Source organism: Crinia signifera, chromosome 6, assembly GCF_055691185.1.
Source record: "Crinia signifera chromosome 6, ASM5569118v1, whole genome shotgun sequence".
In the NCBI taxonomy this organism is placed as follows: Eukaryota; Metazoa; Chordata; class Amphibia; order Anura; family Myobatrachidae; genus Crinia; species Crinia signifera.
In genome coordinates this window covers 238,009,722-238,081,810 of record NC_139222.1, presented here as the reverse complement: position 1 = coordinate 238,081,810, position 72,089 = coordinate 238,009,722, and the positions used below count along the sequence as shown (strand labels likewise).

Sequence of the window (72,089 nt, the reverse complement as noted above, 5' to 3'; positions counted from 1 at the left end):
CAGTTGCAGGGGGCGATACCCCCCCCTTTTGGTTATACATCGTCAATTTGACCTTCTCTGTGGCCCTAATTCTGGTTCTTCTCAGTGGTGGAGCTATACTCTTATCCGCCTGAGAACACAGTGATCAATATTCAGACATCGCAAGTGCATTTACCACATTTTTTGTATTTGGAACTTTTGGTTGGCATTGGTAATCCCTGGTATCTACACTGTTGTAGTCTTTCTGGCGCGGATTATTGTAATATTTTTTGTTGTCTAAAATTAACGGAATAATATCATTCTGCCAATCCACAGCGCCAACACCAATAAAATACTGCATGTATTCATCCCTGTTAATTTAGCACGCATAGATGCATTTCTGGTGTTTAAATTAGTATTTGGTATGTCTGGTATCTAAATAATTAGTTTCCAGAGATGCCAGTCATAACGCCTCTTCAACTAGCTCACTTTCATCCATGGCAGCAACATGGTGGTGTATGGGCTGCGTTCTTCTGCGTAGATATAAAAATATATGGAAGTCTTAAAAATCGATAGTGATACATCATTGTCATCTTGTTTTGTTACAGCCATCGCTATTTGCCGAGGATGAATCTTCGGCATCGCTGGAGGTGGCATCACAGCTGCCTTCACCGGCCCTCTGCTCCACCCCCACACCAACCGCCACGACCAGCGCTGAACCGCAAACAAGCGCTCAACCTCCAGCAGAAGCGCCATCAAGAAGAGGGCGCAAAAGGCCGAGGCAGACTCCAGATGCTGCGGACGTGGCAACCACCAAGATCCTGGAGTCTGCCAACAGATTGATGACCATGGATGAGGATGATGCGGACCGGGTGGGGAGTGTATTGGCTGACAATTTGCGAAAGTTGGACCCGGCTACAAGGGTGGAGGTAGAGCGCATATTTTATGAGACGCTGTACCGGGCCCGTGTGGGGACTCTGTCCCGGCACACACGGCTCACCGATGAGACCCCTCTGCCTAGGGTTGAATTTCAACCCATCAGCCCAGCTCCTATACCCCAACAAGCGGTATTTCACCCGGTGCAATATCCCCAGTATCAACATTTCCAGCCACCAACTGGGCAAAGGCAGCACCAACCGGCAACGTCGGCTAATACGCTCCCACCAGGTCCACCTGGTGGCCCCTTCCAGAGTTTAGTGGACTTGTCCCTCCCAACCACCGATGGATACAGGGGATTATGGGGTGGGACAAGTTTACCACCATATGTAAATATTTTATATAGTTTATTTAAGTGCATTATTGTTTTAAATATTTTTATGTTTAAGTATTTCTTTATTATTTATTTACTTGTTATTTATGTTATATTTTTTATAAGTTTATAAGTTAATAATTTATATAAAAATTAAAAATTCTGTAATCTAGTTGGTGTCCGTGTGAAAATATCATTTACCATGCAGGGTGACTATAGGGCACAGATATACATATGGGGTACATGCATGTTGTTTCAATATTTACCTTCATGTATTGCTCCTGGAGACTGTACAAAAGTACCAGGAGAAATTGGCATAGAAATAGGTGTGGTGGAGCAACTACTTGCTAGTACATAAACACCAGTACTGGGTACAGTCTGCACTCCAGGTGCCGTGGCATTGTGCCCTCCAGGAATGCCTGGCACCTGAGTACTACCACTCACTTGCCGTGATTCGGCCTCCACCTCCCCCTCCTTGCTGCAAGAAGACGCAGAGGACAACTTGTGCGGAACTGTGAGTATACAAATTTTATTGGCAAAATATTGATTATTACACACCAAAAAACAATATATTTACAATGACAAAAAGGTACATTTTTAAGCAATCATGTCATTCTGCCACTCCACAGCCCCAACACCATTGAAATAATTCAAGTACTCGTCTCTTGACAACTTTGCTTGCGTTGATGCATTTCTGGTGTTTAAATTAGTTGCCAAAGCTGTCAGACCAATAGGCTCGTCAACAACTTGGCTCTCGTCCACTGTAGCCCCCAGTTGTTGTGTGTGCACCGCTTTTCTGCGCATGTAGTTGTGCAGCACACAACAGGCCAGCACCACTTTGTCAATCTTATCTAGGCGCAGATTGATGGGACTGTGAAAAATTCTGAATTTATTACTTAGAATCCCAAACGCATTTTCAACCACTCGCCTGGCACGTGACAGGCGATAGTTAAAAATGCGTCGTTCCCTGTTCAGTGCCCTTTGTGGGTAGGGTTTAAGGACATTAGGGTGCAATGCAAAGGCCTCATCCGCCACAAAAACAAAGTTCAAACCGTGCTCATTTTCAGTCCGCTCTGGCAGATTCAGTTCATTTTTTTTCAGTTGGTCGTGGAAAAAGGTATTCTCCAGGGCTCCTCCATCTGAAACTCTACCATTTTTCCCAATGTCCACAAATACAAACTCGTATCGGGCATTAGCGATGGCCATTAGAACAATGCTGAAGAACCCCTTATAATTATAATAAAAAGATCCACTCTTTGCAGGGGGCATGATCCTGACGTGTTTGCCATCGATAGCTCCACCACAATTAGGGAAATTCCAAAGATCACGGAAATCACGTGCAATATTTTGCCACTCCTCCTTGGTCGATGGAAACTGCAATATAAAAGTATATGCGTATTAATAATCTGTTGGGTTGATTTTAGACCCATCAGCCCTCCCCCATTGCAGCCTCAAAGCTATTACCCGCCTTATCAAAATGACCCCCCACCTACTGGTGTAAAAGATTAAATCAACAGGCATTGTAAAGATATACATATAGGGTACAGGTATGTGCACAGCTATACATATGGGGGACATGTATGTAATTTCCATATTTACCTTCATGTATTTGTCCTGTAGAACTTGGACGATGGCATCACAGGTGTCTGGTATTATCAACCCCAGCGCTTGAGATGATATTGCGGTGGTGAATCTCAGGTCGGCAAGGGTCCTGCCTGTTGCCAGGTAACGCAGCGTTGCCACCAGTCTCTGCTCTGCAGAAATAGGCCTCCTGAAATAGGTGTCCTCTCTCTCTATTAAAGGGGTAACCAGTGTCAGCAGCTCCATGAAGGTAGCGTCATCCATACAGAGATAATTCCTGAAATCATCAGGATTGTTCTCCCGTATCTCCTGTAGCAATGGCATGTGGGAGAAGGTGTCTCTCCTCAGAAGCCAGTCTCTGGTCCAGCAGCTCCGATTCTTGGTCCTTTTTCTTTTTTTAATAGCCCGCAATCTAATGGCCATAGCAGCCAAAATGCACGCACGAGCCTTCCTTCTCCTCAAGCTCATAATTAAAAAGGCCCAAATGCACCGATAGACGAACGAACGTACGTACGTATATCCAGTACAGCTAGCAATGATCTGAATAGTCACGGCTCTATTCACTGTACTACACGAACGATTCTTTGTTCCGTGATCACGCCTCGTTTTGGTATGCTCTTTTAATCCAGCCCATTATGATAATGTTGTGTACATTTTTATCGTGTGAATAGCCAGAACGGGAGAGTGTGTACGGTGGTACAATCTTTTTCTTGCGATTGTTTGGACGGGAGTACATCGGACGTCGCAAGTAAATTGTACATATGTGTACGCGCAGATCGGTCGTATGTTTCGGACGGCCGAACGTGTATTCGGTCGATCGAACGGTCGCAAGAAAAATGAAATTGTACATATGTGTACCCAGCTTTAGGTCTACACACAGATTGTGTGTATATCTGAGATTTCTGTGTATATTTACTTAGTTGCAGCTTCCTGGAAGGTAATACCCCTTTCACACCGCACTTGTTAAACGGTATATTGCCATGTTTTTCCCACTGCAAAGCTTTTAAGGCTGCAGTGGGAAAGCGCCAGAGTTGATTTACCAGTTAAAGATAACCGGTATTTCAAAACGTTTAAGGCTGCAGTGGGAAAGCGCCAGAGTTGATTTACCAGTTAAAGATAACCGGTATTTTAAAACGTTTAAAAAGCAGAGTCCTACACGTTTCAGAGCCATTTTTTATGCAGTGAGAATGGCTCTGAAATGGTATTTAGTAAAAACAACAGATTACAGACCTGTGATGGGCTGTCCCCTGCATTCTGCCTTGAAACATGTTCAGGGGATTAAACAGGTTGACTGATGTGAATGGTACTTAAACGGTATTTAAAACGGTAATCTACTGCAATGTGAAGGCTCAGACCCGTTTTAAATACCGTTTAAAAATACCGGTTCTTTAAACGTTTTCGCAGTATGAAAGCGGTATTAGGTATACACACAGATTGTGTGTATATCTGAGATTTCTGTGTATATTTACTTAGTTGCAGCTTCCTGGAAGGTAGGTAAGGTGCATGTTTATTATTTGGAAATATACATTTAGATGCATTGAGAGAGTTAGGGTTCTCTACAGGCTCTTAGGTAATGTTACTAGCATTTCTAAGCAGTATTTATTTCCTTTAAAAAAACGCCACCAGAAATTACCCCGGAAAGCGCATAATCTAGAGATGTTTTTCTAAATATAACTGACAGCTTAATAAGCACACAGAATTAGAGTAAACACATCTTTTTGACTATGTCGCATCTGCACTTAGATAAATTACTGACAACGTGACAAGGTGCGAAGAGAATGAGACGTTTGTGGTCACAAGTTTCTCACTGATATGGATTCAGGCAAACTACAGTTTTAGAAATGGAAATTATAAGGAGAGATATTCTAAGGGCAACTTTTGGCTCTCCAGGTGATGTTGTTGAACTACCGATTCCAGAACGTAAACTGAGCAAATATCAGTGCAACAACAGACAGATATCATGGAATACATAGTTGGGGGGGTATTCAATCCCTGCTGCTATTTCCTACGGAGGAAATAGCAGCGGGCACCTATTCAATGCTGTCTTTCCTGACAGCATTAAAGCATACTTGCCTACTTTTGAAAACTAGTTTCAGGGAGATTATAGTTGGCAGTAGAATTTTGCAAAGGGGACGTGTCACTTTCCACCAACAGGGCGTGTCTAGTTCCATATATGGAGAGATTTTGAAAAGAGATTGTGATCGTGGCACCTAGAAGCGTGGGTGTGTACTGCTACATCTGAGAGGAATCTGTTAAAATGACTTATATCCAAATGTAGATGAGCCCCAAAGCAGTTAGTAGGAGCTACTATACTTGGTAAAGTTCTGGGAAATGGTGCTGATAATTCAATGTAAATGTTTCTGTCTCTCATTCCTTTTTCCCCAAAATGTAACAGTGTAATGTGGGCTAGGAGAAATGAGGGAGATTGCTAGACTAATGAGGGAGAGAGGGAGATTGCGGCTATTTCAGGGTAGGCAACTATGCATTAAAGAGGTATCTCGGCAGAACGGACCCCACTTTAATAGCAGTAGGGCCCGTTTTGCCAAGAACGGCCATGGATTGTCAAGATCACGGCCGTATTTCGACAATCCATGGCTGTTTACGTGGCCACACCCCCTTTTTGCCATTGAATCCCGCCTGCCGATAAACAGGTGAGCAGGCCGAGAACGGGCCAGGGTCACCACTGTCGGGATGTCCCAACAGTTGTGACCTGAGATTGAATGCCCCCTTAAATCTGTTATAACGGCAACATGTGTAGTAAGTCTCAAGCTCACCATACACTTCAATATTCGTTGTTTATAAGGCTTGTTTAAACAATTATTGTCCATACATTTAGGTCGACATGAGTCTAGGTCGACATGCAGGAAGGTTGACATGAGTCTAGGTCAACATGGGTTAGGTCGACAGGGTCATTTGTAAAAAAAAAAACAACGTTTTGAATGTCAACCTAACCCATGTCGACCTAATGACCCTGTCGACCAAATCTAAGTTGACATAGACTTATGTCGACCTTCCTGCATATCAACCTAGACTCATGTTGACCTTCCTGCATATCAACCTAGACTCATGTCGACCTTCCTGCATATCGACCTAGACTCATGTTGACCTAATGGTGTCAACCTAATGACTGTCGACCAATTTGCTGGTGACCTAATGACGGTATCCCAGATGAACATACATACTGTATCATAGGCATATTCATAATGGACACAGGGTGCCACACACCATAAACCTTGCACTAAGAGTATATGTGGTTAAAATTTACAGGGGATATCACATATCTGGAAGCTATCCACCCCCCCCCCCCCACTAATCTTGCATTTGCATCTGAGTATTAATAACTTCTTCAGGTCTTGTATTTAATTCCATTTTAATACATACTAAGCTAAGTTCTATTCTTTGCCATGTTGTTGCCCTGTTTTAATGTTTTTTTTATATACTCTCCATGTAGTTCTAGCCCCATGCAGACACATATCTTACCCATCCTTGGATTCCAATGCTATTATTGATGGGCTTCCAGAAAAGGACATCCGGATCCCATTCTACCTAGATGGATATATAAAGCACTTCTTACAAAAATGGGAGCTATACCTATTAATCTATGTACTGACATGATTAGAAACTTCCTCTATAAGTAACAAGGTTACACAAACAGGTCACCTTCTTGGGCATCTCCTGAGAGCCTGTGCTTAGTCAATGACTATTGTTTCCTTCGTGACCAGAATGAACTTTGCATCACATCTGCTTATATTATCAGATTACGTTTAATCACATTTCCTGTCCACTCCCCTCCTGGAAATGGCTGTACTACAGTGTCTTAAATTTACTGTTAGCTTCAGCCAATGAAAGCGGTAACCTTCACCTCCTCCTCAGCTGACCTCTCTGCCTCTCCCTAAGAAGATCCCACTCTAACAACTTCAACATGCTCTTAACACAAATTGTTTTTATGGCTTATGTATTGCAATGCATACAGTTGGGAAAGTAACCCCTTCTCACATACACATACAGAATGGTGATATTGCGATATAAAGAACATTCTCTATGGCCTAAAATAATATTTTACTGAGCTGGTAACTAGCTGAAATAAGAGTACATTAACCCTATGAGTGCCAAGCGAACTTGTCAAAATAGGTGTGAAATTTGCCAAGCAAACATTTGTATTCATCATATTGGCCTGTAATGTTTGGCTTATATAGGAAATATAATCTTTTTTGACATTTTATATTTGAATTTATATAACAAATGTGAGCCGCTGGCATTTTTAGCGGGCATTATTTGCACATCTCTCACAAATGTGTTGGGACTCAAAGGGTTACTGCCCTAATCCAGGGGTTCCCAATCTTTTTTGAATCAAGGCACCGTAGAGTATCAGAATATTTTCACGGCACCCCTACTAGGTGAAAAAATGTAGAAGAAAAATTTAAAATTAAGTACGGTAGATTGTGTTATATGTGATACTTGGGTTCAGTTATATGGTAAAGGGAAGGATGTGCTTCTGTTTGTACACATAGTTTATGATTGGCAGCCACCAGCACTGGTTTTGTCCATAAATAGTTCACCATAAATAATTTGAATTGGTCCTGGACCACCAACCCGTAGCACCCCTGCAAGTGTTCTGAGGCACCCCAGGGAGCCATGGTACACAGTTTGGGAACCACTGCCCGAATCAGTTTGATACCCCTGGCAACATTTTGGCTGGTGCTTCCTATTACCGCTGCTAGTTCCACCTCTGACCCAGCCACCCTGTCCCAGCACAGAGCCCACTGCCCTCTCCCAGCAGAGAACCCACCACTTACTGCAACAGCAAGCAATATCCATCACCCCTCGCCCATAGCAATCCTTATTTTAGTGCTCTAAGCCACTGCCTATACATTGCTGACCCAGGGACAGGATATCGTTAACGGTGTGCAAGAGAGTGCTTCTTTTTTTTTCAGATATTTTATTAAATTTTCACATAAGAAAACAAAAATACAGTTATTACAGTCAGACTGATTCACATTTCAGGAAAATACAATTCTGTTATTAGAAATTTGTCTACGGTAATAAACTTGTAAACAACAGTAATGTAATGAATTATTATGCACTGTATTCGCACACTTTAAACTAAATCAAGCTTTAAGAAATGGTAAGGGAGGGAACGGACATAAGGGACACACATAGGGGGAAGAGAAGTATAACGGATAGGGGGAGAGGCTTCTTTAACGAGTGTACACACTAGTTGAATAGGGCCCTTCTGAGCGATATCTTTTATTTATATTTGTCTAGTGCAGAGAAAGTGCAGCAGATGAGGAAGAAGCCGACCACTTCATGACGATAAGCAAAGGAAGAAGTCCTATAAACATTGGTTGCACCTTCAAAATGTTGTCAGGTGCCCTCCATAAGTTCATGATATAACCATGTTTAATTATTCTTATGTACATATTTAGCACTGGTATGCCTGTTCGAAGCTAATGCTTCGAAAGCTAGTCTGCTACCTTGTACAAACATGCACAAACACTTGCCTCTGTGTTTGTGCCTATGTGAGAGATAGAGATGTAGGGTGACATTCTATGGGATGAGAGTTTTTCGCACGTCAGTTTTTCGCCCATTATCGCACTTTTTTCAAATCACATTTTTGCCTTGGATTCGCATATTTAATGAGGTGCGTGTTCCGGCAAGAAAAGTGCGATTGAGTGCGATAATGGGTGAATTTTCGGCATGAAAATGTGCGATTTTTAGGCATGAAAATGTGCGAATTTGAGCTTATGTACAATTTTGGGTTTGTATATAAAAAAAAAAAAAATTGCGTGGGGTCCCCCTTCCTGAGCATAACCAGCCCCGGGCTCATTGAGCCAGACCTGGTTCCAAGAATACGGGGGACAAAAAGCGTAGGGGTCCCCCGTATTTCTGAAACCAGCCCCGGACTCTTGGACCGGTCCTGGTTCCAAAAATACGGGGGACAAAAAATCTGGGGGTCCCCCATATTTTGAAACCAGCACCGGGCTCCAACAGCCCGAAGTGTCATGCCACAGCCGGGGGACACTTTTTACATAAGGTCCCCCGGCCGTACCATGAGCACCGTGGCTGGTCAGCCTTGGACGGGGTACCTGGAGGAGTGGGGACCCCCCCAATAAAGGGGTCCCCCGCAGGCTTCACCCGTCCAGGGCTGAAGCCCGGGGCTGTCACCGGCGTCCCTGGCCAGTGGACGAGAGCCTGATGGGGTTAAATCGTTCAATCCTAACATTGCTTTATACAGGAGAACTACAAGTACCAGCAGACCTCCCCCGCAGGCAGGGACTTGGAGAAACACAAGTCCCAGCATGCGGGGCATTAATGGGCCCGCTGGGACTTGTAGTCCACCTGTTAAAAGAATGTTAAAAGAAAACACACACACAGAAAAGTAAAACTTTATTACATACACACACACACATCTCACTTTTATAACAATATACTCACCGATCCAGGATCCAGCGCTGGTCTCCCTTCTGCAGAGCCGGCTACCCCCGCACTGACAGTGGGGACAACCGGCTTTCTCCGATGCAGCTAACAGCTTCTGTCGCGTTGTCCCAGCGCAACAGAGGCTGAGAGCGTCTTCGGCTTATGCGTCTCCATGGAGACGCATAGCTCAGCCAATCAGGGCTGAGCTATGCGTCTCCATGGAGACGCATTGCCCAATCACGCTCTCAGCACGCTCTCTTCTCCGATGCAGCTAACAGCTTCTGTCGCGTTGTCCCAGCGCAACAGAGGCTGAGAGCGTCTTCGGCTTATGCGTCTCCATGGAGACGCATAGCTCAGCCAATCAGGGCTGAGCTATGCGTCTCCATGGAGACGCATTGCCCAATCACGCTCTCAGCCTGTGTCGCGCTGGGACAACGCGACAGAAGCTGTTAGCTGCATCGGAGAAAGCCGGTTGTCCCCACTGTCAGTGCGGGGGTAGCCGGCTCTGCAGAAGGGAGACCAGCGCTGGATCCTGGATTGGTGAGTATATTGTTGTAAAAGTGAGATGTGTGTGTGTGTGTGTATGTAATAAAGTTTTACTTTTCTGTGTGTGTGTTTTCTTTTAACACACAGGAGTTATGCTCAGGAGGGGGGACCCCACGCAATTTTTTTCAAAAAAAACAAAAACATTTTTTACCACAGAAACATGCACAGATCTCAATGATCTGTGCAGGGTTCTGGCCAACTTGCATATCAGAACCTGGTCTGATTTTCTGGCGAATTTAAGACATTTCCCAAATTCACATCTCATTAAATATGCGATTTGTATACTTTTCAATGGGAAAACATCTGGATGCGAGTTCCGGCGCGAGTTAAAATCGCACTTTGTAAAAGTGCGATTTGCGGCAAAATCAGCGATTTTTGCCGTTTTTCACATCTCATTAAATATGCGAAAACGGGATTTCGGCCGTTTTTTGCGAAAATTTCGCCAAATAACACAAATCTCATCCCATAGAATGTCACCCGTAGTTTCACTCGCTGCCAACAGATGGCAGTGTTTCCTAGACACACAGACACTAGACATATATATTGTAGATAATGTGATCTTTTCCATTTATGCTGCTTTCAGACCGCAAAACTGGCTTTGACCAGGTATTTTAAAACATTAAAAAAAACGGGTCTGCCAGCTAATACCTTTTTTACGCTGTATGTCTTTAAACGGTATTTCAGTGCAGTTTTTGTCCTTAAACGGTATTTCAATGCAGTTTTTGTTCCTTCACAACACTGAACACGTTTTAACCCATAGAAAACAGTCGTTGAAAAAAAACGGGTCTGAAATGGGTAGGACCCTGCTTTATTACCGTTTAGAAATACCAGTTCAATAGAACCAGTAAATTCACTCTGCACCTTTCAGACTGCACAAATTACCGTTTCAAAGCGGTAAAAAAACAGCAAAATAACAGGTAAAAAGTGCCGTCTGAAAGAGGCATTATTGTTATCACCACATATCACAGCAATAAGAATGATAATACATTGGCATTTAAGTCTCTTGCTAGGACAGAGGCATTGATACAAGCTTAGACAATCACTTCACATCCGCTGCTGACACTCACTGCCACTGCTCCCGTTCATCTCAGCTCCTGTACAGTGGAGAAAACAGGCGACCGGACAGGAGCATGTGTAGTATTGGCAACGGTACTGCACATGTGCATACCCCCAGCCAGTGGCGTAACAATAGCTCCGCAGCCCCCGCAGCCCCCGCAGCGGCGGGGAGGCGCTGAGTAAAGTGTGGGCGCAGGGGGTCTGCGGGGCTATTGTTTCACTGCTGCTTGCTGCCTGCTTGCCCCCTCCGCCACCACCTCTGTAGCCGGGACACGCACATCTACTTGTCTGCGGTCCCGGCGCTTCTCCTCCAGGCTTGCTCGGCTCCTGTCCTGCTGCTATTAAAATCTCCCTCCCAAGATGTCCGCCGCCTTATAGCAGAATTTTATTATCTAGCATCCCAAAAAACGGTCTGCTGTAAGGGGGCGGACATCTTGGGAGGGAGATTTTAATAGCAGCAGGACAGGAGCCGAGCCAGCCTGGAGGAGAAGCGCCGGGACCACAGAGATCTGCGTGTACTGTTTCAAAGGCAGCACTGCAGCGGCAACGGGGTAAGAAAGGAGGGGGGTAACTTTTCTTGAGAGAGGGAGGGGGGGCGCGACAAAATTCCAGGCGGGGGGGCCCAATTTATGAAGTTACGCCACTGCCCCCAGCTTCTATGAGCTGTATCAGTAGCAACCCATAGAAACCAAATTAGACTGCTCGGCAAGGAAGGAAGTTGCAGTCCCTGAGGGGCAGATTTATTAAGCTTGGAGAAGAGATAAACTGGAGATAAAGCAGAGAAAAGGTAAAAGGAGATAAAGCACCAGCCAATCAACTCCCAACTGTCTTTTTCAAACACAGCTGATTGGCTGTGCTTTATCTCCTTTTACCTTTTCTCCGCTTTATCTCCAGTTTATCTCTTCTCCAAGCTTAATAAATCTGCTCCTGAGTGAGGGAACGCCTCACAATGGTACTGCTCTACTGCAGGTGACTGGCAGGTCAGACTTCCAATAGGATCACATTGAAACCAATGCAGTCTCATGGACCATAGGTAAAAATCGCCACTGGTGACCACACTACATTAAAAACTGCAGCAAGTCTGCAGAAATGTCTCTTTAATAAATTAAATATGCCCCCTTAAACAGAGAGGTTGGATGGGATCATTTTGAAATTGTGGTATTTTCGTATTGGGAGTTTTAATGTGAACACTGAATCTGAAAGAATTACTGTATGTAGACAGTTTGATAGAATGAGAAGAGCTGTAAGAAAATACCATATGCCAGCCATGCTAATGATATTGAAGCATATCACATGCTTTCCTTATAAATGATATCGCATGGTTTGTTTATAATGTGCTATATGTATTGTTATGAAGAGCATGGTTTTACATTTTGTCAACAAAAAACAATTAATGTTAATCTATACAGGGCCGGTGCTAGGGTATTCGGTGCCCTCCTGCAGACTATAAACTTGCGCCCTCCCATACTTTATAAAGAGACAGCGCGTGCTGAAGGCAAATTCTGCAAAAAGGTTGTATAATGCCCGTAGTAGTGCCTCATGAAGTGATTCTAATTGACTTGTAAGCTGCATCTGTGAATACCCGCCCCCCTGCCGTCATATCCCCTTGCAACCATGCGAGGAGATATGTTACGAAGAAATTCAGCCACTGGCCCTTCATTCAGCTACCTGGCACTGGACAGCTGTGGGCTGGCACTTAATATCTCCCCCCCCAACAAGAATTTTTGCGGCCACGGCGCTGCAGGGACTCGGGAGGGGAAGCTGCCTGGGGACGCCTGTTTAAACACACAGCTCCCGGCCACCACTTACACACACTGACATGAGCCGGTGCTGCTGTGGCGCTCATGTCAGTGTGTGTAAGCAGCGGCCGGGAGCTGCGTATTTAAACAGGCGTCCCCAGGCAGCTTCCACAGCTGCAGTTGAAGATCTCTTCTCTTCTCCCCTTCCGAGTCACTGCGGCCGCAAAAATTCTTAGGGGGGGTGGTTTATGTGTCAGCCGCCCACAGCAATCGAGTGCCGGGCGGATGACTGCAGTGATGAGTGGCTGATTCTGGGTCAGCTGTTGTTAGTGTTGCTAGCTGCCCCTGTGCGAGCTAGGGGAAATGTGCAACTATGTTGTTTAGAAGGAGGATAGTCAGGTCTTTTATAAAAACTCCAGGAGGTGATAGGTAGGGAGACTTGGCAATAGGCTTCCTCTCTCTCACCCAATGCGTTTCGCTAGTATAGTGGCTTTTTCAAGGTGTAAAGTTGTGAAAACATTAGACTTGTAGGTAACAAGTGGATCTTCACAAAACCTGCCGGGAGTGCTATCCCAAATGTGAATTACCACCTAAGAAGGAACCAAATCCATTTGCCAACCTTTCCCATTGAACTTACCATCCTATTGGATCCTTTAAGGACCTGTTACAACAGGCATCATAGGATCGGATCTCAACACTAAAAGGAGATGAAAATACGGTACCGTATGGACTGGCTTACACACTAAAACTTCCTCTCAGGTATATACTTCTTATCAGTGCTTTTATATATTTTTATTATTATCTCATATTTCTAAACTGTGCCCATTGCTAATACTTTTTAGCATTTTATTGTTTATTGTACTATTAAATGGATTTTTAATGTTCATTATTGGCATTCTAATAATTGTGATCCACATTAGACCAATTATTAGCGCGTTGTACACCACTTTCTTCTCCAAGTTTCAGCCAGAACCCGCTCACCTCAAAAAGTGGGCGGGTCCAAAATGACCAGGGCCTACCGAGGAATCCCCCGATCCCCAGTACGAGCCTGGGTTAAAGTGGTCATTGTTGACATCACAGACCTCCTCAAAAATGTTTGGGCAGGCCTGTGTTTTTTTCTGACACACCCAGAAAACAACAACTCAATTGTTTTAGTATCCTAGGGTGTATTTCGTCCGGGCCAGAATATTTGTTACTATTTAGGTTCTGTAGTCTATTTTTGACTATTTTCCCACTCAAACATACAGTTTGGGAGCAATCAAAAGCCGAGCATTTAATCTGTGGGAGATCTTCTGAAGATTCTTCCCTTGTAAATACCGAAGCAAATAATTAATTGAATAGTTACGCTTTCTCTTTTCCTTCTATTACCAGGGTACCCTGCTTATTTTTCAGTGGGCCAATATTTTCGTTTCTTAACCGTTTCCCGTTTATATAACTGTAGAATTTTTTGGGATTAGATTTGCTATCTGCCGCTATTTTACATTCAGCCTCTAATTTAGCCATCTTGATTGTATTTTTACATTTCTTATTACATTCTTTATATGCGGCAAATTATTTTGGTGTCCCATCTTGTTTAAATATTTTAAAAGCCCTCCTTTTATTAGCTAATTAAAATTTGACTTTGCTGTTAAACCACATACTGTAGGTTTCCTTTTGACATTTGCTCTTTTATTTACCCTAGGAATAAATTTATCAGTGCCCTCCAGCAGTATTTTTTTTAAAGTTTGCCACCTCTTAGTAGTATCCATACCTCTAAATAATTCCTTCCAGTTTATATACTTTAAGGACTCCTCAAACTTACCAAAGTTTGCTTTTCTGAAATTTAAGGACCTAGTTGCTCAAATATAATTATCTTTGTTAAAATCTAAATAAAATGTGATCATATTGTGATCACTGTTCCCCAATGGGCGGTATTCAATGAGCCAGAATCGCCAAGTTTTATGGCGATTCTGTGTTTTTTTCATGTGTGCCGGCGATTTTATGAGCTGTATAAGCGAATCACCCTATTCAACGTCGTCTATTCGCCGCTGACGACCGGTGAATGAAGCACCAATCGCCAAATGTGATTCTCTACAAATCGCCGGTATTTGTCTATAGGGATTTTCATGGGGATTCGCCGGTAGTCGACGGGAATCACCCATGAATCGCCAAAAGTGTATTCAATGTGAAGTTGGCGATTCTTATTTCTTGTTTCATATCGCCGTTCCTCACCGAGTGTCCCTCGTCATCTTTTTATGGTGAACTTTTTTAGGAACCTGTGAAATAATTGGTTTTAAGTGTTCAATTTAACTCTGCAAGTGTAATGTATTATTATTTGCTGCCCTGTTGTGATGTGATGGTCGTAGAAGTGCTATACAAATATATATTTAATTTTTTCTGGTATTTTTTTTTTCTCCCACAACGCACTGTTCTTACCCATGGTGCACCTCACTTACCCATGATTCTCCTCCCCACCTCACTCCTTCGTTTGGCCTTTGAGGAGATTACACAGCTTTTGCAGTCTGCTGTATTGGAAACGTTTTTGTAGGGTAATTTGCGTTTTTTTGCATTTCACTGCAATTTCTTTAACACTGACTACAGTAATGGAGCTGTTCAGGGATACTATTGTTGTTTTCATGCTGAATGCCAGTGTGGAGGAGGAGGTAGATATGATGGAACATGACACTAGTATTCCGGCGATAGCTCCATTAGGTGAGTCGGTGCGGGTTTCAGTCCCACGTCCACGCCACTTTCGTACTAGGCGTGAACTGGGTGATCTCACCGAGGCGGAGGTGATTTCTAATTATCGCCTTTCGTCTGCGGCAATCCATATGCTGTACGATCTCATGGAGCCAGACCTGGTAGCACGGAAACGGGGCAATCACGCACTCACCGGTTTCCAGAAACTGTTGGGTGCGTTGCATTTTTTTGCGTCGGGCACATTCCAGCCCACTTTAAGCCAAACATGCGGTTATTCACAGCCAACCCTCTCCCGCTGTATAGCACAGGTCATAAAGGCATTCCGCAAATTAACGACCCAGTATATTAAATTTCCTGATCAAGACAGCGAATGGAATGAGATCAAATTTGGCTTTTTCTCAAAATGGAAGTTTCCCAGTGTTTTGGGCGCGATCGACTGCACCCATGTGGCGTTCAAACCACCGCGTTCATCAGAGGAATGTTTTCGGAACCGAAAACACTTCCACTCGATGAACGTTCAGGTGGTTTGCGACCACCAAATGAAAATAACCAACCTCCTTGTGGGTTTTCCTGGGTCGACCCACGACTCGTTCATTTTAAGCCAGTCCGCCCTGTATGCCGATTTCGAGCACGGCCGAATGCCGGACGGCTGGCTGTTAGGTAAGTAGTATGTTTTTTTTGGCTGTGGGGGGGGTTTTGATTTGTCTTGAAATCCAGACATTGTTAATAATGTAATATTTTTTTTTTTGGTTTCCATAGGTGATGCGGGTTATCCCAATAAGGACTGGCTCCTGACCCCATTATCTGATCCTGTGGGCGAAGCTGCTGAAAGGTACCAAAGGGCTCACACGACAGCGAGGGCTGTAATTGAGCGAACCTTCGGTGTCCTTAAAAGCCGGTTTAGATGTTTAGACATGACCGGCGGAGCCCTTTTATACTCACCGGCAAAGGTTTGCGGCATAATTAATGCTTGTTGTATTTTACACAACATTTGCATTGCAAACCGTTTGCCGGTGACCGTGGATGCTGCGGTTTTCCGGCATGGGGACCTTTCAACAGCTTTGCTCGCCGGTATGAATGAACGAGTGGATGCGAGAGCTCGACTCATCCGGTCATATTTTGCCCAATGTGAGTATTTGTAGTCCAAAGTTTGTGGCTTGTTTGATTAGTTATATGATATTTAACACTTTTCATTAATTTATGTTTTCTAGAGTTCCGTTTGGGCACGTTAGTGTTTTGGCCTGTTGCCGTTGTTCCTTCGGTTTTCTACGGTTCTTTGTTTGCCGCTGTTGTTGCGTGGCTGCTATCCCAAGGCTACGTTTCAGTTATCCCGTGAGTAGCGCTCCGCCTGTGGGAAGGAGGGGAGGGTTTGGGCCCTGTGAGGTGTCACTAACCCCTTTTTTTTATTTTCCGCAGCCTATTCCTGCTTAATACTTTCTGGAGGGCCCTACAAGCAGCTGGATCCTGTGTGCAGCGGATGAACCCCTGATGTGTGAGGGCTGCTGACAGGTGTGGGTGCGTGATGCCTTTCCCATGGGCTACTGTGCAGTTACCCGGTGAGTATCGCTCCCCCTGGGGGAAGGAGGGGAGGGTTTGGGCCCTGTGAGGTGTCACTAACCCCTTTTTTTTATTTTCCGCAGCCTATTCCTGCTTGATAATTTCTGGAGGGACCTACAAGCAGCTGGATCCTGTGTGCAGCGGATGAACCCCTGATGTGTGAGGGCTGCTGGCAGGTGTGGGTGCGTGATGCCTTTCCCATGGGCTACTGTGCAGTTACCCGGTGAGTATCGCTCCCCCTGGGGGAAGGAGGGGGGGGTTTGGGCCCTGTGAGGTGTCACTAACCCCTTTTTATTTTCCGCAGCCTATTCCTGCTTGATAATTTCTGGAGGGACCTACAAGCAGCTGGATCCTGTGTGCAGCGGATGAACCCCTGATGTGTGAGGGCTGCTGGCAGGTGTGGGTGCGTGATGCCTTTCCCATGGGCTACTGTGCAGTTACCCGGTGAGTATCGCTCCCCCTGGGGGAAGGAGGGGAGGGTTTGGGCCCTGTGAGGTGTCACTAACCCCTTTTTTTTATTTTCCGCAGCCTATTCCTGCTTGATAATTTCTGGAGGGACCTACAAGCAGCTGGATCCTGTGTGCAGCGGATGAACCCCTGATGTGTGAGGGCTGCTGGCAGGTGTGGGTGCGTGATGCCTTTCCCATGGGCTACTGTGCAGTTACCCGGTGAGTATCGCTCCAGCTGGGGGAAGGAGGGGAGGGTTTGGGCCCTGTGAGGTGTCACTAACCCCTTTTTTTTATTTTCCGCAGCCTATTCCTGCTTGATACTTTCTGGAGGGCCCTACAAGCAGCTGGATCCTGTGTGCAGCGGATGAACCCCTGATGTGTGAGGGCTGCTGGCAGGTGTGGGTGCGTGATGCCTTTCCCATGGGCTACTGTGCAGTTACCCGGTGAGTATCGCTCCCCCTGGGGGAAGGAGGGGAGGGTTTGGGCCCTGTGAGGTGTCACTAACCCCTTTTTTTTATTTTCCGCAGCCTATTCCTGCTTAATACTTTCTGGAGGGCCCTACAAGCAGCTGGATCCTGTGTGCAGCGGATGAACCCCTGATGTGTGAGGGCTGCTGACAGGTGTGGGTGCGTGATGCCTTTCCCATGGGCTACTGTGCAGTTACCCGGTGAGTATCGCTCCCCCTGGGGGAAGGAGGGGAGGGTTTGGGCCCTGTGAGGTGTCACTAACCCCTTTTTTTTATTTTCCGCAGCCTATTCCTGCTTGATAATTTCTGGAGGGCCCTACAAGCAGCTGGATCCTGTGTGCAGCGGATGAACCCCTGATGTGTGAGGGCTGCTGGCAGGTGTGGGTGCGTGATGCCTTTCCCATGGGCTACTGTGCAGTTACCCGGTGAGTATCGCTCCCCCTGGGGGAAGGAGGGGAGGGTTTGGGCCCTGTGAGGTGTCACTAACCCCTTTTTTTTATTTTCCGCAGCCTATTCCTGCTTAATACTTTCTGGAGGGCCCTACAAGCAGCTGGATCCTGTGTGCAGCGGATGAACCCCTGATGTGTGAGGGCTGCTGACAGGTGTGGGTGCGTGATGCCTTTCCCATGGGCTACTGTGCAGTTACCCGGTGAGTATCGCTCCCCCTGGGGGAAGGAGGGGAGGGTTTGGGCCCTGTGAGGTGTCACTAACCCCTTTTTTTTATTTTCCGCAGCCTATTCCTGCTTGATAATTTCTGGAGGGACCTACAAGCAGCTGGATCCTGTGTGCAGCGGATGAACCCCTGATGTGTGAGGGCTGCTGGCAGGTGTGGGTGCGTGATGCCTTTCCCATGGGCTACTGTGCAGTTACCCGGTGAGTATCGCTCCCCCTGGGGGAAGGAGGGGGGGGTTTGGGCCCTGTGAGGTGTCACTAACCCCTTTTTATTTTCCGCAGCCTATTCCTGCTTGATAATTTCTGGAGGGACCTACAAGCAGCTGGATCCTGTGTGCAGCGGATGAACCCCTGATGTGTGAGGGCTGCTGGCAGGTGTGGGTGCGTGATGCCTTTCCCATGGGCTACTGTGCAGTTACCCGGTGAGTATCGCTCCCCCTGGGGGAAGGAGGGGAGGGTTTGGGCCCTGTGAGGTGTCACTAACCCCTTTTTTTTATTTTCCGCAGCCTATTCCTGCTTGATAATTTCTGGAGGGACCTACAAGCAGCTGGATCCTGTGTGCAGCGGATGAACCCCTGATGTGTGAGGGCTGCTGGCAGGTGTGGGTGCGTGATGCCTTTCCCATGGGCTACTGTGCAGTTACCCGGTGAGTATCGCTCCCCCTGGGGGAAGGAGGGGAGGGTTTGGGCCCTGTGAGGTGTCACTAACCCCTTTTTTTTATTTTCCGCAGCCTATTCCTGCTTAATACTTTCTGGAGGGCCCTACAAGCAGCTGGATCCTGTGTGCAGCGGATGAACCCCTGATGTGTGAGGGCTGCTGGCAGGTGTGGGTGCGTGATGCCTTTCCCATGGGCTACTGTGCAGTTACCCGGTGAGTATCGCTCCCCCTGGGGGAAGGAGGGGAGGGTTTGGGCCCTGTGAGGTGTCACTAACCCCTTTTTTTTATTTTCCGCAGCCTATTCCTGCTTAATACTTTCTGGAGGGCCCTACAAGCAGCTGGATCCTGTGTGCAGCGGATGAACCCCTGATGTGTGAGGGCTGCTGGCAGGTGTGGGTGCGTGATGCCTTTCCCATGGGCTACTGTGCAGTTACCCGGTGAGTATCGCTCCCGCTGGGGGAAGGAGGGGAGGGTTTGGGCCCTGTGAGGTGTCACTAACCCCTTTTTTTTATTTTCCGCAGCCTATTCCTGCTTGATAATTTCTGGAGGGACCTATAAGCAGCGGGATTTGCAGTTTCTTTTGCTGGTCTCTGGACGGGGAAGTCTCCAGCGGGTGAACCCCTAAAGTGAAAAAGACCTGCAGGACCATAGGCTGTACCTGTCATGTGCGAGCACATTCATTAAAACCAAATCTGGGGTGAGTATGGAACTACGTGGGGGACTGGTGGTGGGAGGCTATAGGAGACAGTCACCGATCATTAACCCCTTCTTTCTTCTTTGCAGTTTCTTTTGCTGGTCTCTGGACGGGGAAGTCTCCAGCGGGTGAACCCCTAAAGTGAAAAAGACCTGCAGGACCATAGGCTGTACCTGTCATGTGCGAGCACATTCATTAAAACCAAATCTGGGGTGAGTATGGAACTACGTGGGGGACTGGTGGTGGGAGGCTATAGGAGACAGTCACCGATCATTAACCCCTTCTTTCTTCTTTGCAGTTTCTTTTGCTGGTCTCTGGACGGGGAAGTCTCCAGCGGGTGAACCCCTAAAGTGAAAAAGACCTGCAGGACCATAGGCTGTACCTGTCATGTGCGAGCACATTCATTAAAACCAAATCTGGGGTGAGTATGGAACTACGTGGGGGACTGGTGGTGGGAGGCTATAGGAGACAGTCACCGATCATTAACCCCTTCTTTCTTCTTTGCAGTTTCTTTTGCTGGTCTCTGGACGGGGAAGTCTCCAGCGGGTGAACCCCTAAAGTGAAAAAGACCTGCAGGACCAAAGGCTGTACCTGTCATGTGCGAGCACATTCATTAAAACCAAATCTGGGGTGAGTATGGAACTACGTGGGGGACTGGTGGTGGGAGGCTATAGGAGACAGTCACCGATCATTAACCCCTTCTTTCTTCTTTGCAGTTTCTTTTGCTGGTCTCTGGACGGGGAAGTCTCCAGCGCGTGAACCCCTAAAGTGAAAAAGACCTGCAGGACCAAAGGCTGTACCTGTCATGTGCGAGCACATTCATTAAAACCAAATCTGGGGTGAGTATGGAACTACGTGGGGGACTGGTGGTGGGAGGCTATAGGAGACAGTCACCGATCATTAACCCCTTCTTTCTTCTTTGCAGTTTCTTTTGCTGGTCTCTGGACGGGGAAGTCTCCAGCGGGTGAACCCCTAAAGTGAAAAAGACCTGCAGGACCAAAGGCTGTACCTGTCATGTGCGTGCAAGGTGTTAAGTAATGTTGTTTCTCATCAATAAATTTTACATGTTTATTCACCTCTCGTCCATGAAACCAGTTCATGTCAAATGGAATATAGCTAGCTTGAGTTTGTGTTTGATTTTGGTAGAGTTTTTAAACTATTGAAAATAGTGATAAATCAATCAATTATATGGTCAAATCTAAGTTATCTAAGCTATGGGAACACTCTCCCAAAATCATTTGCTTTCTGAAACTATCACCCTGTAATAGGCCCAGAAATTCGCTTTTTGGATCAATCACTACTGTTATGAGATGGCGGGGATTGCTCCCAATATTTCACTGAGACACCTTCAGAAATCTATTTAGGTGTATTTGGCAAGAATGACATATTTAAGGAAAAGCTTAGAAATAGGAGTATCAGTGAAATATAAACCCAAAAAGTACTTGGTGTAAACCGGCACCAATCTGGAAACTCCTAGCTTGTATGCATGTAAAACAAAAAAAAAAACCTTAATATTTATCTGACACTGACCCTTTATCATTTTTTTCAGTCGTTTCAAAAGAAAATGGTTCACAACTGAAAAATGGAATAATACTCATCTGATACCTTTTTAATAACATTCAGAAGCAAGAAAGCAGTCAATATATTTGAAAAACTTTATTTAACTTTTTTTCACATGTTAAATTCCGAAATAAATTAATACCATGGTAAAGACTTTCCCGGTGTCAATTCTTAATCCTTACCGTCGGTATAACCTGCAAAAAAGGAGAGCAAAGTTTTGAAATTGGTATCAAAAACCTATTTGGGAAAAGATGCGAGTTGCAAGCTGTGGGCACCGGATGCAGAGTAAGCGTTGTGGTAACGCACAAGCCAGCCACACTTCAAATGCGCCTGGTCTGGGCGTTAGCACAAGGGACAAGATGCGAGTTGCAAGCTGTGGGCACCGGATGCAGAGTAAGCGTTGTGGTAACGCACAAGCCAGCCACACTTCAAATGCGCCTGGTCTGTGCGTTAGCACAAGGGACAAGATGCGAGTTGCAAGCTGTGGGCACCGGATGCAGAGTAAGCGTTGTGGTAACGCACAAGCCAGCCACACTTCAAATGCGCCTGGTCTGGGCGTTAGCACAAGGGACAAGATGTGACTTGCAAGTTGTGGGCACCGGATGCAGAGTAAGCGTTGTGGTAACGCACAAGCCAGCCACACTTCAAATGCGCCTGGTCTGTGCGTTAGCACAAGGGACAAGATGTGACTTGCAAGTTGTGGGCACCGGATGCAGAGTAAGCGTTGTGGTAACGCACAAGCCAGCCACACTTCAAATGCGCCTGGTCTGGGCGTTAGCACAAGGGACAAGATTTGGGGACAAGATAGATTAGAGGGTGCACTTGGGTATTACTCACCAATAGGTATGTAGCTTTGGCATTCTCCCCGTTTTGGATTTTAGGAGTTGAAAATCAATTTCCAATGCACTGCCCCTGAAAAATTGAAAAAAAAAAAATGGTGTTTGCACTGGGTGTAATTTTGATAAATATGAACAAATGGTTTAAAGGTTGCATAGCAAGGGTAGAAATGTGGGATCAGATTGCTCTTTTTATGGCCCATTATTACATCCACCATATGTAAGGAGCTTTCATCATTTCCCTACAATTATCAATGCATGCACGCGCATGCATTGCATAACTGTTACGCCCAACTCCTTAGTGAACACAGCTGTAGAAAAAATTTGCAAGGGTTAAATAATCATAAGAAAAGACAAACTGAAAGTAGGAGAAAAGAAAGCTTTGTATATTAACATAAAAACAAACAACATGTAAAATAAATGGAAATATACGACCGTGTTCACTGTGCAGGGTCCTCCTCCGCCGGTCCCGGCCTTTGGGCGGTTGAAGCTCGAGCAGGAGATGTGCGATGTGGTGGCGTCCTTGGTCTTTGGCTGGAGGGTGGAGGAGGTGGATACATTCCAGCGTAGCCTTGGTATGCCTGAGAAGATCCAGCCCACGATGTTTGGAGATGCGCAGGCTCTTGATGCCGACTTGATGAAGATGGTGGCATCCACGGTGAAGGGGTGGCTCTCGCTGGTTGTCCCACGTTGTCCGGATTGTATCTCTGCTGCAGGGAACTGGCGATCATCATGCAGCTTGCCGCAATTTGTGTCTGGCAGGTGGAAATTTGTCTCAGGGTCTCCTGTTGACACGCTGCATTCTCAACCAACTTGTAGATCCCGGTCATCATCACCTGGTTATCCTCTCGACGTCGGCGTTCGGATTCCACCCAGTCTTCATGCCGTCTTCGCTCTATTTCGGCCCAATCCTCCTGGCGTCTTCGCTCGATGTCGGACATCGTTGTGGCCAGTGTTTCAAGATGCTTCTCCATGGCTGTCATCCTCTGCTCCATCATGATCCGGTACTGGTTCTGGTGATCTTCTATTTCAGATGCCAATTGCCGGACTCTATGGACGCGCGTTGGAGCCTGTTCTCTCTGGATGTCCTCCACGAGCTGCATTCCGGCTATAAAAAAAAAAGGACAAGATAAATAAATTTTATCCATTTCACACAATGTAATCTTTAAAAAAATAAAAAAAAACCACAAGGTTACAAACAAATGGCAAAAGCTTACAATCCATCAGTGGTGGTCTGGTGGGATCCACCTCCTCCTCATCTTCAGACACTTCCTCGATGTCCTGGATGGAATGATGATAACTTGGAAGCTGATGGGCCAATCCTCCACTTGCTGTAGATCCTTCTTCACCCAGTGGGGTTTGCAAGCTGCTGTCTTCAAATCCTTGAGAGGTGTCTTCTGTTTGAATGGACGATTCAAACTGACTGATCGAGTACAGATCCAGGGTGATGGTCTCTTCCTGTGTTGACTGTTCTTCAGCCGGTTGGCTTACATGGGTGTCTTCTGTCCGATCTTCAGCAACGACAACTGTTGAAATGAAAATATACATTTTAGAACATTGCAAAATAATTTTAGAGAGAGCAAAGTAGTACAAATAATTACCCTGCTCCTGAGTTTGCGAAGGTGCTGTTTCTGCTGGTGTTGTCTTCCGTCTTCTTCGTTGCGCAGGTGGAATTTGCGCTTCGATAGCGTTCAACACTTCTGCTCTGCGGACATTGGACTCCACAGAGCCTGGAACACCTTCCACCATGATTGGATTCATGTGTTCCTGGATGGCTCGTTCCCACGGCTGCCATGAAACTTGTAATGGTGGTCCGCCTCCAGTCCCAATTAGATGTTGCCTGACTTGGCCCATCTTCCGTTTTGTGTGCCGTCGACAATCATTGTATCGTTTGTGGCATTTGTCGATCGACCTGACGTTGCCACTCACTGCTGTAATCTAAGATGCAAAACATCACATTATAAACAATCAAATAATGCACTTTTTTAAATGGATTTATTTTAATAAAAAAAAAGCAATGTACCTTCTCTGCAATCGAGGCCCATATTATTTTACGCTCTCTACCGCTCGTTTCCTGTCTTCTTTGTCCACACAGTTGGTCATAGAACTTGTGGACCATTTCAACCAGCACGTTGCTTTCTGCAGTAGTGAACGGGATGCTCTCTTCTTCTCCCTCGGCAAGTTGGTCTAGGGGAACCTTTTTTTTCCTGCCAGGTTTCTTTCTCGCTACGGGTGGTTGGACCCCAGAACCACTGGGTTGTTCGTCCAGTGTTCTGTCTGTTGCCTTTAAAAAACAAACAGTGTCAGCAAAATTACACATAGATTTAGCATATATTAAACATTAACTTCATGATGTATTAAGTATTTGGCCACGCCCCTTTCCGTCATATGTTGTTCGCCTGCATCTTTCTGCGTTTCAGCAAAGAGAACTGCAAAATGCCGGCGATAACCGGAAATTATCACGGACTGTATTCATATCTGAGCTGGGAACCCCAGACTGCTGTATATAGGGGACATCACAGGGCTGTATGTCGGACAATAATAGGATGTTATACTGAATAATCCAAACAGGTTATTCAATTAGGATGAGTATGTGTGCTACTGGAGGGAAATATTCCCTCATGTTATGTAAATGGCTGTACTATGTTCCCTAAGCTTTGTATACTGTATCCCATACTGCTACATATGCATATGAAGGCAAGAAGAGCGTTTTTTGAACACAAGAGAAACTGGGAGGATAAGCGTTGCCCGTGGTTACGTCACTGCCTCCTGGTTATGTAGTTAGTAAACTGTGATGGTAGCATGAATAAGGGATTTGCTACAATGAAGTTAATTATGGCAGTCTTCCCGAATGCTTAATACCTAAAGAATATAACTGTATATCTAGAGTCAAATGGTCCGGTTAGAAGCGACCAAAAGCTTAGATTAGAATCTGTTTAGTTTGTGTATATTTTTTGGTTCTGGGATCAATGGGCCTCTTTATATATCATGCAACCGCACCCAGCATAGGAAGGGTTAAAAATTCCAGAGGGTGGTGGAGAGGGGTGCCTTTGGGATTTAAGTGGGTGTTTGCAGGGAGAGAGAGGCAGAGAAGTGTCCGAGCGTCAGCGCCGGGAGTTGTGGACTAGCGTGTCCTGGCCATCTGATGTTAATCTGAAGGATAACATGGTAAGGTTCTGATAACGTGAATAATACTGATGACCTTTCTGTATATAATGTATATAGACTTTAAATGCTGATTTTACATGTAGAACCCGTGTGTAAAATAAAGGTAATACTTTGGTATCTTTGCTATTGTTTATTCCTGTGCAATCTTTGGAACTAGGAGTGACCCCGGGGCTCTGCGTGAGGCTTAAGTCGCGCTGCGCTGCTGCATGATCCCGGGATCTTCACACTGGTTGCCAGGGGGGGGGGGGGGGGGGGGGGGGGGGGGGGGGTAGGGGGGGGGTCAGCAGAGTAGGTGAGCAGGCTATCAACGCGGCGGGGTGGGACTGGACCAGCTGACACGCTGATCTAAGTCAAATTTGCATCATCCGTTACCCCGCCACCCTGACAGTGCGCAGATCTACTCTGCTGAGAGCGGCTGTTACAGCATCCTATCCTGTCCCCACCCCCCCCCCCCACTGCTCTCAACAGCAGAGCGGACTTAGGATGCAGAGTTTGAAAAGTTAACCTGCTCTCATGCAGGGTTCGTGATGCGCAGCAGCAGCAAAATATATAAAACCTACAGTCATCGGCGTCCGGTGGCCACTGTTTAATGGGTCCCGGCGCCCACTTTTAGGGTAAAATACGCGCTAGTGCGTTGTTGCGAAACCTGTCTATTCATCAAGTTTTAAAGAAGTTACCTGTGTCCTTCTCCTTTTAGTTGTTTGTCTTGATTGAGGTGTTCCTTCTCGATCTCCATGCTCCATGTCGTCCTGCACCGGCCGGCCAGGGTTACTTGTGGATATCCTATCACCATCTTCCTCCCTTGTAGTCATCTCCACTGGACTCATCTCACCTGAAATAGAAAGAAGAGGGGAAAGGGGTTCCACGGTCCTTGTCCGATGAGACATTCCTGTGGAATATAAACACAGATAAAGCAATATTAATTTACATTTTTGTACCTTTAGTGTGCAATTAACCTACCTTAAGAAAATTTTGTGAAAATGACACTTAGGGGCGAGGCGAACCCAAGTGGGGTGCAAGGTGCAGGCATGCTTGTCAGGGATGCTGGGGTGTAGTGGGGGGGATCCCGACATGCTATGTTCGTGACCCAGGGCCCCCATTTTAAAATGGCTGCAGGTTTTTTTTTTTCCTTTTTTTTTTGGCTGCAGTCATTTTAAAATGGGGACTCACGACCACGCCCAAAGCATGAAGGGCACCCACCACAACACTCCAGCACCCCAAACAAGCATGCAGCATGGCCGCACATGGCACCCACACATGATCCACACTAAAAAAAACCCCAAACAGGCAATTTTGAGAAAATGACACTTAGGGGCGAGGCGAACCCAAGTGGGGTGCAAGGTGCAGGCATGCTTGTCAGGGATGCTGGGGTGTAGTGGGGGGGATCCCGACATGCTATGTTCGTGACCCAGGGCCCCCATTTTAAAATGGCTGCAGGTTTTTTTTTTTCCGTTTTTTTTTGGCTGCAGTCATTTTAAAATGGGGACTCACGACCACGCCCAAAGCATGAAGGGCACCCACCACAACACTCCAGCACCCCAAACAAGCATGCAGCATGGCCGCACATGGCACCCACACATGATCCACACTAAAAAAAACCCCAAACAGGCAATTTTGAGAAAATGACACTTAGGGGCGAGGCGAACCCAAGTGGGGTGCAAGGTGCAGGCATGCTTGTCAGGGATGCTGGGGTGTAGTGGGGGGGATCCCGACATGCTATGTTCGTGACCCAGGGCCCCCATTTTAAAATGGCTGCAGGTTTTTTTTTTTCCTTTTTTTTTTTGGCTGCAGTCATTTTAAAATGGGGACTCACGACCACGCCCAAAGCATGAAGGGCACCCACCACAACACTCCAGCACCCCAAACAAGCATGCAGCATGGCCGCACATGGCACCCACACATGATCCACACTAAAAAAAACCCCAAACAGGCAATTTTGAGAAAATGACACTTAGGGGCGAGGCGAACCCAAGTGGGGTGCAAGGTGCAGGCATGCTTGTCAGGGATGCTGGGGTGTAGTGGGGGGGATCCCGACATGCTATGTTCGTGACCCAGGGCCCCCATTTTAAAATGGCTGCAGGTTTTTTTTTTTCCTTTTTTTTTTGGCTGCAGTCATTTTAAAATGGGGACTCACGACCACGCCCAAAGCATGAAGGGCACCCACCACAACACTCCAGCACCCCAAACAAGCATGCAGCATGGCCGCACATGGCACCCACACATGATCCACACTAAAAAAAACCCCAAACAGGCAATTTTGAGAAAATGACACTTAGGGGCGAGGCGAACCCAAGTGGGGTGCAAGGTGCAGGCATGCTTGTCAGGGATGCTGGGGTGTAGTGGGGGGGATCCCGACATGCTATGTTCGTGACCCAGGGCCCCCATTTTAAAATGGCTGCAGGTTTTTTTTTTTCCTTTTTTTTTTGGCTGCAGTCATTTTAAAATGGGGACTCACGACCACGCCCAAAGCATGAAGGGCACCCACCACAACACTCCAGCACCCCAAACAAGCATGCAGCATGGCCGCACATGGCACCCACACATGATCCACACTAAAAAAAAACCCAAACAGGCAATTTTGAGAAAATGACACTTAGGGGCGAGGCGAACCCAAGTGGGGTGCAAGGTGCAGGCATGCTTGTCAGGGATGCTGGGGTGTAGTGGGGGGGATCCCGACATGCTATGTTCGTGACCCAGGGCCCCCATTTTAAAATGGCTGCAGGTTTTTTTTTTTCCTTTTTTTTTTGGCTGCAGTCATTTTAAAATGGGGACTCACGACCACGCCCAAAGCATGAAGGGCACCCACCACAACACTCCAGCACCCCAAACAAGCATGCAGCATGGCCGCACATGGCACCCACACATGATCCACACTAAAAAAAACCCCAAACAGGCAATTTTGAGAAAATGACACTTAGGGGCGAGGCGAACCCAAGTGGGGTGCAAGGTGCAGGCATGCTTGTCAGGGATGCTGGGGTGTAGTGGGGGGGATCCCGACATGCTATGTTCGTGACCCAGGGCCCCCATTTTAAAATGGCTGCAGGTTTTTTTTTTTCCTTTTTTTTTTGGCTGCAGTCATTTTAAAATGGGGACTCACGACCACGCCCAAAGCATGAAGGGCACCCACCACAACACTCCAGCACCCCAAACAAGCATGCAGCATGGCCGCACATGGCACCCACACATGATCCACACTAAAAAAAAACCCAAACAGGCAATTTTGAGAAAATGACACTTAGGGGCGAGGCGAACCCAAGTGGGGTGCAAGGTGCAGGCATGCTTGTCAGGGATGCTGGGGTGTAGTGGGGGGGATCCCGACATGCTATGTTCGTGACCCAGGGCCCCCATTTTAAAATGGCTGCAGGTTTTTTTTTTTCCTTTTTTTTTTGGCTGCAGTCATTTTAAAATGGGGACTCACGACCACGCCCAAAGCATGAAGGGCACCCACCACAACACTCCAGCACCCCAAACAAGCATGCAGCATGGCCGCACATGGCACCCACACATGATCCACACTAAAAAAAACCCCAAACAGGCAATTTTGAGAAAATGACACTTAGGGGCGAGGCGAACCCAAGTGGGGTGCAAGGTGCAGGCATGCTTGTCAGGGATGCTGGGGTGTAGTGGGGGGGATCCCGACATGCTATGTTCGTGACCCAGGGCCCCCATTTTAAAATGGCTGCAGGTTTTTTTTTTTCCGTTTTTTTTTGGCTGCAGTCATTTTAAAATGGGGACTCACGACCACGCCCAAAGCATGAAGGGCACCCACCACAACACTCCAGCACCCCAAACAAGCATGCAGCATGGCCGCACATGGCACCCACACATGATCCACACTAAAAAAAACCCCAAACAGGCAATTTTGAGAAAATGACACTTAGGGGCGAGGCGAACCCAAGTGGGGTGCAAGGTGCAGGCATGCTTGTCAGGGATGCTGGGGTGTAGTGGGGGGGATCCCGACATGCTATGTTCGTGACCCAGGGCCCCCATTTTAAAATGGCTGCAGGTTTTTTTTTTTCCTTTTTTTTTTGGCTGCAGTCATTTTAAAATGGGGACTCACGACCACGCCCAAAGCATGAAGGGCACCCACCACAACACTCCAGCACCCCAAACAAGCATGCAGCATGGCCGCACATGGCACCCACACATGATCCACACTAAAAAAAACCCCAAACAGGCAATTTTGAGAAAATGACACTTAGGGGCGAGGCGAACCCAAGTGGGGTGCAAGGTGCAGGCATGCTTGTCAGGGATGCTGGGGTGTAGTGGGGGGGATCCCGACATGCTATGTTCGTGACCCAGGGCCCCCATTTTAAAATGGCTGCAGGTTTTTTTTTTTCCTTTTTTTTTTGGCTGCAGTCATTTTAAAATGGGGACTCACGACCACGCCCAAAGCATGAAGGGCACCCACCACAACACTCCAGCACCCCAAACAAGCATGCAGCATGGCCGCACATTGCACCAAGCACAGTAAAAAAAAAAAAAAAAAACACTCAAGCAAAAAAAAGTTTAAAACCCCCCCAAAAAACGGGGGGCACACATACTGCAAACAAACACTCACCCACCCCATACAACAAAGCCCCATAGCATTGCAGTACAAACACATCACAATACTCACCTGCAAAAGAAAATATGCACTCCACTCCACGCTCCACGCTCCAGGCTCCAGGCTCCAGGCTCCAGGCACTGCTCTCTGCTCTCTGCTCTCTGCTCTCTGCACGTGTTCAGGGAGAACTATTAGCTGCAGCAACTCACTCCACCCCTGCTGAAAGCTAATAGCAGAGCTGCGCAGCAGGGAAGTCACTTATATATTAGATGGAAGAGCGGGAATATATACACCCGCCCTCCACCCAGTCACCAGATACGCTGGATTGGCTGAGAATCGCCGTTGGGGGCGGCGATTCTCAGCCACGTTGAATAGGGTGACACAGCTAGTCCCGGCGACTTCCGACGAATCCCTACGCGTGGCGAATCGCCGTCAAAAAACCGGCGATTGACTGGCGAATGTGAAACCTGAATCGCTGTGACCAGCGATTCAGGTCATTGAATACCGCCCAATGTCTCCATTATGGTTATGTTAGTAACAATGTCCCCGTTGTTTTTTATCAAGAGATCCAGGATATTGTTATTTCTGGTTGGGTTTTCAATAAATTGATACAAATAGTGGTCATTTAGGGCATCCAATAAAACATTTCCCTTAGCGGTACTAGTTGACCTATCCCTCCAATTTATTTCTGGGTAGTTAAAGTCACCCATAATAATAATGTCCCCTAAGCTGGCCGCTTTTCCCACCAGTAGCAAGAGGTCTTTTTACTCCTCCTTATTTATGTTGGGTGGTTTATAACATGTTCCTACTATAAGTTTTTTAGCCTCTTTAATATTACTTGTGATTTCTACCCATACCGATTCTACCGACTCCATTGTGCTCTCGTTTATGTCTTCCCTTATGTATGGTTTTAAGGATGGTTTGACATATAAACAAACCCCACCTACCTAATCTGTTTTTTCGAAAAAGACTATAACCTTCTATGTTAGCCTCCCACTCATGTGATTCATCCCACCAAGTTTCAGTAATACCTATGAGATCAAAATCTTCCTCGAAAACTAGGGTCTCTAGATCCCCAATTTTACCAGTTAAACTCCTAGCATTCAGATAAAGGCATTTCAGATCTCATTTTTCCTTTGCCCTTGTCATGTTACCTGTTACAGTTTCAGAAGGTTCCTGAAACAATAAATCTGTATCATGGACAATATTTGTACTTGGCTATGTGACTCTCATATACTTTTCTTATACCTTGTTCCCTTTTTCCTCCCTTCCCCTTGCTTCCTCCACAATGTAGCTGTCTTTTCCCTCTATTCTACACTCATTTATTGGTTTAAGGTTTCTTACTATACCCTCCCCCCACCCTCCTAGTTAAAAATCTCCTCAAGCCTTCCCACCATTCTACCAACAGGCACCCCTGCCCCCTCCTCGTTCAGGTGCAATCCGTTGCGACAAAAGAGATGGCCTGACCGAGAAGTCCGCCCAGTTTTCTAGGAACTCAAATCCCTCCCTCCTGCACCAGTCTTTGAGCCACACGTTAACCTCCCTAATCTCCCTCTGTCTCCCTGGGCTAGCTCATGGCACAGGCAATATTTCTGAGATTATTACCTTAGATGTCCTTGCCTTAAGTTTATTGCCTAGATCCCTAAAGTCTTTTTTGACTATATTACATCCAGGGCCGGTGCAAGGCACCGGAGCGCCCCAGGCGAGTCGGGGTGGGGGCGCCCCGGTGCGGGGGGGGGGTGTGTACCTGTCCTGCGGCTGTGTATATAAAGCTTGCGGCGGCGGCGGCAACGGGGGTCCCTGCAGTCAATAAGAAATAGAGCGCTATCCGCCTGGTTACGCGGAAGCGCTTCTGTTGTGAAAACACTGGCCGCACGGCGCACACTGATTGGCTGAATCTCAGCCATTCAGCGTGCGGCCAGTGTTTCCACAACAGAAGCGCTTCCGTGTAGCCAGGCGGATAGCGCTCTATTTCTTATTGACTGCAGGGACCCCCCCCGCTGCCGCAAGCTTTATATACACAGCCGCAGGACAGGTACCCCCGCGGCACGGGGGGGGGGGGGGCGAGATGCCGCCCTCCAGTGGTCGGCGCCCTAGGCAAATGCCTAGATTTGCCTAGTGGTGGCGCCGGCCCTGATTACATCTACCACTGACTTTGTCATTGGTGCCAACATGCACCAAGACCGCTGGGTCTTCCCCAGCCCCTCCAAATAATCTTTCCACCCGGTCCGCAATATTGTTGCAATTCACTTGCAAATTTTCACTAGGCAGATTTTCTTTCTGTCTATGTGGCGACTAACCACTGGCAGTCATCTGCAACTTTGTAGATGAGCGATTAGTTCTGAAATTGAGTCAGGCACAAAATGCCATCACCTGTGGACTGTGGTGAACTTGTTAGGAGAGGTATGACAGCAACCATAAATTTAAAGGGAAGCCCAGAAGCAGAGCATTTTGTCTCAACTGGAATGGGTCATGTTGGGAGGTGTATATACTGTGTATGTCATACTTGCCTACCATCCCGCACGCTGCGGGAGGCTCCTGATTTTTATAATAGTCCCTTTGCAGCTTTGGAAGAGTAGGTGGCCCTTCTGCATTTGGCTGCATCCTGCCAGATTCCTAGTAAAGTGGGTAGGATGAGGTTAAAAGCATTCTTAACATATCCGCTCTGTGAAGGTGAAGATTGTACGACAGGTATGACATTGCAGGTATTTCCTTATCTTGGTGTTAGGGCCTCGCGTCATGACAATCTGCCCCCGCGACTGCATCCATACCCTCCAACATTTGAGGGGCAGAAATCGGTACACACTTAGGAAGGGGGCGTGGCCACGTGCAAATTGGACGTGATCACGCCCCCTTTCCGAATGTGTCATGGGCAGTTTTTTCCCCACATTATTCTTGTGGCCCGAGACAGTGTGAAATAACATAGTGGCCCTGGGGGGGCATATGGCAGTGACCCTGCCCCCTGGCTGAGCACCTGATGAAGCTGATGAGCTGCTGGCATATTAAATCAATATATTTAATATACTTATTTTTTAAATAATATATTAAATATACTGATTTCATATGCCAGCAGCCCACTTATAAAACTAATCCACCAGTCAGACACAGTCACAATGTCCAGGCTATACCCCCACCCCCACCACGCTCACTGGAATGAGATTTTGTGACAGTGACTCACGGAGAGGATGATCTCTCTCAGGAGGCGTTGGTGCACTGCAGCTTGAACATGTCAGGCAGCTGGGCTGAGCTCCGGGTCACCAGGGTCAGACTCCTCAGATCCCCCTCATGTGTGCCCGGCTGGCGGCCACCGCGCACCTGCCAGTCTGCCTCTGCCTCACATGATCTTTTGCGCCGTCAGTGAGGCAGGGCAGTACAGTTGTCTCTCCGTCCCCTGAGCGCACAGACTGTGCGCAGGGTACAACGCTGGTGGGGCATTGACGTCATGACGTCATGCAATGCCCGCCGGTGCCGCAAGGGACACTTGGGAACGGGAGGGGACAGGGGAGAGCCGGGCACCGCAAAGAGCAGAAGACACTTGAAAAAAACGCACAGAACACTTGGGAATGGGAGGGGAGAGACGGGCACCGCACAAAGCAGAGGACACTTGAAAAAAAACCCGGTACATTCGGTACAAAATGATTTTGCCGGTACAGACTGTTAAGAACCGGTACTGTACCGGCAAAATCGGTACAGTTGGAGGGTATGTGCATCTCCTCTATGGGCTTCTTATGGAGAGGAGAAATATAAAGTTGGTTAGTATGGTATATGTATATACTACCAGAGACAGAGGGTCAATTTACCAAGATGGGAGGTCTATTGAAGAAAGGATGTTGCCCATAGCAACAAATCAGATTCTATCTTTTATATTCTGGAAGATGCTAAATAAATAAGAAGTAGGATCTGATTTGTTGTTATGGGTAACATCCCATTTTCATTAGATCTCCCATATCAGTAAATTTACCCCAGAGAGTTTTGTCTCAGGTCATAATATTGGTCATCCACCAGGATAATGATCCAATATACACAGATAAATGCACCCAAGTATGGATAACTACATGAGACTGGACTATGCGCAGGGGCCACCTATCAGCCCTGGGGCCAGATGTACTAAGCTTGAAAAGTGATAAAATGGTGAGTGATAAAATACCATCCACTCAGCTCCTAACAAACATGTTACAGGCTGTGTTTGAAAAATGACAGTTGTGAGCTGATTTGTTGGTGGTTAATCACTCTACATTTTAACACTTTTAAAGATTTGGTACATCTCGCTCCTGATCTGAATCCTATACAACATATATGGAAAGAACTGAGAGGTTGCTTAGGAAGATGGTGGCTAAACTACCTGCTGACAGATGCAGAAGCCTTGGGTATCATGTATTACACCTGGTGAAGTGATAAAGTGGAAGGTGATAATACACCAGCCAATCAGCTCCTAACTGACAAGTTACCGACTGAGTTTGAAAGATGACATTTAGGAGCCGGTGCATTATTATCTTACACTTTGGACCTTATTCTGGCTGACACAAAGTGCTGTGTGTATTTTTAAGCCCGCCATTCACACTGACCCCCGTCCCCCTCCGCAGGGTGAATTCGCTCACATGGCTGCGAATTGATGTTTACATTAATTCGCAGCCTATGTGGCCAACCCCACATAATTTGATGGTCGCCGAATGATGTGGAGCGCACATGCAAAAACATGACATTCTCAGGTGTCTGATTTCCGTGTGTCCTGTACGAGGACTGAGCGGGCAGCTGACATCCGGTGATTGATGTAAGCTGCACCCCACTGGCACTCGTGTCATCGAGTCATTACCATGGGAACGCCCAGTGTTTTCATGGGGACATCACCCAGCCTGCCGCCCCATGTTGTGTGCGAGCGCCCGGCAAACACTCTGTTCGCCATGGCGATTGCACACAGTGCATGCACATGCGCCCCAAAAATTGCGGTCCCATGCGAAAATTTATTTCTGCTCAGTATTCACTGCTGAAAGAGAGGGGAAGGGGCCACAGTTAAGTTGCAAGTATAGTCAGAAAACTGAGGGAGAGACAAGTACATTTACAGAGGAGAAAGTCCTCACAGAACTCTCAAAACTGAAAGTGGATAAATCAATGGGGCCAGATGGGATACACCCAAGGATACTTAAAGAGCTTAAAGGGGAGCTGGTAAAACCAATAACAGAATTATTCAACCAGTCACTAGCTACTGGAGTAATCCCAGAGGACTGGAAAACAGCGAATGTAGTCCCACCGCACAAAAGTGGAAGCAAGGAAGAGGTAAGCAACTATCGACCAGTGAGCCTTACATCAGTAGTAGGGAAATTGATGGAAACACTCTTAAAACAAAGAGTTGTAGAATATCTCAAAACCAGCAATTTACAGGATCCAAAACAGCATGGGTTTACTGGGGGAAGATCATGTCAAACAAATCTTATTGACTTTTTTGACTGGGTGACTAAAGTAATAGATCAAGGTGGGGCTGTAGATGTAGCTTATCTAGACTTTAGTAAAGCTTTTGACACTGTCCCACATCGCAGACTGTTAAATAAACTTGAAAGCTTGAGATTGGATTCTAAGATAGTTGAATGGATAAGAGCGTGGTTGCAGGACAGAAAACAGAGAGTTGTAGTAAACGGAGTACAGTTAAAGGAGGGAAAGGTTACAAGTGGAGTACCCCAGGGATCTGTACTTGGACCGGTGCTTTTTAATATCTTTATTGGTGATATTGCAAATGGAATTGAGGGTAAAATGTGCCTTTTTGCAGATGACACAAAGGTATGCAACAGGGTAGACACACCAGGAGGGGTAAAACAAATGATTGAGGATCTAGGCAGATTAGAGAAATGGTCAAGAGAATGGCAACTACAGTTTAATGCCAAAAAATGCAAAATCATGCACTTGGGTCTCTGAAATCCAAAGACTCAATATAGTATAAATGGCACTATAATGGAAACTACTGAGGAAGAGAGGGATCTAGGTGTCACTATTTAAGGGGACTTAAAAGCAGGTAGGCAATGTAACAAAGCAATGAAGAAGGCAAGTCAGATGCTTGGTTGCATAGGGAGAGGTATCAGCAGTAGAAAGAAAGAAGTAATAATGCCACTGTATAGGTCATTGGTACGACCTCACCTAGAGTATTGTGTTCAGTTCTGGAGGCCATATCTCCAGAAGGATATAAATACATTAGAGACTGTACAAAGAAGAGCAACTAAAATGGTGCATGGCCTACATCACAAAACGTACCAGGAAAGACTAAAAGATCTTAATATGTATACTTTAGAGCAGAGAAGGGAAAGGGGGGACATGATAGAAACTTTCAAATATATCAAGGGCTTTAACAAGGTACAGGTGGGAGACATTCTTCACAGGAAGCGGAGCAACAGAACACGAGGACATGCACTGAAACTAGAGGGAGGAAGATTCAGGGGAAATGTGAGAAAGAATTTTTTCACAGAAAGAGTAGTAGATAAGTGGAATAGCCTCCCAACAGAGGTGGTAGACGCAAATACAGTAGTACAATTTAAACATGCTTGGGATAAGCATATTGATATCCTTACAAAAAAATAAGGATCAAATATGGTTTGAGGTAACATGTTTAAAAAAAGGGGCAGACTAGATGGGCCAAGTGGTTCTTATCTGCCGTCAAATTCTGTTTCTATGATAAGCATGGGAGCGCATTAACCAGAATCACCCCCTTTAACACTTCTCCGGGCTTCATTCATCTGCCCCAATAAGAGCTACAGACGTTACTTGATTGCAGTGATTGCCTCTAATGCAGGCATGTCCAAACAATGGCCCTCCAGCTGTGGTGAAACTACAAGTCCCATCATGCTCTACCACACCTTTGCTATTAGGGAATGCTAATACTAGGGTAAGGCATGCTGGGATGTGTAGTTTCACAACAGCTGGAGGGCCACAGTTTGGACATGCCTGCTTAATGGTTGTGTAGCAGAATAACAGGGTAAGGTTCCATTATGTTTGCCCATGCTATTTACATATGTTTTATATTTTAAAATATTCAGTCGGATTGAAAATCAATTGCAAAGTCTGATATATATATATATATATATATATATATATATATATATATATATATATATATATATGTATATATATATATATATATATATATACACACACATACACAGTATATCTATATCTATACATAGAGTGAGGGAGATGTGCAGCTACAGTATCTCCCACCTCCTTATACACTTGCTCACAGTGAGTAAATCCGCGTGCAGAAGCATCTTGTGGGGGTTTCCGCACCAGGGACATTCATCTGAATACATTAAGCTATGACTCAGCGTTCCACTCTTTGTGAAAAATAAACTTTAGAACCAAATGGTCGCTGGAAAATAAAAACATACAAAACAAAGCCCACTCGCAGGATGCATAATTTCAGTCTGTTTTCTAAACTAAAATAAAGATTCAGTTTAAAATAAGTGAGTCTGGTGGAAAGTTGAATGGGAAACTGTGACACAGTGTGAGCCAACTAACCCCGATTGGTCAGCCGTACCACTAAATGTGTTTTACTGAGGTAAATGTGAAGATGAGATAAACTTTGCGCTGGCTTATCATGTAACTCGAGCTATAGTATGTACAGTATTTGCACCTGAAGGGGTAATGCGTCCACTGTGGTATTTAACAAACCACTAACCACTAAGATCAGTATAGTTTTCAATGAGAGTAAAATGGTACAGATTTGGCTCCTCGTGCAATGCATTGGGCTAATGCAGGGCTGGGCAATTGCGGCCCTCCAGATGTTGATGAACTACACATCCCAGGATGCTTTGCATTAGTTTTGCTATGTGGCCATGCTGAAACTGATGCAAGGCATGCTGGGATGTGTAGTTTATCAACATCTGGATGGCCGCAATTGCCCAGCCCTGGGCTGATGAGTAGTTTATATGCAAATGTCTGTGTGTGATTTTGTAAAATATGTACATTAACACAGTACCTTGCAGAGAAAGTACATTAAAGGGGCTCCCCATGGATTTGCCGAGTGGACCATAAAATGACGGACAATGCTTATAGATACTGGAGATTATGGACCTTATTCAGGTTCACTCGCAAAGGCAAATGGACAAAACCATGTGCACTGCAGGGGAAGGGGGGGTCAGATATAACATATGCAGAGAGAATTAGATTTGGGTGGGGGTTTTACTTCAAAGTGAGATCTATATTGCACAGAAACAAAATAAATCACCCAAATCTAATTTTCTCTGCACACGTTACATCTGCACCACCTGCAGTGCACATGGTTTTTGTCCACTTGAGAAGTTATTTGCCTTTGCGAGTGAACCAGAATAAGGGCCTATGTTTTCTATGATTAGATGTGGCCCCCAATGTTTTATCTCATGCACTTACATTAATAGCTTCTTTTAACAAGTTCATTATTTTAATCTTCAATGACAGAAACAAGATCATTTATTTCACATTTATTTATTCATCAGAGGCAGAGCATAAATATAGTAAACAAAAAAAAAAACAAGATAAAAGCAATAATCATCAACAATGATATTAGCATATTGCAAGTAATAACAAATTGAAGAGGTGTAGCAAATATAATATTTGTTAACATTAGATATAAGCTGTTTCGGTGTTAAGAAATGAGGACACCACCAGCACCGCGGTACAGAGGACACTGCTGCCACCTCAGATGTACCGACACCGAAGGCACCCCAGCAATGAGGACACTCCCAGGTCCCGTGTCACATTAAGGGCCGGATTCTGGTTAACTTGCAAAAGCAAATTCTCTCTTAAATGGACAAAACCATGTGCACTGCAGGGGGGCAGATGTAACATGTGCAGAGAGAGTTAGATATGGATGGGATTTGTACTTCAAACTGATATCTATGTTTCAGTGTAAAAATAAAGCAGCCAGTATTTACCCTGCACAGAAACAAAATAACTCACCCAAATCTAACTCTTTCTGCACATGTTACATCTGACCCCCTGCAGTGCACATGGTTTTGTCCTTTAGAGAGAGAATTTAATTTTGCAAGGGAACCAGAATCAGGACCTTATTGTGACATGGGACCTGGGATACTATATATGAGCTGCACTTAGGGCTGCCGGTTTAAACCACCTTGGTTTAATCAATTTTTTTTTTTTAACATGCTGTGACAATAGGCACAACACCGTGACTTCTTGGGGAAAAAAAGCCTATTGTAAGGGAATCTCTGGAATTATTCTACATTCTTGTAGCTTGCGGACTTCATCTTAGTAAGCTGAACCAATGCAGTAAATCACACACACATAACAAAGATATAGGAAGGTGAATCTGATAAGAGAGGTGCTAAATCTGTCTAGCATCAAGCTTATTATCCACCAACATTCCCATAGGACAAGAAAAAAACACAGTTAACACTCACAGGGGCCTAGTTATCATATAATATTTTCGGCTAATTCACTGAAAACACCCATTTTCAGGGGTTAGCCGCAAATATTAATCATCCCCTTAATGTATGTAGGAAGGACTGCAGCAGGAATCTCCAATCCCTGCTGCAATCCCTCCTGCTCTGCCAGTCGCTGCATTTCCATAGGTTTCTATGGGGGATACAATGCTGCCCAATGTATCAATATCGGGCCGCATCACAGTGGGTCCCTGGGCTACTGCCATTCGGAGCCCCTGTCCCTTCATCTGCAAAATGTCCTACAACCTTTTCATACCCCCACTATCCACGTCGGCGTGGAGTTGAGAATAGAAAGTGTGGCGAGCGCAGCAAGCCACTGAGCCTGAAGCGTGGCGAGCGCAGCGAGCCCCGCAAGGGGACACGGATACCTTCACAGGTATACGCGTCCCCTCGCGGGCTTCACAGGTGTCCGCGTCCGCTCACCACACTTCGGGCGCGGTGGCTCGCTGCGCTCGCCACACTTTCTATTCTCAACTCCACGCTGATGTGGATAGTGGGGGTATGAAAAGGTCGTAGGACGCGTACCGCCGCCCCTCACGGGCTCGCTGCGCTCGCCACGCTTCGGGTTCGCGTTGATAGTGGGGGTGGTACAGCCTCAAAAAATGACATTTGGGGGCCATTGAACATGTTTGATACTAATTTTAATGCATTTGGATGCATTTCTGTTAAACATCGCATGCGATTTTTCAAAAAAATGCTTAAAAACGGCAAAAATCGCATGCCATCGCATGCCACTACATTTGGCATGCGATGGGAGCTGTGAAAGTACACAAGTACCAAAATTTGTTTTATTGAATGATATTAAATAAATCATATCAAAGACATATACCATTGTATTGGTCATGCTGCTTGGCAATAAAACATGGCTGATCAAGGTTTCTAATGCATAGCAATGTTTCGCAGTATTATTATAACAAACAGGATTACTTTTTTTTTTCATTAAAAAGTTAATGAAAAAAAATGGTTTAACCCAAAAAAGCATTTAAAAAAATGTAAATGTAAAAAAAAATTGCACTGTATCCAACCCATGCTGTATCGGACAGGTAAAGAAGCTGTTTTTATGGTTAGGAAGATTTGGGGGAACTGCTCAACAAAAAGGCTGATCGATCAGGGCTTTAGATGGGCACAGAGTGCCAGTCATCAGTGGCCCAGTGCCTCCAGGAGGGAGGTAGAGATTGTTTAATGAGAATAGGTATTTGCTGGGGTATAAACACTAGTTTAGGGAGAATCCACTACTTCTGCTGCTATTTTACGCATGGTTTAGGTTTTTTATTTGATGTATGTTAACTACTACTACTACTATTTTAGAGTAATGATATTTCACACATGATTCTTTGTATTGTGTTATATTGTTTTCTATTGAAAGTATTAGCAGGTTGGTTCAATTGCTGCATTACACAATATTTTTACACAGAAATAACTGCTGTGTGTTTGTGCCTCTGCTCTGCCGCTTGGCATACCCAGCCCTTGACGTATGTTGGTGAACAATATTGTAAGCTAGGAGATGATGAAAATAATTGAAAAGGGCCGTAAATAAATTTTATTGAGATTAATAATACTCTAGAAGAAAAAAAATGTCCAAATTATGATTTTTTTCATCAATGTTTGGGAAAAATACAGGTACTTGTGTATTTTGGCGGCGCCCATCGCATCGCATACCATAACGTATACGATGGTATGCGATGCGACGCGATATCGTACGATAGTGCACGATGGCATACAATTTTGAGATTGTATGCCATTGTACATGGCATACAATGCCATACGATGCGATGCGATGCAATTAAACATTGTATAAGCACCCTAATGGGTGCTTATACAATGTTAAGCACCCAATTGGGTGCTTACAATGTTAAATGCACCCCCACGCCACCCCCCCACTATAAACGTGAACCCGAAGCGTGGCGAGCACAGCGAGCCCGCGAGGGGCGGCGGTACGCGTCCTATGACCTTTTCATACCCCCACTATCCACGTCGGCGTGGAGTTGAGAATAGAATAGTGTGGCGAGCGCAGCGAGCCACCGAGCCCGAAGCGTGGCGAGCGCAGCGAGCCCCGCGAGGGGACGCGGATACCTGTGAAGCCCGCGAAGGGACGCGTTTACCTGTGAAGGTATCCGCGCCCCTTCGAGGGGCTCGCTGCGCTCGCCACGCTTCGGGCTCGGTGGCTCGCTGCGCTTGCCACACTATTCTATTCTCAACTCCACGCCGACGTGGATAGTGGGGGTATGAAAAGGTCGTAGGACGCGTACCGCCGCCCCTCGCGGGCTCGCTGCGCTCGCCACGCTTCGGGTTCACGTTTATAGTGGGGGGGTGGTGTGGGGGTGCATTTAACATTGTAAGCACCCATTTGGGTGCTCAAAAGCACCCTTTAGGGTGCTTATACGATTTTTGGTCGTATAGGGGGTCAAAATCGCGTCGCATCGTATGCCATCGGGTGCATGGCATGCGATGCGATCTGTCCGTCATACGACGGACATCGGGGGCGCCGCCAAAATACACAAGTACCAAAATACAAAATCAAAACCAGTCATGGATGAAATCCAAAACCACTCAATGAATTTGTGGAAGACAAAGAAATCAGGGGATCTTCCAACAAAACACATGTCTCTCCCACTCGGCTGGTACTGGATGCTAGCTCACAAGATAAGTAGAAGCAAATCTATTAACAGGACCAGATTTGTCTTATATGAGGCCACTACCACATACAATAGTAACGTTGCATTGAGTGAGGTACTAAGCATGATGGATGTGTTTAGACACAACTTGACTGTCCAGTTGTGAACTGTAATCTCGGTATTCTTATGAAATGTTGAGGTAGAGAACCATGTATAAGAAGCACTGCACACCAAAGAAGTCACAATGTTCACTTCCTTTACAAACTGGTTATGGAGCTCAACAGAGGCCACTGGAGAGCCATAATCTTCTACAACTACAAGAGTGGACTGCGATAGCAGGAGAGGTTTGACCATCTGTGAGCTGCTTTTGGGAAGGAAGCACCATCCTGAACCACTGTACTTAATGGGTTTGAATGGAAGACATGGTCCATGAAAGACAAAGAGCACTGCCAGGCACTGTCCGTTCACTCTTGCACATGATGCTTTTCTCTGTCACAACAATTATGTACTACCCACAATTCCAGGAAAGTGGTGGATTTTGTGGCACATGAATGCATCCAGGAGCTTGGTCGTCTCCAATACAGTCCTGACCTGGCCCCATACAACTTCTTTTGTTCCCACAAATCAAGCACAAGATGCATGGGATTCCTTTTGCGTCACTGGAAGACCTTCATCCAGCATGTAAAAGACATAGCTGCTTCAGACAGGTCCAGCTGCTTCATCAAGTAGTTTAAGCGCATGAAATGTTGACTTCTCTGGTGAATACTTTGAAACTATGCAATGTTCAATGTAATACAAAGGGTGAGCAATACGATTCAGGATGCACAAAAATGACATTATCTGTGGCTGGATAGCATGGATATACCCAAAACCTGGACCATAAGGGTGCCTTGAGGACTTTATTTGTGAATCTCTGAAATAAATAATACGTTACCCATCTGTTTGCATACAAGAGAGTCCTGTATATAGAGTGAATGAGCAACAACCTGACTAATAGGCATTAGCATGCTAAGGGATTAGCATATGTTGTCACTATGAAGTGGCCTCGGTTTTCACATATGAGTTATGTTGTAAGTAGTGGGACTCAAATCTACTCATGCAACCTTTGTCCTTATTCCATGTACCTAACTGATCTACCCTGTCTAAACTGTATATATGCCCAAAACAGAGCTTGTCCACTTCCTCATCTTTGGAGTGAATTCAATTAGATGCAAATGAGATGAAAAATAAAAGATTTAATTACAAATGGCAATTTGTGACACTCATGGCAAAGTTGTGCAAGTGGAAAATCATTCTGGAGCACAAAAAAAGTGGAGACTAAGATGGCAGAGCCATATGGAAAGCTATTAGTGACCATAAGGAAAGTACTGGAAGTTCTGACAAAGGTATCATATGGCTTATTTTTGCCTGAGTATTATTAATGGCAGAAAAACGATTAGCAAAGTGTAGTTTGCGCCTAATCCCCGTATCAGTCCTGACATTCACCTTCCGATCTCTATGCTGAAATTGTTGGTGGAACGTTTTCATCATTCCACTTCGTACGTGGTTAAGAGGCAACTTTACAGCAAATTGTAGGAAATACAATAAATTTTTAAAATGATGTAATTCACATAACTAATTTAGTTACATTTTTGGTACTTGTTTCCTAGCACGGCCACACCGATTTGCATCGGAATGATCGTGTCGGAAAAATTGCATGCATGCATGCGATACGACCGACGCGATCGACCCGATTTTTACATTGATTCAAATGTGAATAGGGTCCCTGGGACCCTATTTTACATTGGATTCAATGTAAAGTATTCCCCAGACCCCCAATTTTACCCCCTCAACGCCACCCAACGATTGACGCCAACCCGAAGCGTGGCGAGCGCAGCGAGTCCGCGAGGGGTGGCGGTGCGCGTCCTCCGACCTTTTCACAGGTATATCGCGGGGCTCGCTGCGCTCGCCACACTTTATATTCTCAACTCCACGCCGACGTGGATAGTAGGGGTATGAAAAGGTCGAAGCGCTCACCACGCTTCGGGTTGGCGGCAATCGTGGGGTGACGCTCACAATGGGGTTGCGTAACCTATGACAATGTAAAATGGGTCATATTGGCCCATTTCACATTGTTTCCTATGTAAAATGGACTTAATCAAGTCCATCTCATCTTGTGCCATTATAATGGCACAAGACCGACGCGATGCTCCCGATTTCAATGTTAAAAATATTTTAACATTGAAGCCTATGGCAAAATCGCAGGCATCGCGTCGGTCGTGTCGGGGACCATGTGTTAATGCACGCGACCGACATGATGCCCCCGATTTTGCCTTTGCCGGCAAAATGGACCTGATTTCAAAGGAAATCGCGTCCATCGCGGGCATCGTGTACCTTAACTTTAAGGTACACGATGCCCGCGATTGTGGCCGTGCTAGGAAACAAGTACCATATTTTTATAATAAAATTGCTCACACTGCTCCTCACCTCTATGGCGGAATTCAAGTGTTGAATGCTGGTGTCCACCAGATGGCGCCCTATGGTGCATTTCAAGTGTTGCTCTGTTTAGCCACGCCCAGCGCCAGCGCTGACATTACTCTTATGTTATTCGGTCATTTTGACGGACTGGGAACTAGTTCAAAATACAGTATAAAACAAGGGGAATATTTACTAAAGGTTGATTTCCATCTCTTTTATCACATTCATTTTGATGTTATGTTTCCAACTATTAGTAAATGTGTATTTTAGCCACAAAACACATCACTGATCAAGATATATACAAGCACATGTTTTTTTTTGAATAGTGAGTATATGAATGGAATCTTTCTGAAACGTTGTAGTTTCTGTCATTATTTTAAACATGATCTATTCAAACTGAAAATGATCTAATGGTATTTGTTGTGAAAGTGCTTGTCATGTGAAATGTCGGGCTGTTTCCAGTCTGTGCGGTTAGGAGTAAATGTGGGCATAATGTTTTTGCATCATCAGTGCAGTAGGCAAAAGTTACTATAGCCCTTAAAGCCCAGGAACATATACTTACAGTGATGTACAGGTCACCGATGTAGAGCTCACCTTTCTGTAGCACTATGTCTTATAATGCAGGATGGGGCTGTGCTACCCAAGGACTCAACTCAGAGGCATCACCTACAGTGATTACACCCAGTGGGACACTGAAGGATCTATGTGAAAAGGGGCGTGACTTCATAGAGGCGGCACACTTTTTGTACCCCAAACACCCGAATTTAGCAATCTGGCATTCCAGAGAAACCAGCAGCAGCTGATGAGTGGGTGCTGTCTGCAGTGCCAGCTCCTACACCAGGTGTGGTATGGCAGGCAGACAGTCGGCATTCCAACAGAGAGGAGAGTGCAATGAAGCCTCTTACGGGCTCGCTGCACTCGCCATGCTGCGGGCTTGGTGACTCGCTTTGTTCGCCACAGGTTCTATTCTCCCTATATGGGGGCTGTGGACTCCCACGAGGGAAAATAGCCCCTGTCAGTTGGGATCCCAACTGTTGGTCATTTAAACAGTCGGGATTCTGATGTCGGAGTACTGACCATCGGAATTCTGACTGTCGGGCCATCATCCGGTACCCCCTGCAATGTGACAGGAGCTGGGTGCTGCACCGTGATTTCACTGAGCAGGAGCCAGTATCTTGGTGTCACCACTCGGTGGGTTCCCGAACCTAGGTAGTGGCACTACTGACTGAATCAACTAAATTGGCCCCCTTCTCCTTCTTTACAGGAAACAGTTGATAGATACCCATTTTATAATGCAAATGCTTTGAGGCACTGGGATCAATCAGGGGAGTACTACTCCCAGCATAGATGTGCGAGGCACTGAAATAGATCAGACGCAAATTCACCTAAAGGCCCAGCCATATCTATAACTGGTGGAGTGTGTGTGTGGTGTAAACACACTGGGGGGCTCACACCTCGCACCCTGAAACCATCTCTCCAATACTTACCCTCCAAAGACTCATTTCAGCGGCAGCAGCACTGAAAAAAAACACCACGAAAATGGCTGTCACACTGGCAGACATTTCCCCGTATTGCATAGGCACCGTCCTAAATTCACTGGGGAAATGTAGTTGGCCATTTTCTCCACAGACCTGCACATGTGTACTAGACTCTACGATAGTGCTAGGGGCTCCTAGTGACTATTGCTATAGTGCCGGCTGGAGATAGAGACTGCATATGGGTCTCCTCCTCTCTTGATGCGCCAATGCCTGAGGGTAATGATAATAAGGCATGAGGTGCCAAAATACGAGACAGCTGTTAGTCTTGAGGCATGAAGCAGCTGGATGACAGGATGAGGTACAGCTGACAATTTTCAAGCATGAAGCAGAGGATATCAGAAAGGAGAACATTTGATGATCTTGAGGACTAGCAGACCTGGATATTAGGCTTCAACCACAGGGATCCCAGGAAGCTAAAGAGTCTGACTGTGTGCAGGCAATATGAATATCTGCCACCAATAAAGTGAACAAAACAGGTTTAAATGTCCTGTATACTGAATGGGAAGGCTTTCCATTGGTAAGTGAGGTAAAAAGACCGAAAGTCACAAGATGCGGGTGTTCACCAGCTTGTTATGGATGGACATCGGAAGGGTGCCATCCAGTATAGGCAGTGTTGCCACCAACACAACATGACTTTCACTGTTATGTAGCTATGATAATCATTGGATGTTATTATCGTGGTGCTGGTGTGCACACATAAATTGAGCCTCCATAGCTATGCCAATCTGTATGACAATAAGGGAGTGGAGAGGCCATCAAACTTGGTGTTTCTATAAGGTCATAACTTCTCCATCTTAAGCAGTAGCTACAATTTGTTGCTCAGTTCAGTAAATATCAGTTTGTAGCCAAAACCTAATTTCAAGTATCAGAGGTATTCTTATATAACAGCATCACTTTACTGATTATGTTTTTGCGACATTACCCATTAAAACTACTGCATTTTGACAATTAAATAAAAGTGATCCTTAAATATCTACAGTATATATTATTTTTTTTTCAACCAGCCTTGTGGGGATTAGAAGCTTTTAGCTTCCCCTGTATATTAATAGCCGGTTTCATCTGAGGCCTCCTTCTGTTTACAGAATATTTAACAAGGACCATACACAGATCCAGAATCCTTGATAAACATAATAAAGTACGTCAAACAAGAATGTCTTTTAAAATATAGTTGATTACTTAACGGAGCAAATATCTGTTATTCTAAAATTTGTACTAATGTTATTTCAAATGCTAATGCGGCTAATTATTATGGAGTGCTTGTAATTTAAATAAAATGAAATTATGCATGCAGGGTTTAGAATCTTTCATGTTTTATTTACTTAAACCTTGTTTTTTTTTTTATTAACACATATCTAGAAGATATACAAATTTCCAGAGCTTGAGGGGTGAATTTATGAAGCTTGGAGAAGTGTTATCTATCCCCATAAAGAACGTTATGAGCAAGGTGATAATGGTTCAGCCAATCAGCTACAATATGTAAATTGACAGGTAAGAGCTGATTGGCTGAACCATTATCACCTTGCTCATAACGTTCTTTATGGGGATAGATAACACTTCTCCAAGCTTCATAAATTCACCCCTGAAAGAGATGAGGATGATGAGAGAGTGATTGTGGTTTTTTAAGAAAGAGAGCAAATGTTGAGGATTGTAGTGATCAATCGTTGGAATTATATTCTCCATATTTTGCTTGGATAAATATTGAAAGCCTAATGGCCCATAAGCACTGGGCGAATCTCATGGCTGCCGGTACCGGCGGGGTTCCAGCATCGGAAAGTGCATACACACTTGCCAATCCAGGTGTGGAGGCGAGTGATGGTGTACTAAAACTAGCAATGGCAGTGGTAAAAGCATGCTTACCAACTCTCCCGGAAGAACCCAGTAGTCCCTCGGAGCCCCAGAAGTGGATATATCTTATGGACAGGCTGGAGATATATATGGCATGATTTGCATTGTTTAACCAGACCGCTCTTCACAGATACTTGATTTGTGGCAGTGGGGCGTGGCATGGTGATGTGAAGCCCCACTACCCAGGGTGGTCATTTATATCTGCTCTTTGGACTTTTCCTGGAGAGGAGAAATTAAAAGTATGGGAGAAAGGAAGGCAATATTTTCCACCGGAAAGGAATATGCAGGCAGCTGGCTATTATCACTATAATTGATTTATTTAGCTAAACCAATTTACAAAGCGCTGTACAGAGAAAGTGTCCGTCATATCAGTTACTACCCCTTTGTAGCTTTATGTAATTCCTAACATACAAGTTTACACCTAAAGTCCCCATACACTAGTAAGGACAAGTCAGACCAGTTTGCCCTGCAGCTTATGATTTGGAACTTGATGCGCCAAATTATACATGCAATAAATCGCATGCAATTTATTGCATGTATATCCCCAGGGAGCTGGCAGCGGGGTCCATGCGGCGCTGGGGTTCCTGCAGCACTGTGCATAGGTCCGGGCAGCGGTGGCTGGGAAGCAGCGTCCGTGCGGGCAGAGGGGTCCCTGCAGCGCTGTGCATTAAGTCGGCGGGGTCCGCGCGGCGACTAGGAACTAACTAGCACTATTCGCCGGGTGGCAGTACGGGAATCGCAGCTGAGTTTGAAAACACTGGCCAGATGCTGATTGGCTGAGATTCATACATCTACCCCACACTGAGAACATGCTCTGGGAATTTACTTCAAGCAGACAGAGTACTACTTCCAGTTACCCTTGGTAACTTGTTTTCCAACCTTGTCTGGAGTCATGCTGTTAGGTGTCAATATTAAAAGGAAGAAAACCTTCGTTTTCAAACAATGGACCATGGATTATTTGACTGAGGTGATTGGAATGTAATACATTTTGTTAAAGTCCTTAAAAATACAAATATCCAAAATGAAAATCGTAACTTCAATCAAAGTAATCTAAGTAATCTCAACCATGGCCTGTTTTTGAGGTAAAAGTAATACTAAAGGTGCCCATACACGGTCCGTTCGCGGCAGGTCCGTTTTGTACTTTGAGATGCGCACTCTGGCGGCATCTCATCGTACAGTACAAAAAGTATGTCCTGCACATACTTTTTGTACTTGCTTTTCATCGCATTGCATTGCATGCACGATGCATGCACAAGGCATGCGATGCGATGAGATGCGTGCTATATAAGTACAAAACGGATCTGATAAACGGACCATGTATGGGGACCTTATGAGCCAGATACACTAAGCTTCGAAAGTGATAAAAAATAGAGAGTGATAAACAGCCAGCCAATCAGCACAGTCTGTGACATGGCAGGTAACAACTGATTGGCTGGCTGTTTATCGCTCTCCATTTTATAACTTTTGAAGCTTAGTGCATCTGGCCCTATGTCTTTCAGCTTACATAGACAACTATGAGCTTGTCACCTGGGCCCAGCAATGTCTCTCAGGGGATCCAAGCCCTTCCCTAAGGGAAACGGGTGTTTTAGAGAGTGAAGCAACAGTGCATTGTCTGGTACTCACCTCCAGGCCCTGTTAGAAGGCAGTGAGACACCCATACTTCACTGCATACAACTGTCCTGGAATGGCAGTAGTTATGCCCCTGGCAATAAATGCTAACCTATTAACATTTTTATACTACTGGAAGAATGTTTCTATTCTTTGCATTGTAGCATTTATGCATAAAAATAACTTTTAGGATTCATTTGCAAGTCATCCCTTGACGATCGCAAATAGATTATGCAGGGATCAATGCATATTTGTTTGTATTGTACCCACTGGCATTAGAATTAGGTCTGCAACATGTATTTAGACCTTAAGTCATTACTGAATTATGGATGGTCACATTGTGATGGAGAAACAGAATGCATATAATGTACATAAGTGATTGGGAAAGCCGGTAACTAGGTGGTGGCGAGTGGTGCGCCACACCGAGCACAGAAGTTCTCTGTGGGTCCACCATCGCCCACTTTATTGCCCATGCTTCTGGCTCGCAGGGTGCACAGAGTGGCAGCCTACCGTCAGTAGTGTGGCAGTAGTGGCCAGGACTCTGGAGACTGCTACAGTTTCCATGTGCCAGTGACCTCACCTCCTGAGTGTGATGTCACAGTGCAGGTAGTGCTTGTTGGAGCTTGCTTCTATTAATAAGGCTGTACACAGTGCTATTTTTGTAGGAAAATAGGTTCAGGAACTGTGGGCGGGGACAGAAAGTGGGCGGTGATGTGGGAGGAGCTACAAAAGGGGCGGGGCATCAATCGGTGCATTACATTTAAAAAAAAAAAAAACATTTTTCCTCCAAACAATGCCAGTTACATAACAATCCCCAGCAGCAAAGTGGAGAATTCCCAAAATTCATGGGTCCATTACATGTTATGCCACACCTCGTAAAGTCCAGTACATGTTATGCCACACAGTGCAGATACACAAATGCCCCCCACAGTGCAGATACACAAATGCCCACCACAGTGCAGATACACAAATGCCCACCACAGTGCAGATACACAAATGCCCCCCACAGTGCAGATACACAAATGCCCCCCACAGTGCAGATACACAAATGCCCCCCACAGTGCAGATACACAAATGCCCACCACAGTGCAGATACACAAATACCCCCCACAGTGCAGATACACAAATGACCCCACAGTGCAGATACACACATACCCCCCACAGTGCAGATACATAAATGACCCCCACAGTGCAGATACATACATACCCCCCCACAGTGCAGATACACAAATGCCCCCCACAGTGCAGATACACACATACCCCCCCACAGTGCAGATACACAAATGCCCCCCACAGTGCATATACAGTGTCTGGCTATCGTGACGTTAGGCCATGCCCATGCATTAACAAATACTGTATAGAAGCATTAAAGATTGAACCCCATTTGAAAGCACTGCAGTACCCAGCTAGTTGGTTATCCTAGGACAGACATGAAAGCACATACGAGCAGCAGGGAGCGGAAGAGGTGTGCGGAAGCTGCGGCTGCTGCTACTGGCATGAGGGCGCAGAGATAGCATGATGAGACCACCTAGCTGGCATAGTACAGCCCATACATGGAGCTGGCACTGACCTGGAAGAGCAGCAAAATTGTACAGCGGCGTCTCTGGCTTCCTTCCCGCACCACGCACTCTCCCAGGCAGGCGACGCCTCTTGTGCATAAGTACAAGAGGCGATAGGAGCTCCAGTCCCCGGCATGCGCAGTGGATGCGCTCAGGTTTTTACTTATGACGGTACGCCGTACCACCGCGGGGGGCTGCGAGGGCTAGGCCAGGAGGTTCCGGAACGCCGTTCCTGGTGACCTCATTTTTCAGGTCAGCTTCAGGAACGGCGTTCCGGACCGTTCCGGCACAAAAATAGCCCTGGCTGTACATATTTGCCTTCTCTAATGCACATAGGCGAATCTAGGGGGTGGTCCGGGGGTGCACAGGACCACCCATTAGCCCATTTTGTAGCTGAGGAAATGGGCTTTCCAACGAGCCCAGCCCCGTGTCTCTAGCCCCCTGGGAACCGGAGATACGGCCAGGCAAAGCTGGAACGTTTTCCCTATAGAATAACATGGGACCCACTAATTCCGACCCCCACCCAGTTCAATGGCTGCCAGTTCCCCCTTTGGCATCACTGAAGCTCGAGGTTGATCTCAGTCGAACCCAAATCGCTGGGCCTTTAATCTGATACCAGGCTGGATCCATATGGGTTAATTGGTTCCAGGGATATTGAGGTTAAACTGTTTTTTTTTCCATTTCTTAAATGTAATTTCATGACTATGTTTTTTGAGGGCAGATTTCTCTGGAACCAAACAGCCCAGTTTCACGGGACCAAAATCATTCAAAGCCAACTCAAAAGTTCTTCAATATGATACTGGTCTCATGTAAATGGGTCAGTTGGTTCCGAAGATATAGCTGGTTGGTTAAAGGGGGGTAGGAAGAGGGGAGTGGTTGTCTCTCCCCCTCATACCAGAAAATGCAGGGACTAGGCTGGTGTATAAGGGGTCAGCCTGGGAATGTCCTTGCATGATCCTGGGACCATATTCCCGGGAAAATCCCTGCATTTTCTATTGTGAAAGGGGTATTATTTCAAACAGCCGTGACCTGCAGTGCTCTGAATACAGCCGGGCAGCCCCCTGCTCTCTGCCCAGCTGTCAATGACTGTCACCCCTGCAGTTTCCGCTCCAATTCTTCACCACGCTTTCACCTCAGCCCGCCCCCCCTTTAATCATGTGCGGCATCATGTGTAATGGGTACTATGGTGTGCGGCAACATGTGTAATGGTTACTATGGTGTGCGGCATCATGTGTAATGGGTACTATGGTGTGCGGCATCATGTGTAATGGGTACTATGGTGTGCGGCATCATGTGTAATGGGTACTATGGTGCCATCAAGCAAGAACCCCCTAGCAATGAGCACGTAGGTAAGCAGCACTTATGTGGCAAATATGTAATGGGCATTACAGTTTGATATGTATGTAATGGGCATCATGATGTGTGGCACAATGTGTAATGGGCATTATGGTGTGTGGTCTTATGTGTAATTGGCATTACGGCGTGTGGCTTTATGTGTAATGGGTATTACGGAGTTTGCTAAAATGTGTAATGGGCATTACTGTGTATGGTCTAAAGTGTAATACCACACCCCTTTTTGTGATGCCACGCCTCCTTCCCATGAGGCCACGCCCCTACTTTTATGTCTACATCTGGGACCACCCATTACCATAATTCTAGATTCGCCTATGCTAATGCATATAAAAAGTCAGTCGATAGGCAGCTTAAAGCAGCCGTGCTCGTAACACACTTTTCTATGGAACTTTCAAAAGTTATTGTTAAATTGCCTCATGACTATGTATATGTCATTTCTAAAGCGTGTGTTTAATCCATTCTATGCCCTACATATAATCGTTTGTGAGAAGCCGAAAGCACGGGATTTCAGGAAGCTCAGATTTCTAAAGTGGCAATCAATAACTCAGCAAAACCAAAATGGGTATGCCGTGTACATTAATGCTGCTTTAAACATTCGCCCAGACCAGGCATGGGCAACCTGTGGCTCTCCAACTGTAGTGAAACTACAAGTCCCAGCATGCCTTGCCACAGTTTTGCTATTAGGGAATGCTAAAACTGTGGCAAGGCATGCTGGGATGTGTAGTTTTTCAACAGCGCTAGAGCCACTGGTTGCCCATGCGGGACTGGACTGGTCCTGAAATCCCAGACATCCTTCTTCTCGCAGACTATTACATTTATTGTCATGTATACAATTGCTGGACCTAAACTTTGCAGAGGAAAGATAACACCATGGGGAAAGTATATTTTTTCATCATCTTCAGAAGTCCAATCAGACAGAAACATGAATGCAATAGATAACAGTTGTGTATGAGGACTAGTGATGCATAGGGTGACACAACACAAAGCACTCACTAAGCCCCACCCATTCACTGATCACACAGAGAAGGCAATAAAGTCTGAGAAGTGTTATTTAGAGAAAAAGCCACTGTTCCATCCTTTAAGGCAGGGATGGGGAACCTTCGGCCCTCCAGCTGTTGTTGAACTACACATCCCAGCATGCCCTGCAACAGTTTTAGTATGGCTAAATAGCAAAGCTGTAGCAGGGCATGCTGGTATGTGCAGTTTAACAACAGCTGGAGGGCCGAAGGTTCCCCATCCCTGCTTTAAAGCACAGATCTATTGTTCCTAATCTTATATTTTGCTAATGGCTTTTTCCAAACAAACAATCGCATCGTTTCATTTATTTATCACCAGCCATGATCTCTGTTCTCCTCCCCAGAGCAGTATTTTCAACGTACAGAGCAAAGAAGGACAACTCAATAATAGCCCACAAAATAATTGAGTATTCACCAATCAAATAGTGCCAAAAAGTCTTATCGCTCATTTTCAAAGTTATTATCGGGATCTTGCAGAGATGAATTCATTATACAACAGTTTCCATTTTATATTCCATACATAATAAAACAACACATTACAAAGTAAATCTGCCACAGTCAACGTCTTTCATTAGAACGTTTTTTTTTTTTACAAAAATGCATAGCGGGGATGAAAGCAATTAACTTCCCTTCTGCATTAGTAAAAAGGAGCTGTAATGATATACTTTCTTTATTTTCAAGCAAGAAAAAAAAATCATACAGCTGGTTGGAGATTTTGTGACTTCATACCGGCTCCAAATTAACTGTAATTAGGCTGTTGAACACAATACCATTATGGAAAGTGAGGTACAGTATAAAACCATGCGCGTCCAAGGCAAATTAGGATTATTTTTTGCAGATGAGATCATGGGGAGGAAATCTTTCAGTACATATGATTGCACCTACTTGAACAATACACATGCCGTTCTGCAGCACGTCTTGTGTTTTCTCAGGGTAGAAAAGCTAGGAATTGCAAACTGCTACGAGATGTGGTTATTACGGCAAACATTTAACCTTGGACTCATAGAAAGTTCATTGTGTGCAAAAAGCAATCGAACTGTGATGGTACAAGGGGAGCCTGTGTAACGCCACTTTCTAATTTGTACGCCTACGCCTTTGCTTGTTAAATAAAACTGATTTTCTTTCAAAACCAACCGTTCCAATTCTTGCTTTTTAAAGAGGCAAATTCAGCTTGCCCAAGTTTGTGGTGCGGTTCGTTTTTTTTAGGAGACCACAGTGTTAACAGAGGAAAAACTTTTGTAAGGATGATAAGTGCTTATCCTGGGCTAATCGCAGAAAGTTAACACCTAATTTCTACAAAATGTCATGCCCCAAACCACACTTCACCTTCACTGCACACAGGGGTTAAGTGCTTTTTAGCCTCTACAAGGGATGGGCACTGACCATCGATGGTTAACGACTGTTGACCACCAATGGTACATGGTTTTGCCAGCATTTAGCTGATGGTTCCCAGCTGTTGGTGGCAAAGAAAGATGATTTTTTTTCTTCTACACTGTGTAGGGGCACAGAGTTTAGCTCCGCCTTGCCTTGTGGCCCACTCCGGCTTCCTTTCGTGATTGGCCTACCACATAGACTCAGCCACCTGTGTTCTGTTCTACCCTCCTCCTCTTCCTGATTGATCAGCTGTCTACAGTAGGAATTCCTATCAATGGTTGAACCATTGATGTTTTCCTTGTAATAGTTTCATGCAATCAATACAAAGCACTGATGGCATTATTAATGGCTGCCATTGATGCCATCCACTTCACTGCCCATCTGTAGCCAATACAAATGTATATCTGAAAAAGGTTATAACCCTCTTTTTATAATACATGTGTTTTTTTTATCTTTTTGTAAATTAATGTTTATAATAATAGTATATATAGGACATTCCTTAGGGGTAAATTTACTTAAATTGGAGTTCTATTGAAGATGGGATGTTGCCCATAGCAACCAATCAGATTCCACTTTTTATTTATGTAGCACCTTCTAGAAGATGATAGATAGAATCTGATTGGTTGCTATGGGCAACATCCCATCTTATTACATTCACCCCTTAGTTTTTATGCTGGTAGTAGCTCACTTTTTAGTAGGGGTGAGCGGATTCGGTTTTACTCAGATTTACTTGCTTTGTTTCGCCAAATTATCGCAATTTCGGATTTTTCCGATTGGCTATCGGCTGTCACGTGTTTTGGATAGCCAATAAGGTCCCGCTTTGAGATCCAAGTAAAACCAAACTCGCTCACCTGATTCTTTTTCTGTCTCCAATAATTTCCTTTTGTTTGTCAGCTTCATGGCAGCCATTATAAATATGTTAACTACTTAGCGAGCAGTATAGACAGGAACAAGTAACACGAATAGACAGAAACAAGGAACACAATGGGACTTATATAGTGTGACGTCTCCTTCCCTTTGGTGTATGAGTGTAGAATTTGTTATGTTTGAGCTATGTGGCTTCCTGTTCCCAACAAGCTCAAATGTCCCAGTGATGCACTTCTGGGAGTACAAGCCGAGACAGGGGTGGTGGCTCCCACCGTGGATGCAGACCTGGAGATTCTTTGGGATGGATGTACGTATTATGCAGGCACAGAACATGCCGCTACTTCCCTTCCCGCTTGGCCTCTTTACCAAAAAACAAAATGCACAATCTGTCTTTGTATTATCTATATACTTGTACAGAACCTAAAGAATTCAGGAAAATTGACCAACTTTTTGTCTTTCCTGCAGGAGCCCATCAAGGACATGGTTCCATCCAAATTTATTCCTTCAATTTGGGCCACATATGTCATTTCCCCCTGATTGTCAGCACATGATTTGTAACTCGGACTAGCTTCTCAGTGGTGGTAGTACTTGGTTTAGCCTCTTTATCAGGGGTTAAAGAGAGGGGGAATGGGGTGGAACTGAGTTTCACCACCTCTAATGGTAGGGGGAACGGAGTTCCACCTCTACCACAGCCCTGTCCCAGCAGCTTCTTCTTCTGGCACAGTGTATGTGATGTCATGCCGTCACTGCTACAGAAGTGAAGAAGAGCCACTAAGAGGAGCAGGCTCTGTACTTACTGAAGCCAGGGTGAAAGGAGGCTGGAGGGACTCTGATGTGGGGAAGCTGCTGGAGGAACATAGGGCATGGAGATGCTGAGGGGACATGGACAGTGAGCTGCTGGAGTGACAGAGACAGATGTGGACAGTATGTGTATAAGGGGCACTACTGTGTGATTTAATATAAATCAAGGGCACTACATGTGCACTAAATGCACTAAGCTTCAAAAGTGATCAAATGGAGAGTGATAAACAGCCAGCCAATCAGCTCCGACCTGCCATGTCACAAACTGTGTTTGAAAAATGTCAGGCAGCAGCTGATTGGTTGGTTGTTTATCACGCTCCATTTTATCACTTTTGAAGTTTAGTGTATCTGGCCCTCTGTTCGCAAGCACACAGCACAGGTCTTCTCACTGCTGCTAAGCAGAGCAGTAAGTGACAGGAGGACTCCCAACTGCAGGATACTGCTGCTCGCGGGAGGGATGCAGGACAGTCACAAAAAAACATGACTATCCCTGTAAAATTGGGACAGTTGTGAGTTAAGTATGTTATTCATTAGTATAACTTGTTTAGTAAGTAATTAATTAATAATGCTCACCCTTCTGTGCATTATTTAGAGTATTAGAAATCACTATAACCTGCATTAAAGCAATCATCCTTATGCCTTGCAAATTATATGGTTGCAGAATTGATTGGGGACTTATAATGTCTATAATTAACAGCACTGGGTTTACTATCTGTGTGTTGTCTGTTTCCTTGTGTTTGCATGGGCTTTCTTTAGGAGCTCTGGGTATTTCCCACGGTCCATAAACAGCCTGATAGGAAATAAACCATGGATATGACCACAGTGTGTGTTTGCATGGCAGAAATTTAGTGCCAGAGAGCCCACCCCGCCGCCCCAATCGAAATCCGCCTCCACCACCGTTTCTCCTCGCAAATCATGCTAGGAAATGTGTATCGAAAACACATCCCCTCGCATGTGTCTGCTGCAGGAGAAAGTAATTGGATTATTTGCGTTTGCTGGAACGAAAACGTGGCAGTCGGCTGACGTCATGCTATATCAACCGCCCACTCCGGCAAACATCGGACCACCCGCATCCCATTGGTTTCGAATTCGCCGGGGACCAAATGAATAAGAATGACCCCATAGTCTGTAAGTTCCAGTGGTGCAGAGACTGATATGGATGGGGAGACACTCTTTTTTTCATGAAATAGTGTTGCACATAACTGAGCACTAGTAAAGGTAGAATATGACAGATATTCTGCTCAGACACTTCATGTTGCATTTAGTAGGATGAAGTACAGTGTTCTTATATTATTGCAGATGGAAACAATACTTCTTACTTTACACGGCCTAGTCTTCCTCAGTAGCGCTACTACACATGTGTGTCTTCCAACAGATGGAGCCAAGCAAGGGAGGAGGGATCGGATTCCCTTCGCAACCCTGAACGGGAGGTTCCTACCGTTGGAAGGAGCAGGGTGCAGGAACACAAGCCATCTGAAGATAACGAATGTTCCTGCAGTCAAGTACTGAAAATGTAGTATTTTCAAAACTTGATAAATTTAGGTCCCTGACTAGTATATGGGGACAGCGGGCCAGATCAGGTACGGGATGTACTAGGTATCACATAATGGATACAATACACTTTGTCACTTATTGGGTACATGCCGATATTAATGACCCGGTTATGACCCAAGAGTCTTTCTGTGCATGTGCAGAATGATGTGTTCTACAAAGGCCACTGGATGGGATCTGATTTAATCCCTCTCATTTAGAAATATGAAAAGAAGCCCATAGGCTTCTATTGGGCAATGCCATATAAAAATGGCATTGCTCACTGTCCCAGTTCCGGTAATGAGCTTGGTACATATGTAAAATGAGGCCAAACTCTGATTTTGGCCACATTTTCCTTTTAGTACATATCCATGATATGCGTTACCTTTATAACGAAAGTCCATAAAACTTTTTTTTTTTTAAAAGATGAACATTTTTATTTTCACCTAATTTTCTAGATATAAAGGATGATAAATGGACCCAGATTTTCTCTAACTTAAGGTGCGTACAGACGCATCGATTTGCTTTCGCTTTCGATTCGATTTTGATTTCCCCTCTCCACCACCTTTCGATTTTGCCTTTGATATTCCATTGTTATCACATTCAATCTGCACTTTTGCATTCGATTTGATTTCGACAACAAATTCGATTTACATTCAAGGTGCAGGGTACACATTCGATTTACTGGATCGAATTCGATATTTCCTTGCGTGCACAGTCCATTTTTCTTTTCTATACATCGAAACGAATGCCAGTCGAAAGTGTCCTAAAAAAACATTCAATTTCAATCAGGTTTCGATTTGATTTTGCTTCTAGAAGCAAAATCGAACTGAAAACAGGGAAAATTCGAAGCGTGCGTACACAGCTGTAGGCTGTGAACAATGCTATCATATTTACATGTATAAAAACAATGAAATGAACAGAAGTGAATTTCAGGACATAGCACTTATAGCAAACGTTTCATGCTGAAAAGGGACAGATGCTTGTTTAAATTACAAATTGAAATGGCAATATAATTGAATAAAGGGGCATTATAGAACCTTCCATCCCAAAACACTTGGGGACATGCAACCTTACTAATATCTTGACTGAATGGACAAGAGCTCCTACAGCACAATGAAATCATTATAGAACTGTGTATGGCATTGACGTCAGAGGCACAACGTCTGATTAGCATAATGCTGCGGCGTTGAATGGCAAAGGCATTGGCAGATGTCATTTTCCACGTAATCCACTGCGACAAAAAACAAATCTTCCCTTCGCTGCAGTGTGTGGCATACTCAAATTAACCTAGTGCGTAAAGAAAGTCATTCAGCAAGAATTCCACAGTGACAAGAGAAGGATAGGTCAGTATGTAGATTTTAGATCGAGCCTTGTTTATGACAAGAGCTATTCTGTAGTATGGAACTGGATTATGTTGAATATTGGAACTTGAAAGTAGTTTTGTATATAATGTATTTCAAACAGGCTGGGAAGTTACGCTCAAGACCTGACCTTTGTTTGACTAAGCCTAATGTTTGACCGCACTATGTAATGCCCGTCATTACAGCGGCGAACCTCACAATGCTTAAGTACTGACAATGTGGCCATATTTTGTATAAGGATTTTATGAAATCAAACTCAATAACATACATTTTTCCCAATTCTTTTATCTGAAACATGACAACCTTAAAGTTACTTTTGTTATTTGAATGGCCATTCGTGGCCTGTCTAGATCCTGTACCAGGTAACACATTACATTATATCAGGTCTTCTAAAGAGTTGAAGTGGAGTAGTTACCCATAGTAACTAATCATGTTCTAAGCTAGCATTTAAGTATTGTACATTACATACAGAGATGTGCGGTTCTGTGCTTTAGAGATCCCAATCCACCTGAATTTTGTGGATATGAACCGAACAAAGGCCTGTGGACATCCAATCGGAACATTGACCGGTTCGGATATTCCCGTGGTTCAGTATTCGGATTGTAAATCCGAATTCCCGGTTTTGGATTTCAGAAATGACATTGCTTTAGCTGGGGTATTTTTTTCCGCTTTTAAGAAAGCTGAAGCCTAAGATTTGGATTTTAATTCCAAACCAAACACTTGAGAGTGGTTTTGAAAAAAACAAACAAATAAAAAACACATCGAAGAAATTAGAACCAAACCACAAGCACATGTCTAATTCTATAAAATGAGAAGTAGAGGCTGGTTGGTTTCTATGATCAGTTTCTACACTATTTATAAGGCTTGTTTTGTGGGGTATTCCTCCTATCAGCGGCATACCTAGTGTCACCATCCGAAGGAGAGACACCTGAATAGAAGGGCAGCTGTGATGGATGTTGTGCGTATGTGCGCATGTACGACTTGAGTCCAGAGGCGGAACTACCATTGGTGCAGCAGGTGCATTGCACCGGGGCCCCTGAGGACTAAGGGGCCCATTGCTGTCTAGACCAGCAGCTTGTACCCCTGTCACCCACTGGTGTGGGGCCTAAATTGTTCTTTTGCACCTGGGCCCACCACTCACAAGTTCCGCCACTGCTTGAGTCTGTGTGTTGTTAGAGGCTGTGGGCTGCTAAATAGTACCCTGAGAGCTGGAAAAAGCCCTAGCATGATGTGGGTAATGCCTCAATATATCATGATTCAGGGGGCATGGCTTCACAGTGATGAGGCCATGTCTCTTTTCATGTGTGCGAATCTGGATCTGAGGGTGCCAGGGTAAGTATGATGAATTTGGTAACACCCATGCAAGCGATACCACTTCCCCATATTAATTCTCTAGGAAATAGATAGGTCACAAGGTATTAGGGACTGTGCACATCAGTGATTGGTAGGCTGAATATTAAGTCATTTCTTAACTTACATAGAAAGCTGCACCCACATTGTGTTCAATTTATTCAAAGCTGACTTGGTATAAGATTTGCCCATCATTAATAATGTATACAATTAAAATTAACTATATTAGAATAACTAATTTACTAATTTGTAATGGCTCCATTTGTAAAGATTATGGGCATGATTATAGATTATTAGTACGAGAAAGTAAACCCTGTTTTCCCAATTTTGGAAATGACATATAATTAGGTAAAACCAAATGCATTTTCCCCTCCAACATCTACCCAAAGCTCAGCAAAGATGGTACACATAACCTGTTATGCTGTAGGGATCCAAGTGGCAACAATATTGAGATAAATCAGTGCTTGAGATTTCTGGGAGATAGGATTTCACAATTTCTGGATTTTTAAATGCTTCCAAGTATTTCCATCCTCTCCGTACAGAAAACCACGAACAGAAACTCACATCCAATTTCTGGCAGGTGTGTATGCAAGGTATCTTTCAGTTTTTCAAACTGTATTCAGTTCAAATGCAGAAAAGTAACTTACATTAAAATTCAGTCCCGCGTACACTGAAAGGTATCTTTCACCACCTCAGGATAAAACGTCCACTTTTCAAGGTATAGAGGATAGAAACTTACATTAGATTTCTGCCCCGCGTTCCTCAAAAGGTTTCTTTATACTTTCTTTAACGCCAAGGAGAATACACTTCCATTCAGAAAGGTTTACTCACAACACGGCAAACAAAGAATAAAAGGTTTAAAAGATATAAAAGTTCATGAGCCGGGAGACACGGAATGCCGCTGGCGGAGGTCAGGCACGGAGTGCTGCAGACACATACGGACCTTCTCTGACTGCTTGGCGGCTGAGTGTGGATCCGGTCCTGGCTGTGTGGCTTCTAATGATCATGACCATAGACTCAATCATGGAGTTGAGTCCCTCGTTTCTGCATCAATAATGTGTACAAAGGGAGTATAATAAATTTCCAAATGCATTAAAAGTATTTTATTTACAAAGAAAACATTTTTCAAAGTATTTGTCAGTGGAGTCTATAGAAAGTTAAAGGCTCTCAAACTAATTTTTAAAGCAGTCAGTCCGGGCCAAATCAGGTATGTTGTCTACATGCTGTATGAAGGTCTCCACTGTAGCTTCGGGTTATTTAAAAGGGATACCACACATCTTGCATTTTATTTATGGGCCAGGTCTGGACTGTATGATGGATGACCAAGCTCCTAGATGCATAATTACATTATTATTATTATTATTAGTGCGTGAGTGTGACAGTGGCTACAGGACCAATCTTGGCCATAAAAATAACCACCATCTGCTTGCCAACTTTGCTCTCAGGTTGGAACTTCTGTGGTGGTGCACCTCCAACTGGAGTCCACTTGGTCTTGGTTGTATAGTTTTGGCTTTGAAACTGTAGGTTCTAGATTAATCACCACTGACGATTTCACAAAATTTGAGTGACCACCATCAATCCTGGACAGAATGTTGCTGCACCAAGTCGCCTGCACCTATTTCTACTCTAAAGTCAGCTGAAGGGGCACCTAGCATACAGAAATGTTGCATAGGCCAATGTTTTTTCTGAGTATTAAGCAGATAGATCCAAATGAATTGCAGATCTCCTTCTCAAACTGGGCATGGTCATCCCGGCATCCACCTCAACTATGGCTCATACAGCAGCAACTTGGAGATTGCAGACACAGGTCAGTCACAGTGCTTCTTGTCTCCTAGGGACCATTTCACGTGCAAAAATCCTTTAAACCACTCAAACACAGTGATTCAATACATTTCCTCCGCAGAAGCATCTTGCAGTGAGACAATACTTTTCTGCTGTTGCAGACCACTCTTGTAATCATAGAAGGTCATGGCTCTCCAGTGGCCTCTGCTGAGCTCCATAACAAGTTTGTGAAGGGAGTAAACATGCTGACTACTAGTCAGAGATTATGGTTCACAACCACACAGTCACATTATGTCTACTCCACCTATGCGCTGCGCATCTGGAAACTTATCGCTCACCCTTCATATGTAAACACAGTAACTGCTGACTTTGCAAAAGCGCCAGTGGGTGTCTAATCATTTCTGGGCAGCTGCTTCACTTATGATTCTTAGCAAGTCCGTAGCCTGAAAAATTGCAGCCGCTTAGGCTTTTGCATACACATCTGAAATGGGCCCTAAAATTGAGAATAGACACTGCCTCTGACTCCTAAGCAACCTGCTCATCTACCTGGCCATTTCTAACAGCATAGTCCATTTAATATTATACTGTTAATACACAATCTTGTTTAATTAGGGTTTGTTCTAAACTGTAAAGGACTGTTCATACCATATAATTAAGTGTTAAGAAGAAAGTGGTTCAGGCAATTAATTGCAGTGAAAGGAAATGTGTTGTTTCTAATGCTCAGAACCATTTAAGTGTCAGACTTTGAAATGTGTCATACTTATAATGTTACAAAGTTGTAATGAATTCATAAAGAAAAGTGTCAGTATGTTTCAGGCACTACAATACTGGCTATTGTATGGGACTCAACCACTGCACAATTGAAATCATGTTATTCTGTGGGTGGGTGGTAATTAAAGTGTACACAGTAAAGGTCATTTATAAAGCAGCAAAAGTGAAGGCCTGTCCACATTTTTTTAGACACCTATTCTTACACAAATGCCTTTTACAATTTAAGAGCTGCGCACAACATAACTTGTACCCCATATTGCACGAATTGGGATTTAACACATCAATGTTTTGGTTTCAGAATGAGAAATTGCAAAACAAATCTTAAAGAGGTGGAGTTGGAATTCTCACTTCTGGGGTTGCAAAGACGCTTTTTTCCAATCACAGGCAAGCAATGCAGAGTCTAGTTAATGTGGTGGAAATGGCCGAGTACAAATATTGCAGACATAGCCAAGTTCTTTTTTTTTTATAATAAATTTTTATTAGATCTCCAAGGAAGAAACATACAAATACAGACAGTATATTAAGATATCACATTGTACACTTCCATCCGAGCAAGTGGTACTACTATCAACTACCAATCTGAGAATGGAGACCTATATTATAAAACAATAAGGGTTGGGGGTATTACAAACAAAGAGGGAGACAAACATATAAAGCTAAAGAGGAGCAAATGAAAGAGAGAATGAGAGGAAGGGGAGGACAGACACGTAGGGGGGGAGGGGGGAGTTCAGGTGAAATCTTAAAGACTATTTTCCCGTATGTGGAGATCATGCACAGAGCTCATCATGAGGGTAGATGAAAAGGGTTTCGAATTATACGTCAGGTGTGTGTGGGGGGGGGGAATTAAGGGCTAAAGTTCCCCAAGATAGAGAGAGGTTGTGGGACTCCCTAAACTCACACCATTTGAACCACTTAAAGTGTATCGATGAGGCCTCCGAGGAGTATTTAACATCTGCAGTCTCGAAGAGGAAATGACTATGAACCTTGTTAGCGACCTGGCTGACTGAAGGTATCTCTGTAGTTTTCCAGAACTGGCCAATAGCTGCTTTAGTTTAAATTAAAATATGTCTCAGAATGTATAAATCTCCACCTTTCAACTGATCAGTATGGTGTAATAGTGCTAATACCTGGTCAGGCAGGACAGTTATTCTAAGAACCTCACTGATAAAGGTGAAAATCTCCGTCCACATAGGGCAGATAATTGGGCAATCCTAAAAAATGTGACAGATAGAGCCCACTGAGCCGCAGTTTCTCCAGCATAAGTTAGAGACAGTTGGCCAAATAGCATGTAGTCTTGTAGGTGTGAAATATGTCCTATGGCAAAGTTTATAAAACATTTCAGCATGTTGTATACATTTAGACATCTTAAATCCTGAGTATAGGATAGAGTCCCATACCTCCTCGCTAAAGGTGATATTCAGATCAAGTTCCCATTTTAACTGAGCAGGTAGTTTCCCCTGCTTAGAGTTAGTTATCAAGTAGTCGTACCACCTAGAGATGCCTCCCTTATGCGCCTGGGGTGACAGTTTGGAAAGTAATATTTTAGGAATGGGGATAACTACAGCGGGATCTTTATGAGTAGCAGAGAGCCAGTGTCGGATTTGCAGATATTTGTAAAAGTCATTTTTAGATAGGCCAAATTTCTCCTGCAATGAAGAAAATTGATGGAGGGTTCCTCCTTGCACCATCTGGCTAAGGGAGGTGATACCTGCCGCCACCCATGAGTCTAGATTTAGATTCGGAATAAGCCTAGAAATAGATTTAAGTGATAAATCTGCACTCGGCAGGGCAACGTCTTTATTGTCTGCGGTCGCTCTGCCCCATACTTCTATAGTTGCCTTGATGGCTGTACCCAGCTCGTGCCCACCTGGAATAGCTCGAGAAGGGAGCCATAGTATATCCTTAATTGGGATTATCGGGGAGAGGGAGCGCTCCAACACTACCCATGGTTTTGGGAACTTAGGTTCAAACCAGTCTCTGGACTGGCTAAGTAAGCAGGCCGTATGGTATTTATCAATGTCCGGGTAACCAAGTCCCCCCATACACTTTGGTAGGGCCATGGTCGCCCTGGACAGTCTGGGCTTAGATCCCTTCCATATGTATTTTGAAAATACAGAGTTTATTTTGCAGATTAAGGGTCTTGGAGGTCGTCTAGGTATTGCCCGGAATAGGTAAATTAGTTTGGGAAGAAGAATCATCTTAGAGGCTGCCAATCTGCCCAACCAAGATATTTTGTGTATGGACCATTCCTTTATCAGAGTTTCAAAACATTTAATAAGCGGCATAAAGTTACACTCAAATAGGTGTTCGTCTCTTGCTACATTCACTCCCAGATACTTAATTTAACTAGATTGCCATGCATATCTGTATTGGTCTTTGAGACGCACTACTTCTTCAATTGGGATGTTTAATGGGAGGGCCACCGTCTTGGAGGTGTTTAGTTTATAGTAGGAGACGGAAGTATATTCCTCTAAAACCTCATGTAATGCAGGGAGTGAGCTCTCAGGCTCCAGAAGACACAGGAGCACATCATCCGCGAACAAACAAATTTTATGCGACATCTCACCAATGTATGGACCTTTAATTTGTCTAACTGATCTGATTTTTTCCGCAAGTGGTTCCATAGCCAACACAAATATTAGTGGGGATAATGGGCACCCCTGTCTAGTGCCATTGGAAATTGCAAAGCTGGAAGAGAGGCAGCCATTTACATACACCTTTGCGGAAGGACATGAATATAAGGCAAATATGGAGTCTAAAATTCTGCCTTCAAAACCGAATCTCGATAGGACCTCCCGCAGGTACCCCCAGTGTAGCCTGTCAAATGCTTTCTCGGCGTCTAGTGAAAGGAGCAGCAAGGGGGTCCCGCTACGGTTACATACCTCCAGGATGCCCAATACCCTTTGTGTATTATCCGGGGCCTGTCTACCCGGCACGAACCCCACCTGGTCTGCCGCAACCAGCGAGGGGAGCAAAGGTGCCAGCCTGTTGGCTATCAAATTAGCGTAGAGTTAAGGTCTGTGTTCAATAAGGCAATAGGTCGGAAGTTTTGGACCGAGGTGGGGGGCTTACCGGGCTTGGGGATAGTAACAATTCTTGCCTCGAGCATTTCTTTTGGGAAACTTTTAGTCGACGAGGCTTCATTAAAGACCTTTTCTAATAGAGGGCCTAATTCCGATTTAATGCATTTAAAGAAGTTGGAGGGGAAGCCATCGGGGCCAGGGGCCTTGTTGTTTGGTAGACTATCGATAGCGATCTCAACTTTGGATATCGACCATGGGGTGCACAGAGACTGACAAACCTTGGGGGCCAAAGCAGGTAAGCTTATACTGTTTAGAAAGGCCTCTATGTCCGCTTTTGAGGGTTGGGGGGTGTGAGGATCTGTGTTGAGGTTGTATAACCTCAAGTAATATTCCGCAAAGGTGTCTGCAATCTGGAAGGGGTCAGATTCTCTAGTACCATTGGAGTTGATTAAGAGATTAACTTTTGCTTTAGCCCTTTTGCCCCTCAGCTTCCTCGCCAAGAGGCGACCTGCTTTATAAAACGTAAAATCGCTGATTCAATCTAGCAATATTTCTTTGTATTTCCCGAAAGGAAAATTAATTTACCTTATCCCTAGCCTGAGCTAGTGTCTTATATAGGGTCCTATCAGAGGGATTAGACTTGTGGGCCTCTTCTAGTCTCGAGAGCTCTTCTTCCGCAGCTATGAGGTCTTTAGTATTTGCCCTCTTCAGTCTGGCCGCCGCCTGTAATGCGGAGCCTCTAACTACAGCCTTTAGGGCACACCAATGGGTAAATACTCCTGTGTCTTCTGGATTGTTAGTGGAAATATATAGGGAAAGAGAGTCCTGAATGGCCTGCTTTGATTCCAAATGAGATAGAGCTGAACTCCCTAGTCTCCAGGGGCCTGGAGGTGCTCTAAAAGACCCCTGATCCCACACCAAGAGTAACGGGGGAGTGGTCCGACCATGTTATAGGCAGAATGTCCACCTTGCGTAGGGAAGCTAGGGTCCATTTGTCGGTGAGGGCTAAATCTATCCTTGAGTACGTCTGGTGAGGGTGCGAGAAGAAAGTATAGTCACGAACCCCAGGGTGTCTAGCTCGCCAGGCATCGTGGAGGTCGAACTCGTTAATAATCTGCCTGAATTTGCGAGAGAGATCTGGGAGATGTGGGACTCTTTGTTTAGGGGGACGAGACCTATCCATAACTGAATCTGGGACTATATTAAAATCACCTAAAATCAGGAGGGCTCCCTTAGCATATTTCTGCATTACTGAGAAAAATTTCCTACAGAATGGGACTTGTTTGGTATTTGGGGCATAACAGGTGACCAGGGTAGTGTCAACTCCATCCAGCTGCCCCACTAATATCAGGAATCTCCCTTCAGGGTCAGCGTGCTGCCCTGCGACTATGAATGGGCAGTCAGCAGATATCAATATAGCTACTCCTGCTTTCTTGAGAGGCCCGTTTGCTGTGAAACAGTGTGGGTATCTATTATCACAGAATCTAGGAGGGGCTGACTTGCTAAAATGCGTTTCTTGGACTGCTGCTATGTGGGCTTTCAGCTTATGAAAGGAGGTCAGTGCCAATTTCCTTTTCTGGGGTGAGTTAAGCCCTTTCGCATTCATGGAGAGAATATTAACCATTTTCTAAATACAAAGTAGATGAATAATTGGCGCTGTGTGGATCTCCGCACAGTAGAATAATACATACATATTCATATTGGTAATAATGGAAGGGAAGGTAAGACACATAGGGGAAGGACAAGGAGAGAGAGAGAGCAAAGGAGGTAGAAAATAAGAAAGGCGACTCTAAATAGAGCCGTAGTGAGGAACCAAACTAAGGGTGCCTCAGCCAGAATGTTGGGGGGGTAGTGACTGTCCACCCCGCCCCCACCTGAGTATAACTATAACTTCACACATTGATATACCGTAGTAGAACCAAACTATTATATAAGTGCTATCTTATAGTAACGACCGATAGAGTAAATGTAGCAGGGCCAGAGCTACTCGGCCGTCTTAAGGGAGAACCTCTGGGTAACAGATTTTATATGTAGCCTACCTATGGTGGTAGTGACAATAAGAAGTCTATGCCCGAAAGGTTATAGCTCAGACTACTTAGCCCAAGCATGTGGCAGCCACAGAGCCGGGAATTAAAGTATTGAGAGTGATTTTTGAAGGGGCAATTCCTAAGTACTGAAAATAGAAGGGAGACAGGTCATATCAATCCCAGCATGAGTGACCTGCCAACATACCTAGGGAAAAGCAACATTAGTAATCGTGCAATGAAAAATGAAAAAAACATGTAGGCAGCTTAAGTAGCAAATGGTACCTGAGCTTCATAGGCCCACAGACAGACTTAGGGAATAAGGCAGCAATAACGTTCATGCAACGGAAACCTGTGGACCGCTTATTATACCTGAAGAAAAAAAGGGCTAATAATAGAGGAATATCGAGAGGTGTTAAGCCTAGTGATCATAAACCTACAACAACATATAGGGAATAGGGCAGCATTACTGTTCGTGCAGCATACGCTTGTAATCAGCTTAATATAGCAAATGGGGCCTGAGCTTCCTCTGTCTGCTAACACTGATGCAGCAATAATGTTCGTGCGGCAAAAAACTGTAGAGAGCCTAATATGGCAAATAAAACCTGAGCTTCAAATGTAGTAGGTGCTATTCATCCGCCGACCAGTCCTGCTGGAGTCGACGGGCAGGGGAAGCCCCTGGAGATGGGCCTGTCAGGCTCCATCTGGACAGCAGCTTCATACCCTCCTCAGTTGAGGAGACAGAGATAGTAGAGCCCTCACGTTGAATAAGTAAACGAATCGGGAAGCCCCAGCGGTAGAGGATGTTCGCCTTCCTTAATGCCACTGTGATCGGTTTGCAAGAGTCTCTCTAGATAGATCGCCAAACAACTGGTAAGGGCTAAGAGCAGCAGCAGTCTCTGATTGTGGCCTGGCGGCTTTCAGTAGAGCTTCCTTGATGTGGAAAAAATGGACTCTCATAATGACATCTCTCGGGACCCCCTCAGGGGCATTTCTAGCCTTGGGCAGTCTGTGGATCCGGTCCAGTAGGAGGTCAGCAGACGAAGCTGAAGGTAGTAGTTTCTTGAGGATGTCTAGGACAAAGTCATGAAGGCTGCTTTTAGAGATGTTATCGGGTATGCCCCGGATCTTGAGGTTATTTCTGCGCGACCTATCCTCCATATCGGCCAGTTTGTCCCGAAGGACATTAACTTCTTCCTCCAGCGTTGCATGAGAATCTATCAATACATTATGGGATCCTACAAGTTCGCCCATCTTATTTTCGAGAGCGTCAGTACGTTCGCCCAGGTCATCTATGGAACGCTGACAGGACTGGAGTGACGTGCGAATCTCAGCGGTGACTTCGTCCTTCATTTGGGTGAGTAGTAGCTTTAACGTGCCAACTGTCAAGGCAGCATCATCCGCAATCTCCGTACGGACCTGAGGGTCCCCAGCTGGGATTGAAGGGGGGGTCGGGGTAGCTGGAGAGGGGGAGGGGTTAGAGGTAGCTGAGGTCGAAGCCACTGGGTTACTGCCAGCCCCCTTGGGTGATGGTTTAAAAAAAGGTACTTGAGAGACAGGTTTACTCATCTTAGTGCGTTTGGAAGGCATGATGCAGGTAAATGGTACGCTGTAAGGATGACGCTGGGGTCCAGGAACGTGTGAGGGCTTAAATGCTGAGAGCTTTAGCTACCCATATCTTCGGGCAAGGCTAGTCAAGTTTAATTCTTCTTGAGGACACAGGTGAGAGCAGGGTGGAGAGGGGTAGCTCAGTGTGATGGGTGAGCCTTCATGGGTTCTATATGAGGGCTCTTCCACCAGTTATGTGCTGCACAGTGGAGGACATATGAGCTGGGGCGCAGCATCCACCCCTAGTGCTGTGTATGTGTGGGCTGATGAATGGGCTGATAGGGTAGGGCTCTCGGCTCTGCCACCCACAGCCCTCAGTTATGGGGTAGATAGTCTAGAGGGTGGGGTGAGGCACACTTCAGCGTTTATTTTTTTAACAGGTGCAGGCAGGCAGGGCTGTGCAGAGGGCTCACACTCACTGCTGCAGCCGAGTAAAGGATCCAATATGGCCGCTGCTGCTGGAGTGAGAGGAGGACGCCTGAGTCCTTCCTCCTAATTTCAGCCAGGGAAGTAGCCCAGAGGCACCAGGGGCACCAGGAGAGGTAGGGGCACCCCCCCCTTACCTCCAGTTAGTTGGGCTGTGTGAAACGCCGCCTCCGGAGCCCGTCGATCGGCGCGATGCGGCGCGGAGCTCAGCCGCTGGGCGCCTGCTTCTAATTGAGGCCGCGGCTTCAGGCAAGGTGAGGGCCGCAACCTGCAGGGTAGGATTTCTCCTTCCCCCGGCTCCGCAGCACGCTCAGCCTTGCTCCGGACAACGTCTGTGGGTCAGCTGGGCTGGTGCTGGGGTAGAATCCGCTTCCCAGGGGCTGTGAAGGGGCTCTTTATCTGGGAAAAGGTAGGAGCTCTCCCAAAGCGTGTCCTGCTCCTTGCTTAGCTAGGCCACGCCCCTACATAGCCAAGTTCTAATTAATTTTATGTGATTTAAAGATAATGGGTGAAATTTACTAAGATGTGAATTCTACTTCACATGTGATGTTGCTTTGGGCAACCAATGATATCATGTCTACTATCTTCTAGTGGGTGCTAAATAAATAAAAAGTAGATTCTGATTGGTTGCCCACAGCAACATCACATGTGATGTAGAATTCTCATCTTTATAAATATCCTCCAATGGCTCCAAAACCAGTAAGAGAAAAATCAGTTTTCGGTTAATTACTGTACAATAATATATACATTAGTGTGGAGTTATATTACCTAGTGGGCTCACACGCTTCATGATTTGCCACCAGAGGCAGAACTACCATTGGTGCAGCAGGTGCATTGCCAGCAATGACTTCTTGGGTTGGAGTATAGGAGGGGACCCAAATGATAGTTTTGCACCTGGCCTGCCACTCACAAGTTTCACTACTGTTTGTCACCGTCACTGTCAGCATGCGCAAGAAAACTGAAGGTCCAGTGGCCAATGGAGGATGACTATTGGACTGACTAGTTAATACAATTTGTCATTTTTAAACATCAATATGTTAATAGTTTATAAGAATAAAAACTGAATTTAAGTATATTAATTATTGGCAAACAAAGTGAACATTACAATTTTTCAAAGTATTCGCCAGAGGAGTCTTCTATTTTTCCTGCTCTGTCACTGCATTCACTATTTCTGAGTAAGTGTTTGGAGCAAGTCATCTTGGCTTTGTTAGAGTACATATGGCATTAGGCCCTTTGTGCGAAGGTATAAAACAAACACTTGTGCTGTTGACACGCTGGGCAAATCTTAATTCAAGTAAAGAATTGAAAACATTTTAATAAACGAAAGAAAATAGCTTTCTATGTTGAAAACAAGGAAATAAAAAAGGATAACAAAACACACCGCATTGTTGATGTTAAAACGCTAATGGCGCCCTAAAATAAGATTCCATTTCTGCTAATGCAGCTTCGGAGAAAAGAATGAAAAGGGAAGATTAAAAAAAATCATGTTTTTGCAGTTAGCTACTTAAACCATTATTTGACATTTGAAAACACCAAACTTGTTTATGTGGTAATGATAGAATCCCTGTAATAGCATCTACGAGTGAGTCGTTCTACCCCAAACATGCTGTACGGTAATAACATACCTTATTCATAAAAATATACGTTGGGATACAGTAAAAGTAGAACTTTATATAGATATAAATATATAATAGAGTACTTAGGTTTATTTATTTATTTATTTTTTGCCAATTTATTTTGGCTCTCGCTGTAGAACACAAGACTGAAATGAACATTTCACCTATTTCCAAGTGTCTCAGAAGTGACCGCTTCCACTCTACTAATTAATGGAAGGGGTAACATATTGCTAGTATAGTATGTATCTTTTTAATTTAAAATACTGTAATAGATGGGGGGGGGGAGGGTGACTGTACACAGGAAGCTTTAAATTAA

General features: G+C 45.0%; 1 protein-coding gene and 1 long non-coding RNA gene across 2 annotated transcripts; one reads left to right on the top strand and one right to left on the bottom strand.

Moving 5' to 3' along the window:
- The first annotated feature begins 20,644 nt into the window (after positions 1 to 20,644).
- On the top strand, positions 20,645 to 21,434 carry LOC146009097 (uncharacterized). The gene is made up of 2 exons (XR_014444611.1): positions 20,645 to 20,747; positions 21,270 to 21,434. It is a non-coding gene; the product is annotated as an uncharacterized LOC146009097 (long non-coding RNA).
- Positions 21,435 to 22,371: 937 nt separating this feature from the next.
- LOC146009096 (uncharacterized) lies at positions 22,372 to 25,505 on the bottom strand. The gene is made up of 4 exons (XM_083149152.1): positions 24,140 to 25,505; positions 23,718 to 24,054; positions 23,334 to 23,642; positions 22,372 to 23,224 (listed from the first exon to the last, which is right to left on the bottom strand). The coding sequence occupies exons 1-4, from the start codon at positions 24,434 to 24,436 to the stop codon at positions 22,557 to 22,559; spliced, it is 1,611 nt and encodes a 536-aa protein (XP_083005278.1). The 5' UTR covers positions 24,437 to 25,505; the 3' UTR covers positions 22,372 to 22,556.
- Positions 25,506 to 72,089: the final 46,584 nt, after the last annotated feature.

Bases quoted from the DNA above. Each gene is read 5' to 3' on its own strand.
- LOC146009096 (XM_083149152.1), bottom strand. From the start codon at position 24,436: ATGTGTAATTTTGCTGACACTGTTTGTTTTTTAAAGGCAACAGACAGA. The intron at 24,055-24,139 runs GTACATTGCTTT...TTTGCATCTTAG, and splicing joins GGGCCTCGATTGCAGAGAAG to ATTACAGCAGTGAGTGGCAA. The intron at 23,643-23,717 runs GTAATTATTTGT...TCATTTCAACAG, and splicing joins TTCGCAAACTCAGGAGCAGG to TTGTCGTTGCTGAAGATCGG.